Source organism: Ursus maritimus, unplaced genomic scaffold, assembly GCF_017311325.1.
Source record: "Ursus maritimus isolate PB19 unplaced genomic scaffold, ASM1731132v1 scaffold_9, whole genome shotgun sequence".
In the NCBI taxonomy this organism is placed as follows: domain Eukaryota; kingdom Metazoa; phylum Chordata; class Mammalia; order Carnivora; family Ursidae; genus Ursus; species Ursus maritimus.
Window position 1 is genome coordinate 65656681 of NW_024427107.1, and position 70782 is coordinate 65727462.

Here is a 70782-nt window from a genome sequence, read left to right on the forward strand (position 1 = left end):
TTTCACTTCATGGATTGTTTTTAATTACCCCATTTGGCAGCATCTCTTCATCTCCAATCCCCCAGGGCCTTGGATATGCTAAAGTCTCAATTAAAATAAACCAGAATAAAAAACCTCTCATGCACCTTTCCCTTTCCAAAAGTTCATACACATTGGAGACATGGAAATGGACTGGTGTGATTCCCGAGAGATCTCTAAGAATCCCCCTTAGCTGGATCTAGGTTCAGTAGATATTTTTGGCATGAATATTGGATTCTCCAAGAAAGTAGTGTTTCTCAAACTCCAATGGTTCAAACTCCCTCATCCGAGTTTTTGCCGTATCGACTTGTGGCCTGTGTTATTATTTGCCTAGTTTTTTACTTTAATCAAGTCACTTTAAAAAAATGTTTAGTCTTCTCCTAATTATGAAATTACATAATTACATGAAATTATAGGTTAGATGTGCTAAGTATATTTTAAGCATATTAAAGTAAATGTGTAATTACTAAAATAAAAGAAATAGATGTTCTTGAGGCACCTACAATCCTATTGGGTGGCCTTTTGGGAAACTCCTGCATGGAGTCCTGCTAGGGGTCCAGGCCAGCACCCAAAGCCTTCCCACACTCACCAGGTTCTCTTAAGAACCTCCCTCCGCACACTGTCGGCAGTGAAATAAAGAAGTCCCTTGAGAGTGCCTTGACACCAGCATGAAGCTGTGGCTATTAATCATCAAGGCACACCCGCCCGCCCCTGTGGTTGGGATTTCAGCACGGATTGGCAGAGAGAACAGGCCCAGGAGGGGGTTTGTGCTGACCAACGATCCAAGTTTCACTTGGGAAGTGTGAGCTGGGGAATATTCCTCAGCCTCCGGGGCTGTCTGTCCCGGTTCACGCCCACAGCACTTGGCCAGGCATTCCTCTTCTCCCCTGGGTCAGTAACCCTGAGCTCACCAGCATGTCCCATCTGTTTCCTTGAGGCAGGTGACATCTTTGTCAGCCGTGGGAGCTTCCCAGGGAGAAGTCAGCTCTTGGCATGCCACAAATCGATTTTTCCTGTGGGTCTGTGTTTGCCTTTGAGGCAGTGTCCTGCTTCTAACCACGTGTCCCAGGTGACTATTTTATGCCAGCAAAAGAAAACAAGCTTCACACCCCACGGAGCTAAAGGTGAGGTGACAGCTGGCTGATGGTTTATGATTCACCCAAGTGGATACCGAACCACAGGTGTGAAAGGGGCTGCCACCCAGGGCACGTATCAAGTCACGGAGGAGCACCCGGGTTTGGCTACTTGGAGCGTAACAAGGGATTGCGACATGTTTTTAGCCAACCTCAGCTCTGCAGAGCCGGGCACTCGGCAAGGAAGGTTTAGGGAAGTCAAGCGTCCTTCGCTGCTTTTCCCAGAACAGCTGGGCATGTCAGAAGACAAGCGTTCCAATTTCACTCTCTTTCTTACTAGCTCTGTGACCCGACGTGACCCCATTACCGTCTCCACACCTCTGCAACTTCACCTGTGGAAAGGAGGGATCACCCCCTACTCTGTCTGCCTCCTGGGGCTGCCCAGATCCAGGGGGACAAAACATGAGGAAGAAACTGAGCACTGAGAGCAGAAGCCGGGCTGGGCGCCTCGGCCCAGGTTCCTGCTCTCGAGGCAACTGCATGTTATTTGCATACGTGCGAATACGTGGGAATTAAATAACCCAGCAACGGCAGCGGAACTCAGAGTGAGCTACCTTGGGGGTCGGCGGTGGGAGGTACCAGGTTTGAGGGTGGGGCAGTTCATTTTCCTAAAATGCCTACTCACATCTTTACAGTTAATTTCATCTTTTTTTTTTTTTTAAAGATTTTATTTATTTATCTGACAGAGATAGAGACAGCCAGCGAGAGAGGGAACACAAGCAGGGGGAGTGGGAGAGGAAGAAGCAGGCTCATAGCGGAAGAGCCTGATGTGGGGCTCGATCCCAGAACGCCGGGATCACGCCCTGAGCCGAAGGCAGGCGCTTAACCGCTGTGCCACCCAGGCGCCCCTAATTTCATCTTTTTGAAAGTGATCACACAGGGGTGAATGACCCAACCAGATGGTGAGGCAGGCTCAGTTCTTCAGGAGGGAGGAGGGATGAGAGGGGTGATGGTGCTCAGAAAAGATTTTTATTGCCTGAGGATACTTGCCTTGGGCAAGGAAGAGACCAATTTGGGCAAATGGGAGGGAGAAAAGCCATTCTCCCAGGGGACCAGTGTGAGCAAAGATCCTGAGGCCAGTATGCAAAGGAAGGAGTGAAGGAGAGGGGCAGTCAGGCAGAGGAGAACCCAGGTTCATACTGGGGATTCAAACACACAGAGACACACTGGTTGCCAGGTCACCATGTACTTACTGTCCGAGTATGCAAGACCTGTAGAAAATACTAGAAACGTTAGCACTTGTTTCACTTAAGAGACAATTAAGAAAGAAAGCGCTCAGATTTAAAGAGGGGGAGAAAAGCCAAAACCATAAGCAAAAAGACCCAGGGAGTGTTAAACCACAGAAAATGTAGAAAGAAGCTGTACTCAGGGATTTAATAAAATTTCCACACCTTCAAAGTGCACTGGGTGGAGTCTGGGAAGTGAAAGAGGGAGTCATTTGTATCATCCTTTTCTTCCCCAAGGAAGTCAACCAAGAGCCACTCAAACTGTGGGCTTTGGCTGATGGAGGAGGCAGTGGGGGAGCCGCACCTGTGCCGGGGATGAACTCTGACCTCTCCCCACCCAGACGGAGGAGCTTCACAGGAGACACACTTGGAGCTCAAGACCAACAGCTTCTCACCTTCTCTGGATGCCACTCCCTCCCAAACTGCTAGGGGACAGACAGGGTTGAGGGCTGGCTCTCTGGGCCACAGCCTCCCTCTGCCCCTCAACTCCGGAGCCCCAAGACTCTCCGTGGGGTGAGTCCCTGACCCCTCTCAGCCTTGGGCCTCCATCCCTTGGATGAAGGGACAGGGTCTCTTGGACCTTGGAGTCCTGGTGGGGAGGGTGAATGAGACCGAGCCTCAGGCAGGGTACTACTCTTTCTCTGTCCGGGCTGTTCGTTCACAGCGTGAATAAGAAACTCGGGGGACGCCTGGGTGGCTCAGTCGGTTAAGCATCTGCCTTCAGCTCAGGTCATGATCCCAGGGTCCTGGGATCCGGCCCCACATCGGGCTCCCTGCTCAGCAGCCTGCTTCTCCCTCTCCCTCTGCTGCTCCCCCTGCTTGTGCTCTGTGTTAAATAAACAAATAAAATCTGTAATAAAAAGAAGAAGAAGAAGAAGAAACTCGAATGTGGCAGCAGCCAGGAGAGCGGGTTCCTAGGGAGAAAGGAGGCTTCCTTTGTCAGGTCCCCGGCAAGCAGCCTCCCATCTGGCTCTCCCGGACTCCTGGCCCCACCAGGCAAAGTGTGAAACTCCAAGAGCGATGCAGGGGTTAACACGCTCCCCAGGCTGGCCCACCCCACATGGGCTGGGGGAAAGGGCACCCATTTCCAGGAGCGCCCCCCCAACAGATTTACTGACACACTCAGGATCCACGTGTGTGAGATGGAGGTTTATGCCAGTAACTCAGCCAATGCCATCACTTTGGATTTGCAAATTTGTCCTGTGAATTTGAGCATGCAGTTGTTGGAATTTGTTTTTTCCAAATGTGTGTGTGCACGTGCGCATGGGGTGGGGGGCAGAAATATCTCCCCTTCTTAGATACCGTCAACTCTTGCAAATGCTGAAGCAGTTTCCAGAAGAGACCTGGCGGCAGCAATTCCCAATCCAGGGGTTGAAACCCCAGCTTTGCCACTGGCTAGATGTCTGCTTGGGTTTCTTTGTGTCCCTTGGCCTCAGTTTGCTCATCTGTAAAGTGGGGGTCATTGTGAAGATAAAGGAGAGAACGGACGTTAAGTATGAAGGCAGGGCTGCGTAAGGAGGAGTTGTGAGCAGTTTCGTCCCATAAACACGCACCGAGGAGCTACGAGGTGCCCAGCATCTAGGCTGTAGGGGATACAGCAGTGAACAAAACAGATAAGAAGTGAGGGGAAACAGATAACAAACAGACAGATGAGAGAATGCAGGGGCGTGGGTGGTGACAAGGGCCAAGGAGAAAAACAGAGCAGGCAGGAGAAAGAGTAGACATTGCAAATCGAGTAATGGGGGTGGGGGCGATGCTTGCAAGCAAGCTGTTTAGGCCAAGACCTGAAGGGGGTGAGGAAGCCCTGGCCATGAGCATACGAAGCTAGCAGGTTCCATGGAGAGAACCCCCCAGCCCCCCAAATGCTATTGCTGTTGACTCTGGGCCTCCATTCCCACTGGGGCTGGGGGAGACTGAGTGCTGCTCTGGACTCTTCCCGAAAGGGCTTTCTCTTAGCTAATATTTTATTCCCCACACTCTCAGGGCCCCTGATTGTGCCTGAAGACGTCTCTGGTCTTGGCCAGCACCAGGGGCTCCCGACCCAGGCCCTGCCATTTTGTCCACTCCATCCCATCAGCCTCGATGTCCCCTATCGCTCTGCCCACGGGCCTGACGCAGCACCCAGCCTCCCCCAGAGCTCTGGGTCCCTAGCCTGCCTATGGCTTTTGCAGGTGCCATTCCCTTGGCCTGAACTCTTCCTTGTGCCCTCAGCTCCTCCTTTGACAGGGCTAGGTCCCCCTCCTCATTCAGGATGTCAGCTTAGCCCTCTTCTCCTCCTCCAGGCCTTGCGGACCCGCCAGCCCCCACCCCACAGTCTGCCTTAAGCTCTTGGTCTCTTGGGCTCGCACCACAGCCTACAGGAGCCCCATCACAGCACAGAAGATGACACGTCCTTCGGCGCATAGCAGGTGCACCGCGGGTTTGCATTAAAGGAACAGGTGGGAGTGGAAAAGCTCTCCTCCCTGAGGTCCGTTCTCCCTCCAGCCTCTCTTGGGATCTCTCTCCTGACCACCCCGGCCGGGGCCACTGATGGCATACTGTGGGGTACTTCCTCTTTCTCGGGAGTCTTCCTGCTAGCACGGGTGAAGGAGGAAGCCAACCTTCCTCACGGGGCCAGGCGGGCAGGGCAGGAGAGGGGTCTTTCCTGGGGCTGATCAATTATCTGGGCCACAAGTCCGCCGAGGGGTTCTGTCAATCACTGAGGGTGACATGAAGGAAATCACCGAGTTCTGGCATTAGCTGGTCTTTCACTAATGTCAACAGGAACCCTGAGATTGGTGAAAATGGAAGCATACGCTCAGAGCGCATCAAGTGAGAAATGAGAGGAAGCCCTTGGGAGAGCCTGTGAGCTCGGAGCTGGAGCATTTCTTCATCTTTTGATCACGTGTGTGCTGGCGACCTGCCTCGTGCCAGACCCTGTCAAGGCCCTGGAGACATGGAAAGGTCCCTGTCCTACGGGGGTGGGGTGGGGGTGGGGGGGGAGGGTTGAAGCGTGGATCCAAGTGGGTGCTGGCAAGTCTTGTAAAGGGCCCAGAAGGAGAGCTTCTAGATGGTGATGTTGCACTGACAAGATCTTACTCTGTCCTGCCGGGGGAAGCCAACAGTGAATGGACTCGCAGCCTCACAAGGGACATCTGGAGGTATGTTCCTGGTGTTCTAGGTTGGAACATTCCATGGAACAGTGAAGAACGCAGGGAGGGTCCAGAACAATCTTAGACCTAGCCGTGGCTGTCTGGTGCACCTGCCGCGCACACCCTGTCCGGGACCAAGGCGCTCCTTTCCCCAGCTGCCAGGAGTGCTGGCCGCTGGGAGCTCACAGCTGAGTCCCTCTGCCTTCCTGAGGGGCACCTCCCAAAGAATGACTGCTTGACAGGAGATTACCATGGGGCCAACGCTGGAGGGCCAGGCCAGCCCAGAGCCAAGATGGGCTGAGGCCTCCGTTGTGGCTGCACTGCTGATCAATGTTCCAATCTGCTTCCTTCCCCCCACCCCTCCGATGCTGCCCCAAGAGCGCTCTCAACACCTTCATGCCCATCTCCATCTCAGAAACTGTTTTCAGAGAACCCAACACACAAAAAAACCCTCTATTTCAGATCTGCTATGTACGCTGTACATCAACTCCTTTGTGGGTCCCCCTGGCAGCGTGGGCTCACCTGGAAACCCCCTGTGACAGTCATCGTGCACTGGGAGAATGCATTCAGAGGAAAGAGAGAGTCAAGGCCATCGCTATTCCTTGCGGAGGTGTGGACCTCAGGATTTCCAGGCTGGAAATGTTCTCATTCTTTTTGGCAATTTCACCCAGGGCTTGGTTGCCTCCACCATCTGGAAGTTCTTTCTTACTTCAAACTGGAATCCTTCCTTCTGTGATGTATCCCCATTTCCTCTCCCCTTTCCTCCGTGGAGCTGTATCCTTGCCAAGAAAGAAAGTTAAAAGGGAACAGAGACATATGGTTTTCCTATTAAGATTGACGCCCACATTTTAGGAGGAGGGAGGAAAGCATTCAAATGAGGGCAACGGAAATACATTTGCATGGCACCAACATTTGGAATTGTTTTTTCTTTTTTTTTTTTTAAAGGCAACCCAAACAATGAGTGCCTCTTTTTGTCCAGCTCACTAAACTTTCAGAGTATTAAGGAGATCCTGGAGACCCCTCCTCGGAGGCAGGGTAGTATGGAGAGCCCTGGATTTGGAAACCTGACATCAGGCATTCACAACCTGCTTCTGCCACTCACTAGCAGGGCGACAATGACAGTGTGACTCTGGGGAATGCACTTGGCCTTCAAGGCTCAGCTCTCTTTATCATACGAAGGGGAACACTGGCCACCCCTGGCTCCATCCCAGGGTTACTGAGAGTTAATGGGCAGACATGAAGAAGCCCAGCAAACCATGAAGCACTGTCCATAACACGTTCCGAGCAACCACCAGGTCCAGAGTCCCACCACGTTTTTTTCTTTTAGAGAAATTGACACACCGATGCTAAAATTCATCTGGAAATGCAAAGGACCTAGAACCGCCAAACAACTTTGAAAAAGAACCAAGTCGGAGAGCTAATGCCACCTGGTTTCAAGTCCTGTGGTAAAGCTTGGTTTGGTATTGGCATAATGATAGGCAAAAAGAGAGTCTAGAAACAGACCTACACATCTATGGATAATTGATTTTTTTTTTTAACAGAGGTGCAAAGTCTGTGGAGAAAGGACGGGCTATTAATAATGCCCAGACATTTGGCTATCCCCTATGCTCAAAAAATGAGCTTGGACCATATGATGTGCCGGATACAAAATTTAACTCAAAATAGATTATAAGTATAAGCACAAAACCTAAAGCTATGAAATTTCTAGAATGAAAAACATAGGTGGAAAATTTTGTGACCTTGGGTTAGGCAAAGATTCTCAGGTATGACTTCAAAAGTGTCACCCATCAAGTAAGTGGGTTAATTGAACTTCATCGAAATTTTAAAACTTCTGCTTTTTAAAAGTTACTATTAAATGACGGATAAGCTAAGCTACAGACTTGGGGAAAATATTTGAAAAACATATATCTGCTAAAGGACTTGCTTCCATTATATATAAAGAACTCTCAACACTCAAGAAGAAGAAAACATGCAACACATGTATAAAAAATGGGCAAAAGATTTGAACGGACATTTCGCCAACAAAAGATAAACAGATACCCAGCGAGCACATTGAAAGATGCCCAATGTCATCAATCATTAGAGAAGTGCCAACAATGTGATACCTCGACACATATTTTAGAGTGACTGTAGTAGACCGACTGTTCGTGTTCCCTGCAAATTCATATGTCGAAGACCTAATCCCCGTGTGGTGGTATTTGGAGGTGGGGTCTTTGGGAGGTGATTTAAGTTAGATGAGGTCATGAGAGTGGAACCCCATTGTGGGATCAGTGCTCTTATTAAGAGGATGAAGAGACCATTGGTTCCCCCCCCACCACCACTGTTTCCCTCTCCCCTTCCCCACCCCTCCAACCAGGTGAGGACACAGAAGGCGTCAGTCTGCAAACCAGAAAGAGAGTCCTTACCAGAACTGGACCATGCTGGCACCCTGATCTCAGACTTCCAGCCTCCGGAAGTGTAAGAAAACAAATTTCTGTTGCTTATGCCACCTGGTCTGCGGCATTTTTTATGGCAGCTTGAGCAGACTATGACAATGGCTAAAATTAAAGACTGCTGATACCAAGTGTTGTCAAGGAAATGGAGTAACTGGAACATTCATGCAGTGTGAGACTGTAAATGGTACAACCTCTTTGCGAAACACTTTAACAGTTTCTCACAAATTTACCCTATACCTACCATGGTCCACCCGTTCTCCTTCTAGGAATCTGCCCAAGAGAAATGAAAACATATGCCCACACAAAGACTTGTAAACAAATACTCACAGCAACTTTATCTGTAATAACCACACACTGGAAACAACCTAACTATCCACCAGCATGGGAATGGATAAACGAACTGAGGTACCTCTAACACACAGAGTACCAGGCCCGGACCAAGGCCAGGGCCCCCTTGGCCGTGGGTTGAATGCCCAGCACCCAAGCTGGAGGCTTGCAGGTTCCAAGTGGGCTGACTCTCTGACCTAGAGCTGATCCAATCCTGCACAACTGGGCCTTCAGAGACGGCCGAGGCCCTAGAATGGAGGTGGAGGCCAGTGGGGGTCTGAAGCATGGGTCTGAGTGTGAACCTGGCCACTACTTCTCCTATGACCTCAAGCTGCTCCCTGAATCCTTCTGGACCAACAGGAATATGATTCCAACTTCAACTTAACTTCCTGTGGCATTCCCCTTGACCCCTGACCCTCCCATCAAAGCCCCCCGACTCGGGGCTGTGTCTGCCTCGTTATCTGGTTGCTCAATGAGGGTGGCCACTTGCTTGTTCATCAGTCCCTAGCAGGTGGCACACAGCAGGTGTTCAATACATGTTGCCAATTGATCAAAAACATCTACTATGTGCCAGGCACTTAGCGTATGACAGCTCATTTAATTTTCTAAACAATCCTACAGTGTGGGTGTAATCATCCCCACTTTAGAGATGAGGAAACTGAGGTGGAGTGAGATGACTTGAGGGATCCAGGCACACAGGACTATGAAGAGGCAGTGCTGGAATCCGAACCCAGTTCGTTATACTCTGAAGCCACTGAGTTTGCTGCCACACTGGGCTCCCCAGCCTCTAATGAGGGGACGACTTTGCCTGACCTTTCCCCCTCACCCCTGGGCCCCCTGAGACAGAGCCTCCAAGAGTGCTTGGCAAGGCTCATCTTGCTCCCAGCAGTGCTGCTCCTGAGAGGGCTTTGTGGACGACGAGAGGGTGAGCTCACCACGCAGAGCAGAATGTGTCAGGCTGGAGGCTGGCGAGTGGCCTCCGGTTCACCTGACTGGCTCATGTTTGGGGTGTGTCACCTGTGAGCCTGGTCGGGTTTCTCGTAGGTTCCCACGGAGATCGGCCTCTTCTGGGAGGCATCTGATGTGCCCTTCCTCCCTGACCAGGCGGCGACTCCCCTCACTCTTCCCAAGGCCTCAGCCTTCAGCCCCACCGAGTCACTCAGGGGAAGTCAGGGCTCATAATTATTTGACTAATCCTCGTGTGGCAACACACTGGAGATTGTTTTTTTAGCACAAGGCAGGGCCCGGGTGGAAGCTTTTCTCCCTGCAGCCTTGCCTTGTCTGGGTCTGCAGGCTGGGAGCTGGGCGCCTCCTTCCCTGAGGCCCAGAGATGTGGAAATGTGGTGCCGGGTCCCCCGACCCCGGGAACCCACAGCACCCGTGTATTATCAGTCTCCCGGGGCTGCTGAAACAAATTACCATAAAACTGGTGGCTTAAAATAACAAAAATTTATTTCCTCACCATCCTGGAGACCAGAAGCCCAAAATCAAGGGCCTGTCGGGATGATCCTGGATAAGATCACCTCAAGACACTTAATAACATCTGCAAAGACCCTTAAGTTGCATTCACAGGTTCCCAGTGGGCAAATATTTTTTGGGGGGGGCCACCCTTCAGCCCCTACCTCCCAGAAGTTGCCTCCGCCAGTGCCAAATAATGGCACAGACACTTCCCTCCTTGCTAGAGGCCCCTCCCATTTGTTCTTCCCTCTCCATCCCAAGAGCCATTGTCCTATTCAGGCCCTCTCTTCTATTGCTGGGACTGGTGCAGTAGACTTCCAACCTGCTCCACTTTCATCTCTCATTCTTCTTACTGCTCCAGAGGGATTTTGCTAACCACCAAATTACCCCGTGTCATTCGTGCCTCAGACACTTCAAAGGAGCAAGTCTGATCTTCCAGGTGTGGTGTTTGAGGTCCTGACCAGCTGCTCAGCTTTTTGTCCCGGCCTCTGCCTCTACCCTCCACCAGACCCACCAACACTGTAAGGCCTTGAAATGGATATCCTCCCACTTCAAAATGCCTTTTGCTTATGCTCACTGGTCATTTCCCAGCCCACTGGCCAGAAGCTCTGGGAGGTCTTCTCCAGCCCTGCCATGTGTCCTCAGCACCTTCCTTGGTCCCAGCACTTGTCACTCACCAGTGTTGTTCACTGCCATGCCCAGGGCCTTCTTCAGCAGAGTTGGAGCTCCTTGAGGTCAGGATGGCACAGCCTTTACCTTTGTGGTCAGCCTCATGCCCAGCACAGGGCTCAGCACATAGCACGTGCCGGAAAATGTCCAAGGTGTGAATGGCCAAGTAAAGGTAAGTCACTCAGAAACAGAGATTCTGCTTAATTCATTGGCTTAACTCTGACAGCATCTCCCCGCTCCCCTCACCCCTGCACCTATCTTAAAGTTGTAGGAATTGAGCTCCTATGATGCAGTGAGTACATTGACAAGCTTGGCTTTTGAAATTGGATGCACTCTAAGCGAAGCCTTCCTTGGCCACTTGGGCTCTGCACAACTTGGGCAGGCCACTGGGTTTTTTTGGAGTCTCTATTTCCTTATCTGCAAACAGACTGATTTTGTTTCCCTCAAAACAGTTGGCTGTGTACACGCAGTTATGATTTGGCCCAGAAATTCTGCTCCTAGGTATCTGCCCAAGAGAAATGTTTCCACCAAAAACCATGTACGTGAATACTCATAGCAGCCTCATTCGTCACAGGCAAATGGTAGAAACAAACCAAAGGCCCATCAGGGGGTGAACGGATACAGAAAATGTGGCGTATCCGTACAACGGAGGATGACTGAGCAGCGGATCGGAACGAAGGAGAGATCCACGCTACCATCTGGATGAGGTCTGAAAACATCGTGCGAAGGAGAAGCAGCCAGCCGCAAAAGATCACGTGGTGTATGATTCCATTTACGTGAAATACGCAGAACAGGCAAAGCTATGGAGACAGACAGTAGAGTAGTGGTCGCGTGGGGCTGGGAGGGGACGGTGGGGGTGGCGGAGGGGGTATCTAACGGGTCCGAGGTTTCTTTGGGGGATGATGAAAATGCTCTCCGATTAACTGTGGGGACGGCTGTGTGACCCTATGAACCATCGCATTATGCACTTTGAAGGGTGAACTCTGTGGTATGTGAATGATATCTCAACAAGGCCGTTCCAGAAATAACAAACAGTGACAGTGCGGCAGAAGGGTCAAGCGCCGGGACTCTGGTGTCCGTCAGATAAATCTGAGTTTAAATCCTGGCTCCACGGCTAAGCAGACACGGGAGCCTGCGGAATATTAACTTTTCACAACTTCAGTGTTTTCACCTATAAAACGCAGACAATCCACATACCTACTTTCCGGGGCTGTTTGGGGGATAAATTCGATGAGGCTCGTGAAGTCCTTGGCGCAGAAAGACAAGGCTTGACGTGGGCTATTATGAGCTTGGTGTGCGTGGGACGCTGCGTGTTCTCAGGGCCAGGGGCTCCTCCGCGGCTCTGGGCGGGTGGTCTGCACCTTCCCAGGAAGCAGAAGAGTGGGTGCTAAGCAGGTTCGCAGCCCCATCTCCGCGGCGCCTAAACCACACTATCTTTCTACAGTGATGCCGAGCACCCACGGGGAAGGCGGCCGTGGCTGCTGTCCACTTCTTCCCCATGATTCTTTCATCGGGATGGCATACCCAAGGATGGTCCAGGGCATCCGAGGACTCTTGGGATGTCGTGAGGTCATCGCTCACTGTTGCCATCCACACCCGCAGTCCAGGCTCTCGGCTTGCCCTTTGCCAGCCTGAGAGGCTGAGCTGGCTCCCTTCCCACCGGCTGACCCAAGCCCGCACCTGTCCACGGGGCCCGTGAGCGGAGTTGCGAGGAGCTGAGAACACACAGTGTGCCATCCGTGGGCCGGGCCGGGCCGGGGTGGTCAGGAGAGAGATCCCAAGAGAGGCTGGAGGGAGAAAAAAGAGCTTTTCCGCTCCCACATGTTCCTTTAATACAGCCTCCTCCAGGGTAGCCCTGCCCCCCCCCATTTCCTCCTATTCCCCTCCCCCTCAGCAAACTACCCAGCATTCCATGGTCCACAGTACCTCTGAGCCTCTGCTCAGGCTGAGCCCTTTGCCTGGAACGCCTTTCACCCGTGGCATCGAAAATGCAGCTCCGCTGCCACCTTCACCAGGAAGCCTTCCCTGATCTCACCCCACCTACACCTATCTCAACTGGGTTTGATTACGTGGTCCTGCTCGGTGCCTCCACCGCCCCCTGCTCCTCTCCACGCTCAGCTGAGCTCGTCTGCAAACGACTCCAGGGTCCTGACTGCGTCCAGTCTCTACACCCCAGAGTCTGGTATGTGCGCAGCAGTCAGGAGCTCTTTGAATTGAACTGACTTTTCATAGGGCCCCAAGACTGCGGCAGGAAACAAGTTGTCACCACGGCTAAGGTACACTGGGGCCAGCTGGGAGGAGAGTGGTTTCCAGGGCGGGGGAAACCTTCTCACGTCCTTAGCAGTGGGTGGAAATGGCTTTGGGTGCATGGAGGAAATGTGACTAACACGCAGGCCCCACGCTGCTGCCCGCTGGCCCGCCCCAGCGCCCTTGCCCCTCAGCTCACACAGGCCAGGGCCGGCCCGCACACCCCAGACAGGGGCTCACAGGGGCAAAAGCCCCAATTTCTCATGTTCTCATGTGCTCAGAATATCTGTCCTACGTTGGTCTGAGGCAATGGGCCACATGTTTCACCACGTGAAGACGGCCAGGAACAGGGCAGGGGACAGGCTTTTGAGCAGCCCTGCCTTGTGGTCAGCATGGCCCCCGTGATAGTCCACGTGGGTCTTGAGCAGATAAACATGGACAAGAAGAGTCCAGACCGTGAGCACCTCGGAGCCCGGAGCACGCCTTTGAGCAACGGGCTGAACACTTGTGACCTCTTTCCTCAGTTCATCCCCACAAAGGGGCCCCAGGAGGTGGGTGACCCCCGGCTCATTCCAGATTCACGAAACTGGGTCCGAGCAGCTGAATCCGTTTCTCTGGGAGAAGATGGCACAAGAGACGGGGCTGTCTGGCTTTGGACTGTGTTCTTTCTGTTGTGTTCTCCAAGTAAAGAGTGGTAATATCATAACCTTGGTTTTTTGGGTTTTTTTAAAGGTTTTATTTATTTATTTTGAGAGAGAGAGAACATGAGCAGGGGGCAAAGGCAGAGGGAAAGAGAGAATCTCAAGCCGACTCCACACTGAGCACTGAGCCCGATGTGGGGCTCGATCCCATGACCCTGAGCTGAAATCAAGAGGCAGACGCTTAACCGACTAGCCACCCAGGCGCCCCACTAATGACATAACCTTGTCAAAAACAACAGACCAGCATGCACGTATGGGAAGAAGCAAAAAGCAGGCTCTGATTTTGAAAAGCTGCATAGCCCCCCAGAATCTGAAGAACCGCCCAGCCCTCCCCCACCCCAAATACTCACGGCTTCTGTGGCTGTCTGGGAACCTGCTCGCGCTAACCCGGCCGGGCCTGTCCTTTGAGGCAGGACCTCCTTCAGGGGCGCAGGAAGCTTCTACTGCTCGGGCTGTGGTCGCAGTCATCGCCTCCAGGGTCAGCTCATGTGGGCCTCACATGGTGTCAGCGAGCTAGCCGGTACGCTCTTCCAAAGAGCCCACCACTAAAAGGGCAAGTCGTTCTACATCGCCGAGCCTCGGGGTCTGTCTCCGTGAAAGGGTGGGTAGAACCACTTGCCGCACGTACCTCGGAGTTGGCTGTGAGGCTCACAGGCAGGGAAATGGAGGAAAGCCCTCGGCCGCCCATAAAGCGATCCACCAGAGGGAAGGCTCCCTGATGTTATTATCACCATCGGAGCCCTGGATGCCCTTCCTGGTCTCAGCTGGCTTCCATGAGTTTCCCTAGAAATGGAGTCATGGCCCATCACTTAAGGAAGGGCAAAGTACCCGTGTCCTTATAGGGGATTTGGAACACAGTTCATTAGGGAAATATGTAACTCATTCCGAGGACACCTGCCCCGCCCTCTGTCACCCTGAACAGTTCTTAGGTTGCTGAGCAGTGGCTGGGACTCTGAACCACTTGGGCTGGGGTGTCCTGTGCTCAATCAGCCACAAAACGCAGGACCGACTTCTCCACGTGGCCCATAAGACACAGAGCCTTGTGTCCGGGATGCTTACGGGGACCCACAAAAAGGGCTCAATTTTCATTTTTTTTGAAATCAGAAAAAAAGAGAACATAATAATAATGAATATGTAACAACGAATCCAGCCTCGATTACGTTCATCATAAAGTATTATCTCTATTTGTCTGTCTGTTGTCTGTCTGTCAATCTTAGGGGTGCAGGGGCCCATGAAGGGAAAAGTGCTGAGCATCCAGGAAAGTCCCAGCGAGGGCCTGACAAAGCCAGGGTGCAGGGAGCAGACAAGTCCGTTCCTTGTTTGGGGCCACGGAGCAGGAGAAAGGAGCTTGTCCAGTGGCCACAGTCCCCGGCAGCCCTTCTTACTACAGACACAGTCCGTTTGCCCGGCCCTGGACTCTAGGCTGGCTCTCTCACTTGCTTTGGACAATACATGTGGCAGAGGTGACTCTGGGTGAGTTCTGAGCCTCGGCCTCCAGAGTCTGACAGCTTCCACTCTCTTGCTTTAATTTTTTAATTTTTTAAAAGATTTTATTTATTTATTTGACAGAGAGAGAGCGAGCACAAGCAGGGGGAGCAGCAGGCAGAGGGAGAAGCAGACTCCCCGCCGAGCAAGGAACCCAATGCGGGACTCGATCCCAGGACCCCAGGATCATGACCTGAGCTGACTGAGCCACCCAGGCGCCCCTTGGGGTGATTCTGTTTGCAGCAAAAGCCTGACTGACTCCACTGCTATCTGTCCTGAGGAAGGACTTGTGAATGAAGAGGGACAGGATGTCACCTCCTCTTTGTATCCAAGGCCTGAAGAGTTCACTTGGGCAGTGTTTTCCTGTGGAAATGTAATGCAAGCCACAGATGTGAGTACGTGTAATTTTACTTTATTTTTTAAAGATTTTTAAAATTTATTTGAGAGAGAGAGAGCTTGTGAGAGAGAGAGAGAGCACGAACAGGGGGAGAGGCAGAGGGTGAGGGAGAAGCAGACTGCCACTGAGCAAGGAGCCCAATGTGGGGCTCGATGCCAGGACCCCGGGATCATGACCTGAGCTGAAGGCAGATGCTTCACTGAGCCACCCGGGAGCCCTGTATATAACTTTAAATTGTCAAGGGCCTATATTTCTAAAAAGTGCAAAGAAACTGGGGAGATCAATTTTAATAATATATTTTATCCAACCCAATGTGTCCAAGATATTAACATTTCAACCCCTGATTGATGTAAAAATTATCAATGAGCTGCCATGCATTCTTTTATTCATAGGACGTCTTCAACACGTGGTGTGTATCTTACTCTGCTGGCACCACTCAGCCTGGGCCAGCCACGTTTCACGGGTTCCACGGCCTCTTACGCCTAGTCGCTACTGTATTGGACAGCACGGACCTAGGCGAGAGTTTCTGAATGTTTGGATTTCTCTAGCCAGGAAATAGTTCCCTCATAATTTTGGAAGCCAATATTGCCAAATTTTTATTTGGTTAAAAAGGATGTTTAAAAAAAAAAAAAAGCTAGGACCATCTGTTGTCATCAGATCATCCCAAGAGAAAGGACGTAAACTGTCCAGAGCATAGAAAGGATATAATGTCAGATAAAGAATATCTTTAAATTGAACACACTTTTCTCTAAGGAAAACTAAATGCACTCTGGTCGTTTTCTCATTTTGCCACGGATAACAGAACATTTTACTCTGCTCCTGCAACCACAAGTCTTGTCCATTGGCTCTTAGAATCACCTGGACGAAGTCCTGATGGTACTGATGGCCCACTCTAGATCACTTCGTCTGAATCTCGGGTGGGGAGATGGAGACAGACATAGGTATTTAAACAATCTCCCCACACTGGGTTCGAGCTCCACATTGGGTGTAGAGATTACTTAAAAATAAAATCTTAAAAAAAGAATTGGGGGGGCGCCTGGCTGGCTCAGTTGGGGGAACGTGTGGCTCTTGATCTCGGGGTTGTTAGAGCCCCATATTGGGTGTAGAGATTGCTTAAAAATAAAATCTTAAAAAAATAAATCTCCCCCCAAGTAATCCTAATATGTAGTTTGGGGGGAAGACTGCTCCTTTAGCAGTTTAACCCCTTACTTTCAAAGATGAGGGAGCTAGGTTAAAAGAAGGGAAGAGAGTTGGGGCCAGCGCAGGGAGGGGGCTCAGGACTTCCAGGCTCTCCAGCCAAAGCCCCCCTCCCCAAACCTTTACCCACCCAACAAGGGAACAAGGAATGGGGGCCAGGGACTCCCTAGGTTCGCAGGGCATTAACGCTAAGGGAGCCAGCTGCAAAGAGGAAAGAAGGCAGCACTCCTTGAGTCAAAGCATCGGCTCTTCTGCGGAAATACAAAATCCTGACACAGAGCATACAGCTAACCTCCACCTTGATCGCCCAAGTGACTTTGTTCCTGGTATCTCTTCGGGCTCGTGCACAGTGACGACTGAGACGGAGGGATGGAGCAAGGCTGTGTTAGGATACCCTTGGCTGTAGCTTGAAATAAAAAAGAATTCAACTGACTGTTTGCATCGGGAACCCAGGCTCTAGCCAGCAGTGACCTTGAGCAAGTCACTTTACCTCTGTGATGGGTCCTGGAGTCCGAGACTTCTTGGGAGACAGAAATAATGCAGGAAAATGCTCTCCAGAGCCGGGCAGGAGGCGAAGGCAATAAATGATAGCTATTATGATGTTAATTATTTTATAAACACGGCTCATTATGTGCCAAGCACTGTTTTAAGACCTTTATAAATATCAACTCATTCAATCCTCATTACAAGCCCATGAGATGAGCTCTTCTGTCATCTTCATTTTATAGATGGGAAAACTGAGACACAGAGTGGGTAAATCGCTTGCTACAGTCACACAGCCAGAGAATGGATGAGTCATGATTCCAACATAGGCAGGACTCGAACCTCCGAGCTCTTGGATGCTCCCTACCCACGTTCTTTCCTTCCCTTCTTGTCTCCCTCTTGGCTCTGCCTGAGTGCACACACTGGTCTGCGGGAGGTGGTGACTACGGGCAAGACTGAGAAGGAGCCAGAAGACGGTGAAGCCACAGGACCTGGGAGAAGCTCGCTGTTGCTGAACACTTCTGCTGGGCCCAGTAAGATGCCAGGGCCTCTGGGCCACCATCTCAGTCCATCTCCTAGCGCCCAGCGTCAGTGGAAGTTTGGTGCGTAATCTCACTTTACAGAAGAGCCAGGGGAGGCTCTGAGAAGTGAAGGGTCTTGCCCAGCACCCCGAACTGCTGTAGGGAGGAGTTCAAGCTGCCTGGAAGGGGCTACATAGGCCAGGGGCTCTACATGGGTCTCTGGGGGAGGTGGACCTGCCTTTCTCTACGTGTCCTTCCCACCCGAGGAACTGCCTGGTGCGCCCAGCCACGCCTGCTCCCTGAGGGGAGGGAGGACAGCAGACGGGGTAGGGGCTTTGTGGGGGGCCTAGGCCATTCCCCCAGAGGGCGACCCCGTTCTGCTGCTGCTGGGCAGGGAGCTCGCCCTCTTCCCTCCCTCCTTCTCTCCTTCTTTTCAACCACCCGCCATTCCATTTAGCCTGCCTGCTTTCCTCTCACCTTTCCTTCCTTCCTCCCTTTCTCCCTCTTTTTTCCTTCTTTCTTTCCTTCTGTCTACCCACCATTTCACTTAGCCTGCTACCCTTCCTCCCTCCCTCCCTCCCTCCCTCCCTCCCTGTGAAATAGATACGGTTGCTGGCCTGCTGGCTCCTGAGATCTAGTAGGGTGGGGGTAGGGGCAGGCATTGAACAAATAATTGCACAAATATTTCCCTGTGATGGTCAGTGAAATAAAGGAAGCACCATTGCATGCTGGGAGCAGGAGTAACAGAGTGACCCAGCTAATTTAGTTCGGGGTTCAGAGAAGGTATCTCTGGGGAAGGGGTATTTCAGCTAAAACCTGAACAATGGGTGGGAGTTGGTGGGGAGAAGAAATGGGATGAGTGGCGAGGAAGAGGCTTCTAGAGGAGGATTTAGCATGTGCAAAGGCCCTGGGACAGAAAGCGTCTGCCACTTTTATATAAAGAAAAAGGGGTGGCTGGAACATGATGAGGAGATGAAGTTCCAGTAGGCAGGGGCAGGGCCAAGCAGCCTTGGAGGGGTTTGAATTTTATTACCCTTGATCAAGATTTTACATGTTTGATAAATATTCTAAGAAGTAGCGTTTGGCCACCCATGGAGCCATCTCCTACTCCCCTCAGGCTTTACTCTGAGCCATTGGCCATTGAGGTCCAGCCAAGCATGCTGCCCTCGAGGTCTATTTTCTGCACCTACAGAGCGTGCACTGGCTGGCTCAAGGTCCCCCGGCTCCCACCACCAGCGCCAGCACGTGGTAACACCTGGGCTGGAGCCCAGGCTCCCTTGTTGCAGCCCCGAGACCATGCACATGAGTCCTGCCTGTGGGAGCAGTCCGGCAGAGCGGCTGCAAATCCAGGCCCCAAATGCAGCCCCATCGTCTATCCCCTCCGGCACTCGTTTGTCCCACGCACCTAGGGTCGCCAACGCACCTGTTTCACAACCCTGCCTGCAGCCTCCTCGGCTTCCCAAGTCCCCTCTCCTCTGCCCACAGAAGCCAGGGTCCTCGGGGTCCAGCGTCATCTTCACGCCAGTGCCCCCCTCCCACGCCAGTGCCCCCCTCCCGCACCAGCGCCGTGTCTGCTCGTACATACTTGGCACCCCCGAGTGGTACGCAGAGGCCCTCCTGGCTCTGCCCCTCCTGCCTCCTTTCTGCCCCAGAGGAGATGGGGCTCAGCCCCCCCCACGGCTCCGGAAAGGGGCCCCTCATGCTCCCCAGAATGCTCCCCCCCCACATTGGTGCCCCCTACCCAGGAACGGCCTCCTTTCTGTTCTCCAGCTACTCACATTTACTCATGTGCAGGGAGAGCGACAATGGACCACAATCAACCTAGTGTTTCCTGAGAGGACATGGCAAAGGGCCGGCTCTGAGTCACCCTGGGCCTCCCAGCCGCCCCTTCCGGGAAGCGCGTTCAGATCCCACATCCTGCCTGTCTAGGGGAAGAGAGGCAATAGGGCCCCGGGGACCAGAAGGGCTCTGTAGTCAGATGGGTACTGATAGCACAGGGCAAGCCCTAACTCTGTCCCTTAGCAGCTGTGTGACCTTGGCCACTTAGTTGAGTCACGCTGAGCTGGTTCAGGAGGGAGGGAGCAGTGAGCCCACCTTGCAGGGCATTGTGAGGTCTGGGGGCCCTCGTGCCTGCCAGCAGCCGGCCACATCTCGGGGGCTCACGGGCAGTGGGAGGACACGGAGAGCCCTGCTCTGCAGCTGTGGGAGGTCTTCAGATGGTCCCGGGGCACTCTGGGAAGGTTCTCAATGTCCCCTCTGCAAAATCAGGGGACACATTGGTAGCAATGGCTGCTTGGAGGCAGGTGACTCAGGCCTCCAGGGCACTGCCCTTGTCAGGGATGGCGCCTGCCTGGGGCACGTGAAACCACCAGATGGACTCCGTGGGCTGGTCAGAGGCAAAGGGGAAAGAGGCCTTGTGGAGGGAGATTCCTGCCCAGCCCCCAAAGACACGGTGCGGTGGCAACCCCTCCACCAATCTCCCCAGGCTGTTCACGATCTCCCCCAGTTCCCTCTGAGGCACCCACCCACCCTGGCCCCTCAATGTCACCTGTTGTTCAGGGGACACTCTCCCTGGGGCAACGACAGCTAAATCTCACCTCAGAGGGTGCATTTTGGGGGGAAGATTTAGTTGGCTCCTTACAGTAGGCTCAGGGTCTGAGAAGGAAGGAGAAGTCAACAAGAAGGTGGGCAAAAGACATTTTTGAGCAGTTCAACTAAAAGTATTCATTGAGGGACACCTGGGTGGCTCAGTTGGTTAAGCATCTGACTCTTGATCTCAGCTCAGGTTTTGATCTCAGCGTGGTGAGTTTAAGCCCCGCATGGGGCTCGCTGATGGGCATGAAGCCTACTGGGGGGAAAAAAGTGTTTATTGAAAACCTACGTCCATTTCCCATTTCTTACTTGGACAACTCTGCAAATGGGACAAGCCCATTTTATAGATGAGGAAACTGAGGCTTAGAATGAAGAATTTGCATGGAGGAACTTGGGCTGACCTCTGGCCCTCCCCACTCTAATCCTGACGGCAAAATTCAGCTCTCAAAGACAAACACAAAAGTTCATATTCAGTGGCCTCGTCCCTTTGAAATACTGCTAGGTTATAAGCTATCCTGCTTCTGGGGCCTTATCCAAGCTGTCCCCTCTCCCTCTAATTCCCTCCCAAAGCAGGAAAATCCTACCTGGCCTCCAAGATTGTCGTTAGGTGTCTTTTCCTCCCCCAAAGAAGCCTCTGGAAAAAGTGGCAAATTGCATCATCTGAATTTGGAAACTCTGTCTTTCACAACATAGAGGTGAAAAGGTGGCGGATGGTCTCAGAACTCCTGGGCTCCTAGCTGCCCCCCTCACCCTCCGACGCTGAGTGCTCCTTACAGGCTGACTTTGTTGGCATCACTGTCCTCCAGGCCTACCTCCTGGTGCCCCGCATGAAATGTCTGTGGAATGAATCCATGGGTGGGTGGGCTGGATGAGAACCATCTCCTCAGCTCCGCTCCTGGGTACCCACCCCGCCGTGGACTTTTCTCGAAGCGCAGAGGATAGTGCTGGTATGTTGTAAATAAAGCAAGCTCATGCTGCCTTGTGAAGACTGGATTACCAAAGGCCCCCGTGGAAGCCGAGAGAAACCCCTGCAGACAAATCAGTGGAAACCCTCAGTTTACACAGACTGGGGCCCACACATTCCTCCCAGGCCTGTGGGGCTTCTATACCCTCGATGTTTTCCACTTCCCTCAGCAACCCCGTGAGGGAGGCAGGCCAAGGGTTTTGATACCCATTTTACTGATGAGAAAACTGAGGCTCTAGGGAGGTAACGCAAGAGTTGTATTGTTGCACCGCTTAGGACTGGCAGAATTCAGGGCCCCGCCCCAGGCCTGGTGATTCCAAGCTTCTGTACTGGCCAGCATCCTCAGCTGTCATGACTCAGAGCAAGTAGTCTCCTCAGGGAGGAGAAGAAGCTGTGTGAGGGGACACTGCTGGTCCTGCCAGCCTCAGGCCACAGCCCTTTCTCCAGCCTAGGCCCCCAGGGAACCCCTTTTTCTGCACTCCTGGGACAATTGAGTTTTCGCCTTTCACTTAAGTTTCCATGTGCCAGGGCCTCCCCAAAAACTTGACACAAGGACTTCCACTGAATGACTAGCCTCTGGCCCAGGGTGGGGAGCACTGAGAATGACACAGGGCAGGCTTGCCCTACAGACAGCCCTTGACTCGTTCCCTAATTCTTTCATGTTTGATAGTCACAGCTCCTCAACTAGTTGGTAGGTTTAAAAAATTTTTATATTATGAAATATTTCATGTACACACACATACACAGACACACGCACATGCTTATATTCACACACAGGGAATAATATAACCCATTTACAACCATTGCAATGTATCTTTCTAATCGCTCTTTTTTTTTTCTTTTTAAGATCTTACCTATCTATTTGAGAGCGAGAGCGAAAGAGCCAGGGGGAGGGGCAGAGGGTGAGGGAGAAACACCACCAAGCAGGGAGCACTACACAGGACTTGATCCCAGGACCCCAGGACCACAACCCGAGCCGAAGGCAGATGCTCAACCGACTGAGCCACCCAGGTGCCCTCTCTCTAGTTTTTTTAAAGGGTAAAATATTAGCACTTCAGCTGTATTCCCATCTCCTCCTCCTCCCCTCCCATATTTATGTCTTTTGACCACCTGCTATTTTTTCAAAAGCAATTTTTTTTAAAGATTTTATTTATTTATTTGACAGAGATAGAGACAGCCAGCGAGAGAGGGAACACAAGCAGGGGGAGTGGGAGAGGAAGAAGCAGGCTCATAGCGGAGGAGCCTGATGTGGGGCTCGATCCCGTAACACCGGGATCATGCCCTGAGTCGAAGGCAGACGCTTAACCACTGTGCCACCCAGGCGCCCCCAAAAGCAATTTATACCATTGTTTTATGTTTCGCAATTCACATCAATGATATTATGCAGCACACGCTACTTTGCACCTTGCTTTTCTCACTTCAGATGCATTCGTGAATTACTCAGATTGATGTATGAGGGTTTGGTTCATGTATTTTAATTACTATAAATGTGCCCATCATATAACGAGTTTCTTTACCCTCTTCTGTTGGAGTGTGCTTCCCCTTACTCACTTCTAAAAATAGGGTTGCAGTGAAAATCCTTGTGCAGACCTTCCTTGGCCATGGAGGAGAGTTTCTCCGGGGCCTTGTGGCCCCTGTGAGGATGGGGATTACACCACCTTCCCGTGCACCAACCCTGTTCAGAAACGCGCACAGAGCAGTTCTTGATATCTGGCTGTGTATTTGTGGAATGAGTGAATTTGGCACATCCAGGACCACCCAGACAGCCCAGGGAGGACCACCTTTGCTAACAGCCTCCTCAGCCTCTACTCCCCTTCCTGGCTAATGGAGCATGGCTGCCAAGCGGTGGATTGCTCTTGGCCTAACCAGTCATGATAAAGCCCTGTCGCTGCTTCCCCAGTCCCCCGTGCAGCCCCGTTCTGGCCGCTGAGATTGAAGGGATGTCTGGTGAGGAGTCTCTGGGGAGGCTTTGATCCCCTGATAAAAAGGGGCTCTGAGACGGACCGCAAAGACAGCCACCATGAGATCTCCCGGAAACACACTCCTTTGCAATGTGACCCTGCTGCTCCTCCATTAAGAGGTGGAATTTATTCCTGACCTCTGTGACCAGCCTTGGGACTTGCTTTGTTTGACCAAAATGGAGAGGGGTGACATTGTGGGCCTTCCAAGCCTTTGGACTTGCAAGAACTTTGAAGCAAACTCTTGTTCTCTTGCTAGCCCGAACCCACCATGCAAGGAGGCCCCGGCTAGCTTCCTCAAGCAGGGGCTGGCAAACGTTCTTTGTAAAGGGCCAGAGAGTAAATATTTCAGGCTTCATGGGTCATACAGCGTCCAGCACAACTACTAGTAGTGTTGCCATCGGACGAAAGCAGACATAGATCATACGGAAAGGAATGGGTGGCCGTGTTCCAATATATCTTTACAAAATCAGGCAGTGAGACCTTCGAGAATGAGAGAGCATCAGAGGGAGATAGTTGGCTCTTGCTGCCGTAACTCGATTCCACAAAGGCAGCGACTTAACACAAATGTACTATCTTACGGTTCTGGAGGTCAGAGATCCAAAATGGTCCTTCCTGGAAGGAAGGTGTCCCCAGGTAAAATCAAGGTGTCCCCAGGATTCTTTCTTTCTGGAAGTTTTAGGGAAGTGTCCATTCCTTGACAATTCCAACTTGTAGAGGCCACCCACATTCCTTGGCTAGCGGTCCCCTTCCAGCAGTGACATTACTCTGACCTCTGGTCTGCCATTGTATCCCCAGTAGCCAGCATCATGTAGCAGACATGTGAGCGAGGCTGTCTTGGACAACAGAGCCCCTCCTGAGCCATCACCTGACTGCTGTCACACGAGGAAGCCCACAAGACCAGTAGAAGAACTGCCACCTGAACCCAGCCCAAACTCCAACCCTGAGTCATGAACTAATAAATAATTGTTCTTTTGAGGCACTAAGTTTTGCAGTGGTATTTTATGACTGACTGATACAGGAATAGATGTTAATAATGCCACTATTTTATGCCCTTCTCTCCTCTTCTGCCTTGAGCATAGATACGATTATCTGGAGCTGTAGCAGCCATTTTGCAACCTCAAGGGAAAACAAACAGAATCATGATATGATTGGCTTTGACTTCACTGTGCTGCCAAAATCACAACAGTTTTGGGCCGTTTTGAATTTCTTTTTATGTGAGAAAATCAACCCCTATTTATCATAATACGATAATTCTAGTTCTTTTCGAACTAAAGATTTTCTAACGAGGGTGATATATGAAACTGTTAAATCGTTATATTGTACACCTGAAACTAATATTACACTGTATGTTAACTAACTGGAATTTAAATAAAACTGAAGAAAAAAAAAAAGAGAACTTCTAATGAATACACAGGACATTGCCGGGCCTCTGAGGCCACCAGGAAAGGATCGGGAACAGCCGAGAATTAAGAAGACAGAAACAATATTTGACCTGGTCATGTTCTGCTTCCCCTCCCTAGCCTGACATGGCATCAGTGGGACATCGAGGGGACATGCTTCCACTGAGAGAGAGCATGGGAAGGACCCAGATGAGGAATGCCTGGAAGGCACTTGGGCCCAGCCTCACTGATAAGACCTTGGAGCTCTTGTCCCTTTGCCATGTCTTCTGTGAAGAGGGGTGACTCACGGCAGTTATGAAACTCTGAGGCCCGTGTGTATTTACATTTTGCCCTTTCACTACTCTGGCCAGGAAGGTTTCCAGCTTGAGGTAGTTCTCCCCAGGGAATCGTTGCTGGAATGAGGAGTGGCTGTAAGGACATAGCACTTGACTCATAGGGAAGAGTCGATAGAGCACACAGGTGAAGGCCAGGTGGTTGTTTCAGAGGGAAACATCCCAAAGCAGGCACAGGGCCAGCCTGGGGCCCCTTCTCCTGCTTTCTAGAGGGTTCCAATTCAATCTGTGGAGAAATCCCCCATGCTTCCTTACACAGACACACACAGAAACTCACACAGACACACACTCGCAGACACACAGAGACACACACAGACATACACACCCCAGGAACATGCTCTCTCCTTTAATCACCAAAAGGTCTTTTGTTCTCCATTCTGCAGGTGGTACTAATGGCTAATATCGACTGACTGCTTACCATCACGCAGGCCTGTGCTAAGAGCTTTACTTGCATTATTAGCAAAGAGAACTCTGACAGGAAGCCGTAGGTGGGTTTTTAAATGCTCATTTGACAGACAAGTAAACTGCATTCAGAGAGGTGTGAACACAGAGACTTGTCCAAGGTCACACAGGTTGTAAGCAGGGCAGCCGGGACGAAAAATCAGGCGCTCTGACTCCAGGGCTCAAGCTCTTAACCACAAGCCCCTCGCCTGCAGAGGAGGAAAGTCAGGCTCGGAGAAGTTAAGCGACTTGCCCCATGCTGCAGCCCCGTGGTTTGCACTTGGGTCAGTCTGGCTAGGGGTTCCTTGGTCTTCTCCCTCTGATGCCTCTGCTGGCCTCCGAACCCTCTTGACAGCATCACCCATTGTCCCCAGCACAGGCCCCCAGCTGTGGTGAAGGGAGGACTAGACCACGAGTGTGAAAGTCAGATTTGTGCCTCATTTCTGCCCTTTACTCATTCCGTGACCTTGGGCAAATCAGTTTTGTCATCTGTAAATGGAGACTTGGTTTTGCCCCTCCTGGTCGGGAGGACTTTGTCAATTGAATATAGTTAGGGGTGTGGACGAGTTCGATCAACCGTGGGGTTGTCGGTGGCGTTCCCGCTGCTCTTCTACCACCCAGCCTTGGGGTAACTATTCTTCTGGACTGAGCACTTGACCTCCAGGGCCTTGTTCTGGTAGCCGAGTGAGTTTGGGGTTTCCTGCTCCCGCTCAAAATCCCCACCCTCCATAAAACGCTCAGGGATGCAAGGGTTTAGCAATGGTATTGCGTCAGGAAAACTGTCTGAATAGCCCCATTCTATCCTCTTCCCCGCCCAGGTGCTGGCTTGGCGGCCGACAGGAGGTAGGACACCCAGGGGGAAGGATAGGTATTTCCTTTCCCACCACCCAGAAGTGCCTGTGGCAGGGACGGTGGGACCTCGGGTCTATCCTAAATGCCCCCTGCAAAGTGCTAGTCCTCTGGGGGATGTGAAGAGACTCAAAGCCAAAGCCAGACTGGGGAGTGGGGGAGGGGGCAGGAATGGATTGGGCAGCAGCCCCCCCACCCCACTCCAACCCACCCCAAGGAGCTCACAGTCCTGCCCTGCCACGAATCTGCTGTAACACAGGGCAAGCCGCACACCCTCTCTGAGCCCAAGAGGAGCCGTATTTCCGCCCCAATCCCACAGGGAGGTCAATGTGCAAACGGACCTGCACCTTTAAATGAAGTCCTCGGTAAAGGGTTAGCCATTGCTGTTGTTATTACTACTCTGTGACTCTGTCTGGCCTGTTTGACCCCAGAAGCACTGTGGAAAATCCACAGGCTCAGTCACTTGGGTCCTGCCACCATGACCTTGAAACGGTTCCTCTGACCTCCGTGAACCTCCTTTTTGGGACGGAACTACGCCCATCAAGTCTGTGGGGGCAGTGGTGTGAATTCAATGAGAAAATGGGTCTGCAGGACCCAGCCCAGTGCCTGGTGCAGAGGAAGTGCCCATCAATGGTGGCCTTTATTATGACTCGGGCTTGGATGGGACCCTGAGGGAAGTGGAGCTCAGGCAACAGAGGAAGGATTGTGCAGAGGTGAATGGGGGAGGGGGCCTGGGGCCGTGAGCGTCCTCGCCCTCTGGGCCGGCTGAGCCCTACTTGCACTCTATTCTTTAGGGTGGTATTTATTCTCACAGCCTGGGAACAGCGAAGGAGAGGGACCCCTCCAGGATGCAGCACCCTCGAGATTTTCCCATGCCCTCTGTTTGTTCCTATGGCGGGGGTGTGGGGTGGGGGGGTTGCAAAACATTTTTAACCCTTTCCTACCCTATGAATCATTTTCCCACAAGCATCATTTGGGATGTGGAGTCTCAGATGATTGTCATCCCTGAAGGCAAGGGGGGAGGTGTCCCTGAGCAGCAGTGTGCTTCCCCATTCCACGCTCAGTGACCTCCTGTGGGCTCTTGAGAACCCTCCTTACATCATGGAGATCCACAAATATTACAACCCAGAACCGATGGTCAAAGGTTTACCAGCACCCCACTGTCCCCCGAGAACTTGGAAATGAGGTTGTCAGAATTAAAGAAGGACCAGTCATCTGTGGTTGAGACCGGAGGACAGACCGTGCAGCCCCCCCAACTCTTAGCAAAGTGGACTGGAGAGTGAGGCTACTTTGCTGGGCAGGAATCTAGTCAGACGGTTGGCCTGATGTCTATTTGGAGAAAGATAGGAATGGGCTGGTGTGAGCAGAAAGGGAGCTGGCCAGAGGAGAAGAGTCGAGCAGCATCCATGGGGTGAGGGGCAGCCATACCGTCAATCATTGGCATCGCCTCCCGAGTGTTCGGCATCCATCCTGTCGACTGCCTTCTCCAGAACCCTGACTGGCCTCTCCCATGCACTGACTGCACCCCAGGAGTGGCCTGGTTTGATCCATTCCGATTATCAGTCGTATCAGTTAGCTAGGACTGCCATAGCAAAATACCACAGACCAGGTGCCTCAGACCATGGACATTTATTTTCTTAGGGTTCCGGCCCAGAAGTCCAAGACCAAAGTGCTGGCAGGGTTGGCTTCTCTTGAGACTTCCCTTTGGCCTCCAGATGGCCACCATGTCCCCACATGGTTGTCTCTTGGAGTGTTTGTTATCTGTGTCCTACTCTCCTCTTCCTAAAGGACACCAGCCGTATTGGGTTAGGACCCACCCATGTGACTTCCTTTTAATTTAAATACTTCTTTAAAGGCCCTATCTCCAGATACAGTCACAGTTCTAGGTACTGGAAGTTATGATTTCAACATAGGAATTTGGAGGTAACACAGTTCAGCCCATAACATCAGTCACTGGTTAAGACGTGGCCATGTGACCTGTGTCTGGCCAATGGTAAGAGAGGATGTCCGCTGGAGGTGGAGAAGGGGCCCCTGAGGAAACTCTCTTTTCCCCTAAAGGATAGCCCAGGGAGAGATGCTTTCTTCTTCCTTTGACAATTGTCATACTGGGATGTGGTATCTGGGCTTGCTGCCGCAGCCATGCTAAAGCCAGCCTGAGGGTTCAGCCAACACGGGGGGTGGAGACATGGAGCTCTCCATGGTTGAGTTGGCGAATCAGCCAACCCTGCAATCTGCCCAAAGTTGTCTGTTGGGTTTAAGATGATGTAAGTGGAGGTTTTGGTTACACCTGCCAACTTCCTGATTGCCATTTGAAGCAGAGATGGGCAGGGGTCCACCTATACCTCCTCTTCTCAACGACCCGTGTGCCTGGCTGGACACATTTCCCAGGTTCCCCGGATGTTGGGTGTGGCCATGTGACCAAATGCTCACCAGTGGCATGTGAATATGAGTGGAGGGCACACGCGCCATTTCCAGGCTGAGGTAGGTGTGTCTTCTTGACGCTCTTGTCTTCTTCCAACCAGCTGGAACCTGATATGGCGGAGACCAGGAACCTCATGTGGACGAGGTGTCTGAACCCCAACATGGAGAGAGCCAGTGTCCCTAAACTCTGTCAGTCGGGAATACTCACCTCAGGAAGGTACAGGGCAGAGAAACAGACTCTGGGCTCTTTAAACCACTTCGGGCTGTCTTTGTCATAGCTGCAGAGCATTGCCCTAACTAGCAGCCTCGCTCTGGAGGCTGGAAGGAGTTTTGCCAGAGCAAACTTGATGACCAATGTTTCCTGAAGAAGACTCTCCCTGTCGGGTCAGAGATGGCTTCAAGCTACGGCCCGAAATAGACTTCTTGATATCTGCCAAGTCCTCTTCGTGGCTTCTGCTAGTGCACACGGCTTTCCGATAAGGTGGCTTCCTGTGGGCGGCTCATCTAGGAAAGCGAAGGTTTTCACTGATCTGCTGATGCATACATCCTGGTCTCTGGATGCCTGCCTTTATCAACGTCATTCTCACATATATCAAGTTCCGGGAACCCTGCTCGAGTGAGATCGCCTCTGCTGTGTACCTACCCTCTCCAAGGACAAGTTCGGGTTCCAGAGTCGGGTCCATGCAGGACTTTCTGCAGAACTGACCTCTCACCCTCCTGCATGTCCCTCTTCTAGTACTGACTTCATTCTGCTCGTGTTCAGTGCTCTGTACCATGGCCTTCCTCCCCATTCTGCTGGGGGTTCGCTGGGGCTAGGGCTGCTCCCTACTTCTGGTGTCTAAGCTGACACTGGGCCCATAGCAGGAGCTCGGGGAATGTAGGCCCACTGATGAACAACCCTGGCCAAGGATAAAGACCCCTTCGAGGGCCCCAGTCCAGGTTCGTCCCAATGTACAAAACAGGAGTGTTTTTCAAAGGTCTTAAAACAAGTTTTGATAAACTGAAAGGTGTTTTACATGAGCTAGGTCAGGCGCCCCCTCAAACCTACAGGGGAGGCCCCAGGTAATCTCACCCCACAGTTTAAGCAGAGGCACTGATTCTGCAGTTTCTTAAAGAGAAGGAATGGAGAGAGAGAGCGAGTGAGCACAAAAAAGCCTGAGGAAGGAGGTGGAGAGAAGGAAGAGGAGCATAAGTGCCCTGACATGGGCCACCCTGGGGTTTGAATCCTGGCTCCCATCTTTCTAGCTGTGTGATCTTGGGTAAGTTACTTAGCTTCTCTGATCCTCTCTTCCCTCAGCTGGCAAAGGGAGGTGATAATATGGATTTGTGGGGCTGGTGTGAGGATCGGTGAGATAATGCTTGCAGAGCACGGTGAGGGACACAGAGTGGGTACCATCAGCACAGTACCTTCCCCAACGAAGCAAATCCTCTCTGACCAGACATTCTCCCGAGGAAGGAGGTGGCCTCCCTGCCTCCCTGCTGATGTTGGCCTTCCCACCTTCTCTGCAGTTCCCCTGAACTGGCCCATGGAGATGGGCCGCTGGCATTGGCGATCCGATGTGATGCACCCCCAGACCTCTTCACCCTTCAGTTCACGGTCTGCAACATCCTCAGGAACGTGGAAGAGGAGCCACAGATCTACAGGGCTGTTTTGTTTTTGTTTTTTCAATGGAAAGCCCAGAATCCAAACGGCCCTGTGCACAGGGCCAGCTTCCTTTGAGAATGAAGGGAGATGGGCTTGGCTGGCTGCCAGGGGCTAGCTCACGCCGAGAGAGGGAAAATGGTATGTTCGAAGAGGCAAGATGAATGACCTCAAAACAGCCTGCAGACCTCAGATTAGATCACGGTAGGGTAAGAACTTTTTTTAATGAGAAAAGAGAAAAAGGCTGTAGGATCTGTGTGGGCGTGCGTGTGCATGTATAAATGTATCTTTGTATATATGTTTTAATATACATATTTGTATATATTTTAATATATATTTTAAATTTTTTTGTAGATTTTATTTATTTATTTTAGAGAGAGAGAGAGAAGGAGCCGGGGAAGGGGCAGAGGAAGAAGGAGAAGCAGAATCCCCGCTGAGCATGGAGCCCAACGTAGGGCTCGATCCCAGGACTCCAGGATCATGACCTGAGCTGAAGGCAGATGCTCAACTGACTGAGCCACCCGGGAGCCCCGTATATTTTTTAAATGATTGCTTCATGTGGTAAGATGATCACTGGTGAGGCAGAAGTAGTAAGGTCTGAGCACAGGGGCCCCCCCAAATCCTGGGAGATGTTCAAGGGACTATAGGGCTATTATATGAGTGTTTAGAAAATGCCTCCATTCCCATCAGCATAGCTTACACTGATCCTGGCAGAACAGAAGGCGTCTCTGGTCACATGGTTGTGACATCCAGCCTGCACTCTGCTGGCCGAGCCCTCTGCCCCAGTGTGGGGGTGGTACCCAACCAGAGGACAGGGCATCCTTTTCTAGATAGCATCTAAAGGTGTCCTGTGGGCTGGTGGGGCCCTGTCTCATAGACCTCCTGATTTATCCAGAATGCTTCCAGAATGTTGTTCCCATCGTCTATTGCTGTGTAACGAACCACCCTAATACTGAGGTCAAGAATTCAGAAAGGGCATGGTGGGGATGGCTCTTGCTTGTTCTGGGGGCGTCAGCTGGGAAGGCACAGACGACTGAGGCTGGAGGACCATTCTCAAGCTGGCTTCCTCACTCACCTGTCTGGCAGCTGGGCTGGGACTGCTGCAGGACAGGCTTGGCTGGGTCCATCATCTGGAAGGCCTACTTGTGGCCTCTCCAGCACAGTGTTCTCAGGGGAGACAGAATTCTTACCTGGCCACACAGGGCTCCGATGGCCAGTGTCCCAGTGAACAACGCAGGTGCCACGTGGCCTTTTATTAGAAGTCTCAGAGAGGCATCTTCACCGTACCTGATTGGTCAAAGCGGTCATCAGCCTGCCCAGATTTGAGACACGCTGCCTCTCAAAGGGCAAAGAGGCAGAGAAGTTGCAGTGATATTTTTCAAACTGCCACAGTGGTCTTCTGGGCTGGGCGGATAGGAAGAAAGAGCTAGACCACCCTGCTCCCTCTAGACTGGGGACATCTGCTTCCAGGCTCTGAAGCCCTCTCTTTTCTGCCATCAGTGGCGGGTCTCATGGGAAGAGAGGATCTCAGGGGAGCATTTCTGAAGAAGCAAACTCAAACACCTCCGGGGCCAGGCTGCTAATGTAAATGTGAGGTGGCAGGTGTTCTGCAAAAAGGAGCAGTGGGGACTGTGATGAACTAGACAGGGCATGCCTCACTCCCCAAGGAGGCATCATCACTGCAGGGGCCTCTCACGAAACATGGCTGCAGATTGGATCTGCCCTGTGAGCTCCTGACTCCTAACAGTGAATAAAAGAATCAGTGTTAGAGATGGGTGAGGCCTCAGAGATCATCAGACCAGTGATTTTCAAACTTGTTTTCTCTAAAGCAGTGGAAAACTTTTCTCAAACAAGATCTTACAGAAGAAGCATAATGTAGAACATCTGATAAAACCTGGAATGGGTAGCCTGGAATCCCACATTGCGCCCTGTGCTCTTCCTAAGGTGCCAACCTGAAGCCCTGGGGTTCCCAGGAACCCAGCTTGAAAACCACCAGTTTACATCTTCATGCAAAAAAGGAGAAGAGTGATTCCAAAGAGGGGAAATGACCTGCCCAAATTCAGACTGGGAGTTAATGGCAGAAATTATTTTGAATGTCAAACAAGAGACTAGGCCAAGGTTTAGCATATGGAAGGAACTTAGTAAATGGTTTTTTTGCCTGGCTTTTGGGACCTTGCCTTTTTTTTTTTTTTTTTTTTTTAGTAGGCTCCACGCCCAGTATGGAGTCCCCTGTGGGGCTTGAACTCATGACCCTGAGATCAAGATCTGAGCTGAGATCACGAGTCAGAGGCTTAACCTACTTAGCCACCCAGGCGCCCCAGGACCTTGTCTTAAGCACTATATTGTCTTCCTTCGATGTGTCCTGATTTTTTGTTGCTGTTCATTTGTTGGGTCAGGGAGCATCATGCATCCTGTGCGTGGCCGCGAAGCCTTGTATGCCGTGAAGCAGGGGGTCTCAGCTCCAGGGATCTCCCGGCATTTTTGAATAAGCAGACTGCTTAGCACCTTCCTCATAGTACTGCCGGGCACTTACCTGGGCATGAATGAAAACGAATCGAGCCTGAGCGCATGAGTCCAACCCTGTCCAGAGAAATCAATGCAGCTTTCCCCATATTACGTAATATGTGAGTTCCTGAAAAGTTGGAGGCAAATCAGTTTTTCCCCAGTTCACCATGTACCGAGCATCTGGTATCCGCTTGGCGCTGTGCTGAGGCAAGGGGTGGGCACACACGTGTACTCACGCACAGCCGTGATTCTTGCTTCTAGGTGCCTACATTGTTACCAAGCCACATAAAAAGTACAGCAAAGGAGTTTGCTAATGGCATCACGTGGTAGACCCTCCTATAACATGGGAAGAATTGCTTCCTAAGGAACATCTTGTTTACTTATCTACAAATATTTGTATTTGTCAATTTGGATTCTCATAGTAGAGGCCCTTTTTCAGTTCCGGCATCTGGCAAACCTTTAATGAACATCTGTTGACTAAAGGAACATAGTTTAGTCAAGGAATACCCATACCTGATAATCACGTTCGTGGATGGGTAGATACCTCAAAAGTACTTTTCAAATCTTGGTCCCTATTTGTTTCCATAAGAACCTCATTGAAGAGCAAAAGCTGGCCTTTACTATGCCATTTCAAAGGTGAGATAACTGAGGTCCCAGAATGAGCTTCCTCAAATCAGTATCTGAAAAAGGTCTGTTCAGGCTTTGCCAGCAGAGAAAGCCCCAGCAATGAAATCAAGACAATTTTAGCTCACTTGTCCCCTTGGCTGACCTGATCTCAGCCCTGCCAAGGGTACCTGTCCATCCTCCCAGACATCCGGGTTTGGAGGCCCCAAAAACTTAAGCCCTTTTTTCTTTCCCCAACCACATCCTGTTGCTTTCCGGAGCTGGACATTCAACTCTGAAATCTGGGCCCTACTCCTCAGCCCCCATCTCTGCCCAAATGCCTGTTCTCCCTCCGCAACCTCCCTGTGCGTGACCCTCTGCCCCGAGTGCGTTTATTTGCTTGACACTTACGAAGCTCCTCCTTTACCATGGACGCTAGGCTGGGGACTGGAGATCTAGGGCTGAATAAAACATGGCCCCTGCCCTCTGGGAACACAGTTGAGTGGAAGGTGCCATGAAAGAAACCTGGATGGAGGACTCAACAGCACCCAGGAGGACATTTAAATCTGATGGTCATCCTGGGGGAAATCTGAGTGGTGTTTTGAAGGATGAATAGGAGTTCATCAGATTGACAGGGGGAGTGGGGAGAGTCCAGTGAGAGGAATCAGCCCAGGCAAAAAAGTGCAGAGGTGTGAATTGGCATGGCATGTTTAGGACCCTGGCAGGAGCTGACAAGGGGAGGGTGGAGGTAAGGAGACAAAAAAGGTGTGGCTGGGAGGAGAAGCGGGGCCAGAGAAGAGGGCTTCCATTTCCACGCATTTGGATTTTATGAGGGTCCCTGCAAAGTTTTAGGCCGGGACCTGATATGATCAGTTTCAAGTTGTAGAAAAAGTACTCTGATAGGTGTACAGAGAATGGATGAGGCGGCAAAGGGCACATTTTGTTTTGTACCCCACTGTATCAACACCTCATAGGTGTGCTGGCAGAGCGGGGGCTCGCTGTTGAAGGGATGAATGAATGACCCAGTAGGCAGCTTACTGCAGAAACCCATGGGGGAGGTCCTGAACAAAGATCGTGAGAGTGGAGAGGAGGGGATGGACATGGGACAAGTATAGGGTTGGTCTCCATCGGGGTCTAGTTGGGAAATGCAACAGGCCAGGAAGAATTGAAAAAATGAACAGCGGAGAATTATTTACAAAAGTTTTGAAAGAACAGAACAACATGGTTTGTGTGTGTTGTGGGGGCAACCCAGAGATTAGCAACATCAGGAAGCTGCTGCCACGGGAGGGCCTAGAGGGACAAAAGAGGTGTCACTTGATCCCAGGAGCCAGAGTCCCTACAATAAAGCAGGACAGTGAAGAGGGAGGGATGCCAAGGTTGGGTTCCTGGAGAACCAGAGTCAGAGATGGAGACCAGCATGCAGAGGCTTCTCAGGAAATGCTCTTGGAGGGGAAGGGAATGAACAGGATTGGGCAGAGGGAAAAACTGGGCTGAGTGCAGTCTCAAGGAGGGCCTCCGGTGACCGTCAGTTGGGAGGTCTGAAGCTGGGAGGCCCTTCAGAGTCCAACCATGTTGGGGCAAGAAGGCTGGACCCTTTTACTCCAACCACTGGACATAGACCTCTTGGGAACGGAGTGTGACCTTGGGCAAGGCAGCTCTTCTCAGTCAGGGCAATTCTCAAGAAAGGCTCCCAAAAGGCAATCCCAGCAACTGGAGGAATAAATTCTTTGATCCAGAAGAGGGATCTGGCAGCATATCCCAATAGCCATACAGAGAGAGGCTGCCTAGGTGGGGCTAGGGCCACAAAAGGGGTGCGGCCAGTGCCCTGAGCAGAGACAAAGGGAAGAAGTAGCAGCTACCCACCTTCCGGTCTCCCTCTACGACCTCCCACTGGAAAACTCAGCTGGAAGCTAGTGGGCAAAAGAGCATGGGAAACAGTTTGCCAGGGGCAGCCCCAGAGAGCTGCACAGGGGAGGGCAGGGGGTGGCTCAGAGAGGTCTAGAATGGCCCCAGAGACTGGCTGGGGGGAATGGGAAAAGGGCAGATTCAAGGGGAAATGAGTGCCCCGGAGGGTGAGTGGGGTGGGTGGTGGTGATGCCTTTCTCTCCCAAGACAGAGAAGGAAGCGTACCCCTTGGAGGAAGGTGTTGATGGCTCCTGTCAAGTTGCCATCCAAGCGCAGGTGCCCAGCGGGCAGCTCAATGGATCTTAAATACTGGCGCAGAAAGAACTGAAAGAAGGAAAAGCTCAGGTAGGCTCTGTCTTGGCCACAGGACCAAGGGCAACCTTCCTCAGTATGGCCCTGGAGCCCATCGGGACTTCGGTCTCAGCTCCCACCACCCTTGAAAGCGCCGTGGCCTCTGAGCCAACCTGCCTTCCCTTGATAGCCACCATTCCTGCCCCCTTCCTCAACTCCCCGGCCCCAGCAAGGATCTCACAATCCCTCATGTCCCCAGGTCAGATGCTGCCTTCTAGCTGGCACTCCTACCTAGTCCTCTTTTCTCCCAAACACACTGTCATGTCTCCCTGAGTCCCCATGACTGCTTAGGAGCCTGAAAGCTCCACCACTCACTAGCTATTGGACTCCAGCAAGGAACTTAAATCTTTGAAGACTTCTTCTGTGAAATGGGGCAAAAAATAACCCCACAGGCTGGTTGTAAAACCAAAGCGAGGTATTATGTGTAAAGTGCTAAGAACAGTGCCTGGCACATTCTAGACCTCAATTAATGTGAGCATTATTTGCATTTCCATCTTCTAATCCCCAGCATCTGGCCCTTAGTAGATGCTTAATTGGTGTTTGTTGAATGAATGGAGATTTAATATGTAAAAGGATTTATCCTTGGGGCTCCACCTCATTTTAGAAAATTAAGTGTTTAGCAGGCGTGCAGAGCCTCTCTGAAATAGTTATCTATGTTGGGTGTCCAGAGACTCCAAATTGACCTCGTTCTCTCAAGAGAGAAAAACGGCAGATGTAAGTTATTTTCTTATGGAGGTTTCTTGGTGCAGGGTCTGGCACACATTTCATGCTCACCCAAATCACGTTGCACGAATGTACGTACACAACCTGGTAGGGATGTCCGCGTGTAGGCAGTATCACAGTCGGTGGCCAGAATGACTTCTACTCCCCTACCCGCCCACCAAGGAACCGGGGCTGGCACCGGGGCCCCAGACCCTGCTGCGCGTGCGGAGGCCGGGGAGGGGGCAGGAATCCGGCGGCAGCCACGTGGGCCCCTTCCGCCAGCTCCCCACATCCTTTGTTTCCCACCGGCCTCGGCTCAGGAAGCTTTCTGCGAGTCACCGCGAAGGGGCGGCCGGGGAGCCTGGAGAAGCTATTTCCGTGCAATCCGGGAGGGCGGCAGGCGCGGGAGGGGCGTGGAGGTGGAGGCAGCGCAGAAGGCCCAGTGTTTGCTTTTATTTCATCGAACAGAAGGTTCTATTTGTGGAAGCGAACAGACGCTGGGGATTAGAGCTGGGAGGGGGAAGGAAAAGGAAAAAAAAAAAAAAGCCACATCCACTACCACGCACAGGTCTTCCCCGGAACTACCGCGTGGGGGTGAATGACTGATTCTGGAATTCATCACCTTTCCTATCCTCCCTTCCTCCGGCTGCAGCCGGGCCTGGGCGGCGCCTACAGCTCCAATCCGAGGTCTCAAGGCGCGCGGCGGTGGAGGGATCTCTGGGGCGAACGGCGTAACCGTCCCGCGGTAGCGAGCGGCTGGTGCCGAAAACCGTGATGCGCGTGCCCGCAGCCCATTGTGCTCGGTGTGAATGAGGAGCGCGCACCAATCAGCTTTCGCTTCGCCCCCCGCGGCCCCGCCCCTCCCGCCCACTTCCCCGGGACCCTGACGTCACGGGAACTTTTCCTCCGCCCCCTCCCCCGGCTGCTAGCGCGGAGCTCCGGGCTTGCGGGAGGGCGCGCGCCGCCTCCTGCCAGTCCCAGCCTGGGGGGCGTGTGCGCGCGTCCCAGCCGGCTCGGGACACACCACCTGCGCCGAAGCGCGCGCACCCCGGAGCATCCCCAGCCTTCGGGCCACCCCCGTTGCCCCCGCGGACCCAGCTCCACCTCCTCTCCCTCCTCCTCTCGCCTTGCCCCGGCCTCCTCCCTCCGCTTCGGTGACTGCTCGCCGGGCGGCAGGGCCCGAGTCGTCGCAGCCATCTCATTGCTCAACCCGGCTTCCCAACTGTTTACACAGCCCGGCCTGTGAGTGTGTGTGTGTATACAGCGTGAGTCACCAAGAGGCGGAGGAGGTGGAGGAAAAGGAGAAGGAGGAGTGCACTGGCCGGGATCGGTGCGGCGCACACACTCACTCACACTCAGTCACTCTCTCCGAGCGCGTCTCGCTCGCTCACACACACGCCGGGAGCCCAGGAGCGCGCAGGATCCCGAGCGCCGCAGAAAAGTTGCTCCGGCTTTCTCTCCGGGACTTCGGGCTTTGGGAAGTGCATTGGCTCCGCGGCTCCGCCGAGCCTGTGGAATCCTGCCCTCGCGGCTCCGGACCTCGGGAACACCAGCCTCCGCCGCCTCTGCCTCCGGGACTGTCGGCGGCCTCGACAACAATAGCGGCGGCCGCCTCCGGCCAGGCGCCCCGAGCCGGTGCCCGCGGAGGTCCCGGGACCCGAGCCGGCCTCTGCTCCCGCCGGACGCGCCGCCAGCGTGCTTCCCGCGTGCAACGCGAGCGCCCGGGAGCGGCTCTTGCCTTGCCCCCCGTGGGGGCTGAGCCGAACTCCGTCTGCAAAGTCCATCCCGCCCGCTGGAGTAGGTCGCGGCGCCTGCACCGAGCCCGCAGCGCCTTCCCGCGCGGATCCCGGGACCTACAAAGCCGGGGCCGTCCCGGCCCGGGACGGGATGCGGGTCGGTCCTGTGCGCTCTGCCATGAGCGGCGCCTCGCAGCCCCGCGGCCCGGCCTTGCTGCTCCCGGCCGCCCGGGGCGCCCCGGCCAAACGCCTGCTGGACGCGGACGACGGGGCGGCGGTGGCGGCCAAGTGCCCGCGCCTCTCCGAGTGCTCGAACCCCCCGGACTACCTCAGCCCCCCCGGCTCGCCCTGCAGTCCACAGCCGCCGCCCGCCGCGCCGGGGGCTGGCGGCGCCTCCGGGAGCGCGCCGGGGCCCAGCCGCATCGCAGACTACCTGCTGCTGCCCCTGGCGGAGCGCGAGCATGTGTCCCGCGCGCTGTGCATCCACACCGGCCGGGAGCTGCGCTGCAAGGTAGGCGCTCGGGGGGTCGGGACCCCCCTGTGGGGTTGCGGGACGCGGTGGTCGGCAAAGGTGCTTGGGGTCTCGCCCGCCGGCGCCGGGGGCCTGGGTGCCACCTGCGGTGACTTGAGCGTGGCGGGCTGCATTTGGCCAGGTTCACCTTTTGAGGGATTGAGGGATTTCGGATGGAGTGGTATAATGGGGGCTCGGCAGGCAAGAGGAAGTGCGATGTTCAGTGGCTTTATCTCTGTTCTTTGCTTAGCTCCCAGTTTAGCGCACGGCGTTCCAAATAAGTTGTGGAATTGAAATGGATTCCAGGGCCATGCCATTCCCCTTCTCTCATTCTCCTGGCTTCCCCCGCCCCTTGTCCTGGAAGGACGCCCTGCAGTGGGTGCCTCCTTGGAGCTTGGAGCAGCTGGCAGCGCTCTTGCCCGGGCTCCAAGGCACCTGGGCTCAGCTGTGGGTGTGAGGGGGTGGGAAGACCGTGTCAGGCTCGGGGCTTGGGGATTCCGGCTTGAACGCGCGCCGGGATGAGAACCTCGTCCTCCCCAGAGAGCCGTCCGAGGCGGTCTTCCAGCCGGGGCGGGGGATTTGCCCGGCGCAGAAATGTTGGAAAGCCCGCCCCGGCTAGGAACCCTCGCTTCCATTCATGTCTGTATTTTCCGGCCAGCGATTTTCTTTTGAACCTGAGAGATTCCATTCCGGAGGAGACACAACTCCTGGAAACAGGCTCCTCCGCGTGCTCCCCCAGCGCCCACAGACGCACAACATTCCCACAGCCTTTGCGAGCCTGACACCCGTCTCAGACATCCCTGAGGAGCCTCCGGGCTGCTCCTTTTCAACCGAAAGACAGGGTCACCCCTCAGTTAAAGTCGCTCTTGGGTTTTCCGCAACTCACCTGAACTCCAGCCGCCACCCCCCACCCCGGGCTAGCTGCTGCCACAGGCCTCAGAGGTGGGGTGGGTCTGGCCATTGTGCAACCCCTTCCAGTTCCTCTGAGCAGATAATAGCTGAATCCAGATGGTGACAGCCCATGTGTCACCGTTTCCAGTTGAGTCTAGGATATGAGTAACCGGACTAAACAAAAGGCCCTTAAAGAGACCAGCTAGTTTCTGAGAGGAGGTACTACCCATTTCCCTGGTAAAGGTGGGGGTGGGAGCTGCCCGCCCCCTCCCCGGGGCAGGGGGGGGGGAAGGGAGATACACAAACAAATGTAAAAACCCTGGAGAACATCCCATGTCCCTCCTGTGACAATTTTAACTCAAGGCTGCTTATACCTGAGTCAGACTGTAGGCAGGTTGTTTAAGGCTGTGTTGTCACAGTCTTTCTGCGAGTCATCTGTTCCTTCTGACTAATGACAGATCTGCATGTTCCCCAGCCCCTGCTTCCCCTCGGAGGCTGCAGAGTCACCTCATTCTGTGCTCTCTGTGCTGAGAGCTTTGGGTCTGCCGGAGGTCATGCATTTTCAGCTCCTGGAGATCCCAGGGGGGGAACCTTCCGTCAGCTGCTTCCAGCAGCCTCGCCTGCAAACAAGGAAGGGCCACAGAGGGTGGGGGCTTTAGGGCCTAGCTCTCCTGGGGGGGGGTGGCCTCATGAAAGGAGATAACGTATATAGAAGACAGTTCTTTTAAACCATCTGTATAGTAACCCGTGGGTATTTGCTACCCTAGACCCCTGGATGTGGCTGGCTTGGGGTGTTAGAGGCAGCTGGGGCGGCAGAGAAAAGGGGGAGTCAGTGAAGGGAGCCTTACTGTCAACCGAAGGCCAAAGATTGAGGGCTGCCGTCTGGGATTCAGGAGGTAGCCTCCGCTTTCCTAGCCTCCTAAGTGGGGGGGGGGGTTGCCTTCTCTCTGCAGGTGTTTCCCATTAAACACTACCAGGACAGAATCAGGCCTTACACCCAGCTGCCGTCACACAGGAACATCACCGGCATCGTGGAAGTGATCCTTGGGGAAACCAAGGCCTACGTCTTCTTTGAGAAGGACTTTGGGGACATGCACTCCTACGTGCGCAGCCGCAAGAGGCTGCGGGAAGAGGAGGCTGCCAGGCTCTTCAAGCAGATTGTTTCCGCCGTTGCCCACTGCCACCAGTCGGCCATCGTGCTTGGGGACCTGAAACTTAGGAAATTCGTCTTCTCCACGGAGGAGAGGTGAGCAGCCTCCGCAGCTCCTCCTGGGGCCTTTCGGGGCAGGTTAAGTGGTTAGGTGCAGAGTGTGGGTTCAAACCAAAGCCAAGGGCTCAGTTGTCCCACAATTAGTATTTAGAAGTCCTCTCCCGAGGAGCCACGGCCAAGGATGGTTTATTCTGCACCCTCGTGGATGTGGCCTGGGGACACCTTGGTGCTTCTTTCTGTGGGATGTCACATGATGACAGGATGCCCTCCCCACTTCCACTCCAGGATCAAGTTTATTTCCCATTGTTGTCAGAAAGGTCAGTTCTTCTGCAGTACAAATGGTCAACCTGTCCTTCACAACATTGACGCCTAAAGGAAGATTTCAAATCCTTGGCTATACCAAGTGGGGGGCTTTTTTTTTTTTTTTTTGTACGTAGATAGTATCACAGAGCTAAGCTGTTGTATTTGCATTCTGCTGCCCTCCTCCTTTGTACCATATTTCTGTCCCACTTCAGGCTGGCCCCCAGTACTTTCTTCACATTCTCTGGTGACTTTTTAGACCTCTTGTTTGGATACATCTTCAGAAAATAGCCACATTGAATAATACATGGATGTTGGCTGGAATTGGTTGCTAAATATAGATCATGACTTCCCTCATAGAGGACAGGATGAGCTTGATAAGAGAATAATGAGACATTAAGATTCAGAGTTGAGGTTTCAGGCAAGGGAATTCAGAAAGCCATAGGAAATAAAACGTACCTGATTTTAAGAGGTGGGCCATATCCCTTATGGGAAGATTAAGAGCAAGAAACCCTTGTGGAATTGTGGAGGGGTGTGCATTATTTTGTTGCAGTTACTCACGCGGGGCTGCCCTGACCCGTGCATTTTTCCCCTTACCTCCACATCGGAGGAAAGAGTACAGGGTTGAACTGCCATAAAGCCTCGCTTTATATCTGACCTTGCAATACTTGTTGGAACATACCGATTAGCAAAGAAAAGCAAAGTGTTTGCAATGGAGAAGTTTCCAATTCTTGGAACATGCTCCTTTGATATGTTGATGTATTTTCTGAAACATGCCTTACACACCTCCTTACTAGCTTTTGAAATCAGCATTGCACAGGCGAATGTCATGTGCACGGAGTTTGGCAACCCGAGGGTTAAGCAATGGCAGGCTGACGCTAGTCCTGTAACCAGCACAGGTGCAGGGTTTTAGTACTACAGCAGCCAATCAGGGGCAGACAGTGTGGGTTGAGTCATATTTTCCGTTTACAGAACCAATGGGTATTTTACATAACGACGGGGAGGTCAGGCTGAGGACATACTGAAGTTAGCACATGTATACTACACTCCAGGGAACAGGAAGGCAGGAAGAAAAAAAAAATACAACCAGACCTTTGAGAGGAAAAGAAATTGACCCATTAGCCAGTACCAAATGTTTGCATTCGACTTCACAACAAGTGACTTACTGAAACAGGGCTATTTCAGAGAAGCAGGGAGGAGCACAGTCTGCCACCAGATGATAGAGGTTCCCCAACGTGGCTCTGGGCTTTGGGGGATCCATGACCTGTGGGTGGCTGGGTCCAAGTGAGGAGACACCTGCAGCTTCAGAAGAGAGCCTTTGCCTAAAGATGTTTTTCAGACTTGAGCAGTTACCTGAATAGATAACCCCCCACGTAGAAGAACTAGGCTCAGGTGCTGGTGGGCCATCCGTGGGTACAGATGGGCCCTGCACCCTTGAAATCCAGCAGCTGCTTCTGTTCGCTTATATAACCTCTTGGTCCAGGCTAAGTGTTCCTTGCAATTAAACACCCCATTCGGTGTAATTAACATTCCTGGCGCCTTTCCCATCACAGTTATCCCGGCCTGAGCCCAGGTGGACAGGGTTCCCTCTGTGGGTATGTGTCTGCGCGAGCAGGAGTGCTGACGACATGAGCATGCTAGCAGTGACTTTGGGCCCCATGTTCTGTAGGGCAGAGTGTGGGCCGGAGTAGCCCTGGCAGTCAGTGGCGTGATAAGAATAAGATGGGCCTGTCGGATGCTCAGGCCCCCCTACCCCTCCGTCCCGAAGAAGTAGGGATATACTGTTCTTCCCTGATAGCTTTGTAGAAAATGTCAGCATTCCCCTAAGACAAGCTCCCACTTCTGCAATGTGAACTTTGTAAATTGTGTAACCCTATTAGGATATCTCTTCTAAGCTCTAGCATAATGAATAGTATTTGGGGCTTTGCATCATACCCTCCGCCCCGGGCGCTCTCTCGATACTTTGCAAATGTTTATTGCAGTTTGTATTGGTTTGTGAAATCCTGAGTCCTCGGTGGTTAACAGGGCACTGCTTACTGGATGAAGGGGTAAATGGCATTCCTTAGGCCTTTGCCTTTAGTGCCTGTGGGTGCTGTTATAGAGAAGGCTTTGTTTTTCATAGCAGCTGATCTGGAAGTAATAGCTTGTTTCCTCTCCTGCAGAAGCCAGCTCAGACTGGAAAGTCTAGAAGACACACACATAATCAAGGGGGAAGACGATGCTCTGTCAGACAAACATGGCTGCCCGGCCTACGTGAGCCCTGAGATTCTGAACACCACGGGGACCTACTCCGGAAAGGCGGCCGACGTTTGGAGCCTAGGGGTGATGCTCTACACCCTGTTGGTGGGCCGCTACCCCTTCCATGACTCAGACCCCAGTGCCCTCTTCTCCAAAATCCGCCGTGGACAGTTCTGCATTCCTGACCACATTTCCCCCAAAGCTAGGTGCCTCATTCGCAGCCTCCTGAGACGGGAGCCCTCCGAGAGACTCACTGCTCCTGAGATCTTACTCCATCCCTGGTTCGAGTCTGTCTTGCAACCTGGCTACGTCGACTCAGAAATAGGAACTTCAGACCAGATTGTCCCAGAATACCAGGAGGACAGTGACATTAGTTCCTTCTTCTGCTAATCCCCAAACCTCAGAAACCTCATAATTCTCACACATGGCATTTCCATTTCTAAAGATGGACAGGCCTTTCGGCGTGCTGCCAGCCAGATACGTGATGGCATAAAGATGGTAGCTGCTGAACTCAACATGGCACCCTCCTGTTGGTTGTGATGCATGACTATACGGATCTGAGGAGCACACGCTCTGATCGGCTGCCCTGCAAAGTTGTTTCCCTTCTGAACGATCCCTCGCCAACTGTCCCGCTGTCAGATGTGGGGCGGTTCCTCGTCTCCTGAGGTGACAAAGAGTATGGATATCCTGCAGCACGTGGTCAAGTGAAAGGAACGCGAACATTGTAAAGGGAGAGGAAGTGAGTCGCACAGTGGCATTTTGGGGCAATAACCATATTTTAACAGGGTGACAAATCATTTGGGCCAATAAACCTGCCATCTTCGAACTTGTCTTTGGGAGCTAGACTGTCGCTACCCCAGCTTCTCTATTGGAAAGTTCTTTTTTGGGTTTGGTTTAACACACACCCGTTCTTCACACTCACAGTTACCAATGACCCTGCTCCGTTGTGGGAGCAGACTGTTTGAGGAGCATAGGAGCCTGCCCGAACCACGAACCCAGACTCTCTCCTCCATTTCCTGCCAAGACCTCATTTGCACTAATGCCTTCTTTCTGACCTTGAAACGTCCCCTTCTTTGCTAGAAAAGCACTTACCAGCTGACCGTGGAGAAGCATCACAAAAGATCTGAACTCCTGGCTATTTCAGAACTCTGAGCTCAGACAGAGAGACTGCAGATTTTGTAAAGTCAACTTGAGCACTTGGAAACTGGTAGCTTTGTTGGTTCCCCTCAAACGTTGTCAACATTTAGCCTTTGTTCCCAAGACCATCTCAGGGTGGAGCATTTTGTCTAGCAGGAGAAAGATAAGCAGAGGCTCTCCTCGCCTCTCCCAAGAGCAAATGTTAAACATCTTCGTGCTTTAGAGAAAGTGAATTTTGGATAGTCTTAGACGATTCTCAGACCCACTTCCAGGATTGTACTTTAACCCTTCATGGATATGGTCTGCCTCTGGCATTGTGCGTGCGTTTGGAGTTTTGCATGATGGGTTGTTCGTATTTTAAATTTGGTGTGGTTTACGAATACGTCTCTGTAATCAGCATCTAGAGTGAAATGGCCCCAAAACTTTAAAGTCAGAAGAGGCTTTAAAAGTTAATCTCCTCCGACTTCTTTCCTCTTTCTGCCACCTCCCAAAGCAGAAATCCTCCGCCGCCCGCCCTTCAGCTTCCCTCAGGTGGGAATCCAGCCTCTGTTTGAATGCTTCCAGAGATGGGAGCTCACTACCTACAAAAGCTAGAGCTTAATGGAGAAAACTGCAACTCGCATTAAAAAAACAAGAACACACAAAATATCAGTAAATGTCTCAGTACTGAAATCAGGTGGTTAAACGGGTAAACCAAACATACTGTATTCTGAAAAAATGGCACAAAACCAGGCAGTCATCTTTAAGGGCTACGCCTAGGCAAACAACTAACATGCATTGTGAGAATGCTGTGTATACCTCACGTACTGTGTACTTTGTACATATATATTTTACCTTTTATACCTATCGTCCGATACGTTTTGTTGTTTTGGCTCTGAGGCTTGTTTTGTTGTCTGTGTCTGTCTGAATAACCTGCGTGTCTAAAACCACGTGAAATGTGAATGATTATTGGCAATATTACCTTGACAGAATCATGGGACTCGGAGAAGAGAGAGGACAGAGCCTCTGTCGTACTAACGTGCTCGTGGTTGCTCGACTGTTGTATCTGTGATACATTACCCGGCTGAGGACTCTGGGCTGGCTGGGGCTTCTGCCGGGAAAGCTCGAAACACTAGATCCTTCCTGTACATGTGTATATATGTGAACAGTGAGACGACCGTTTCTGACTTGTAGAGAAATTTTAATAAATCTGGTTTCGTAAATAGGCGCAGTGCATTCCTTTTGAGTCCAATCTGCCTTTGCCTTGTGCAACTTCGTGCTGGGGATGCAAAGGTCTCTGGCCTCAGGGTTTGGAATATCACAGGGAAAGGCAGAAGTAAACAGCTGATGATTATTATGTATGACCTTTGGCAGAGTTGAACCCATTCACTTTTTCCATTGAAGTGGGCAAATTCATTTTGATGGGTGAAGACAGTTTGGTGAAATCGGGTTGGTGAGGGCTGTGGGTTGGTACAGAGCCGAGAAACATTCCAAGAGGAGAATACAACAATCACTCTGGCTTTTGGTCTTTTTTAGGTCAGGGGCCCTTGAGAATTTGATGAAAGCTATGGCTACTTAGAAAAGTGGACACAGACAAATTCAACAGAATTTTGTTACAACTGTTAGAAGTCTGCATGTGTCCCTGAGGGCACCCCAGACTTCCTGCTGAGAACGACCCTCTCCCTCCCCCCCATTAGATGTCATTAAAAAGGCTAATTGAAGCATTTCCTTTTTTCCCTGTAAGAGTAAAAATGGAAATAAAGGAAGGAAAAACTAAAGCGACATTATTTTGAATCACAAAGGTAAAGAGAAAGAAAGGATTCTTATATAATTAGGTTTATAGCTTCTGGGTTACATCAGAATCTATTTTAAATGAAGTAAATTAGCATGGAGAGTGATTTAAAAAAAGACTTTACACTGGAAAACGTTGTAACAAATATACAGACAAATGCACAAAAAAGTGTTTAGCTCTGAATTTTCACAAGCCCAGCACTGGAAGGCACTGGCATGACCAGCCCCGGGATCTGGAACACTTGCCAGGATCCCAGGATCCCCTGTCCCTTTCAATCCTTGTCTGACAACCCCCCTCCAAGGGTCACTCCCATGGGGTAGAATTTTAACTCGTTTTCACAGTGAGAATTAGAATGGAATAAATCAACTCCGGGTTTACATGAAGAGGCAAACAGATGTCACCGATGACAGACTGCCTTTTTCTAGGACTCAGGCTGAGATCACCCAGGAAAGTAGACCTATGACACCAAAGTAAATTGCAACTCAGGCCTCGTGACCCAGGAACTTAAAAGAAATGGAAAAAACACATCAGAAGCAGCGTGGGGAAATGGCCAAATGCCTGAGCAGCTTAGAAACTAGGAAGCTGGGTCATCCCATGAATAGGACCTTTAAAGCCCAAAGTTTCTGGGGCCTCAGAATATGCACTGTACTGTCTCCTTGTTCCAACAAATCTAGACCAGTCTCCGTGTAACTCCTTGGGCATACGGAAGGCTAATACTTTGGACTTCCCTGAGCTTTTTAATCTAAGGATTTCAAAACACTTTGCAAGCAATTAAGGTTACAACATATCTTAGTACTGTTGTTACATGTACCAAGGGAAGAGAAATACGGGTCAGGATTGGCTGGGATGGCATGTGATACCACAGATACATAAATGTAATCTCTTCCACGGTAGGAACAAGTCTGGGGCAATTTCACCCCGTTACACTATAGAAGTTTGGAATGAGAGTGTGTGAGCAGCGGCTGGAAAGCCGATCGCGTTTATTCTACTCGTTGTGGGATTAAATCATGCAAGTAACATCTCCATAACCTTTTGTTCATAGCATACTTTCTAGAAGGTTTACTCTTGCCCTCCCCCTTCCGCTCCCCCCTTTTATATTCACAGAAGCTGAGTGAACTAGGCAAGCCAAATATTATTTGCTCCATTCTGTAGATGAGAAAACTGAGTCACAAGTGTCTTTCAGTAGCTACTCAGGGGTAAGCAGCTCAGAGCTGGGACTTGAACTTGGGTCTTTGGACTCCTTGCTCAATGTTGTTGCTGTGTCTGCACGCTGCAGCATAAAGTCTTCTGGTAGGATGATGATTGAAGGAGGTGGTTTGAGATAAATACAAACACTGAGCCTTTAGCCCAGTTAACCTCTTCAAAACGACCCAGTACATCAGTCATAAAGGTGGGAGCGTTACGCAAGGTGAGAGATACGTGATTGAATAAACAGTGCACCCACCATGTGCCAGGCCCCGTAGGCCTTTGGGAAACAGATGACCCAGACTCGGTCCTAGCTCACTGAATGGGAAGCTCCACGGGGTCAGGGACTGTGACAGGCGTATTCACCCTTGGCTCCCCAGTGCCCAGCTCAGTGCTTGCCTCAAGCAAGGTGTCCAGTGTCAACATGGATGGACAGACAGATGGATGGATGTCTTCCAGCACCTCAGAGAGCCACAAGCAAGGAAACAGAAATCTTGTGAGCTGGGTCTTGTCCTAGCTCTGAACCCCTTCTGCTGTATGACCTTGAACAAACAGATCTGCCACCGTGGGTCTTATTTGTTCATCTTTAAACGGGAGTGATGCTCCTTGATTTCTTTCCTCCGTCCCTTCAGCTGCCATTCTGGGAAAACAGAATGATTCTGTGATTCTGTCAAAATAGGTCCTATAATGATCTTGGTCAGACTGACCATGGGAATAGTTTTGTGCTTCCTTTTAAAACGGCACAGCCGAGTGATTGGTTTCCTTGTCTAATTTCACTCCGGGCAAAGAAAGGCCTTGCAGCAATGAAGATTACGGAATTGACTTGTCAACAGGCCTTTGGCGGGGAAAGGGAGGGCAGGTGTTTAGTTAATCGCCCCCTCCTGCCCCTCAAAAAAAAAAAAAAAAAAGAGAGAGCGGGATCTCATTACCAACCCCATGGAACCGCCCACATCAGGTTTTCGTGGATTCTGTAACGATCCCAACTGCAGTCAATGACTTGTGGTTCTTAGGGGAGGTAGGAGGGCAAGATGTCTCCAAACAGCACACCTCAGTCTTCCTAGAGGTTTGACGGCACGTACCTCCTTCTATCTTCTCAGCAACCCTGTAAGGTGGGTGACCTGTTCCCATTTAACAGATGTGGTTGCTGAGACCCAGAGGCAGGACTGTGTGCTCCAGTTCCTGCAGCCAGCGGGGGGAGGGGTGGACTCCAACCCAGGCCTGGTAACTGCAGGCCTTTGCCCATTCCTGTCTTGTGCTTTGCAGACTGGCTCTGACAGGTGCTAGACCAGCGACACAAAGTCTTTTATTTGGAGCAGCCATTTTGCTGGGACATTTTTTTGCCAGGAAGTGTAGGTATGCTGGATTAGTTCTGTTTCCGGGCTATGATTTCTACCAGCTGAGATTTATCAACAGGGTGCTTACGGTGTACTAAGAAGATTAGCAAAGGATTACCTCCCAGCACCCCTGTAAAGCACGCAGTACTGCTATTATCCCCTTTGGACAGATGAAGAGCCTGAGGTTCAGAGAAGGTAAGGGATTTGCCCAAAGTCACACAGCACAGCATTCATTTGCTAATTAACACACCCACAGCCCCTAAGGCCTATTGTCCCTTTGTTTTTGCAACTGGGAGGGGACTTTCTAAACTTCAGAAACTATTTATTTAGTCTTAAATGTGGTGTGGTGTCCTGAAACAGAAAGAAACTATTGATGGAAAAATGAGTGAAATCCACACAAAGGCTGGAGTTGAATCGATAATGACGTGCCTGCGTTGGTTTCCTGGTTGTGACAACTGTGCCACGGGAAGGTAACGTGGTAACATTGGAGCAAACCGAGTGAGGGACTCTGAAACTTTTCTGTAAATCTAAAATTATTCCAAAATGACAAGCTTCTTAGTAAACATTAAGTCCACACTGCCCCCATTTTCAGCAAGGGGAAATCGAGGCTGAGACCTGGAGGCCACAGCCAGAGAGCGGCAAGGACCCTGCAGACCCAGCCTCCCCAGGCCCTGGGGTGCGGGCTGGTGTGACCTTCCAGAACGCGTCTAGAGCAGAAGGAGGTGAATGTGAGGCGTTTCCATGGAATGTGTCAGAGACTTTTCTTGCCACAGGACATGACATTTTGAAAAATCAGTTGTCTCGGTCTGACCTTTAGACCAGTGACTCCGCGAGTGTCTCTGTCAGTTTCCTCATCTGCTCGTGGCTCTCGCTCAGCCGTAGCAGCGGAGCCAGGCAGGGGGCTGTGCTCCCTCCGAACTTTAATTCCACGCCTCATTAGCTCCATGGCCCCGGGGGTGAGCTGGGGAAATATCTGTGCAAGGAAAGCTTGCCCTCTGTCTGAAGAGGAAGGCCTGTGGGAATCGGGGCTCTGTACGCTCCAGACACATTTCTCATCCGGGCTCCAAGTCAAGAGGGTGTCTGGTCTCTGGGAGGTGAAGAGCCAGCGGGCCTGCTCCCCGCCTTCCCGGGGACGGTTGCTCAGTCTGTGCCCTGCGCCCGGGCTGGCAGGTGCCACAGCCCCCAGCAGCAAGGAAGCAGGTTAGTCCAGCATCACCCCTGTGCTACAGCTGGCAAAGCCGTGCCCGAGAGGGGAATGAACAGCCAGTTCCCAGTCGATGCTTGTCTTGTATCTGGAAATTTCTTTCTCCATAGCCAGAGTTAGAGTTGGTTTCTTACTTCTTCGCTGGGGAAGTGAATCTGTGGATGACATTTCCCCCGGCAGCCCCCCAACGCTCAGTATTTCTCAGACATATTGCTCCACAGCCGGTGTCTTCCATGAGCACAGACAAGGAGTAATGAGAGTGACGGTGAGGGAAGGAACCCACATGTACAGAGTTCGTGGTATCTGCCCGGCGCTGCTGCTGTGGCCCTTTACAAGCGTGGTCCCATTTCATTCTTAGGACAACTCTGTGAGGCAGGCATTCTTATTTGTCCCGTCTTACAGGTGAGTCCGTGAAAGCCCAGAGAGGTGAAGTAACTTGCTCAAGGTCACACAGAGAGTGAATGGGATCTGAACACGGGGAGTCTCACTCCAAAGAATGTGCCTTTAACATGTGGCTGACCTGCCCCCATTTTGACAGGGGTTCACCTTTTATATTTTATTCTCACAATTAAAGTCCTATCATGCCAGTACACCCTGACCTCCATTGAGGGAAAACGCTTTGCAGTTGACACTTTGCAAAGCTAGGGGTGAAGAGGAAAAAGTTTGAACATCAGCGTTAGAGGGACCTGGCAGCAAATCCTAGCTCTGTAGCTCATCAGCCTTGGGAATGAGACAAGTCACCGGACCTCTTCCTGCCTCAGTCACAGCAACAACTACTCCCGAGGCTGTGGCAGTGCGGGTGACATGAAGTAATGCATGTCCCGGGCCAGCCCCAAGGTGCCACGCGGCTGCCTTGAAAGTCAGGCCCATCCCTTGGAAATGGAAAGAACCCAGGCAGGGAGGTCAGACAGACCTGGATTTGGATCCCAGCCTAGCTACTTATTTGCTCTGTGACCTTCAGCAAATTGCAAAACCTCTCTGACCCAGAATGTCCTCATCCATAAAATGGTACATAACAATGGTGTTTTGCAGAGTTGCAGCTCTGCCGGCAGTGTTGGCGATAAATCACACCAAGGACCTGGCCTGGGATTGTGGTCAGAGATTAGCGTTCCCCTTGTCATTCTTCAGTGTTTCCCCCTCCCTCCTTGGCCTTCCCTACTCTTTCCCTTCCGGTTTACAGGCTCGCTGAAGTTAGAGTGTTGACTGTCCTGGGGGACAGCTTGGAGGGGAGGGTCAGTGGCAGGGAGCAGGGCAGTGCCCTGGGGGTCAGCCTTCCCACCACCTGCTGCCTGGGGGCCTGCCGACCTTGACCTTAGGCAGTGCAGGGGCAAGCAGTCTGGCTTCTCTGACCTTGTCTAGCAGTCCTGCTCCTCTAGGGTGTCAGAAACTCACCGTGGGCAGGGGGTGGGGGTGTGTGACTTGAAACCGCCATTTTGGGGCTACCATCTTGTTTCCCAGGACAGAGGTCTCACTGGATCCCACAAGGAGAGAAGGGATTAAACAAATGTACATGTGGCCAGTTCCTGCGGAGGGAGGGGTGGCTTAGTCCCGGCCAGGAGGCTGGCAAAGAGAGGAGGCTGGAGTCACGGAGGCCCGGGGTTTAAAGTGGGGCCCAAATACCTACCCACCTCAGCCTCAATTGCCTTATTTGTGAAATGGGGTTAGTAAGAATTCTCACCTCCTGAGATTGTGTGGTTGAAACGAGATCCTGCCTGTAAAGCATTTCCCTGACATACACAAAATGCTCAGCAAATGTCGGCTACCAATAACCGGTGTGAAAGATAGACCAAAGCAGCAAGTCAATCCATCAAAAAAAAATATATCCTCAGCAACGCTTCTCATGAGTGGGCCTGGAGGACCTCGTCAAAATGCGGATTCTATTCATCAGGGCCGGAGCCGGGCCTGCGACACTGCATTTCCCACCAGCTTCCAGGTGTAGTCGATGCTGCTAGCCTACCTACCAACCACAGTCAGAGCAGCATGGGGTTGAAACCCATGTACAGAGACCTGGCAGGTCTCAGTTAAGATGAGCTAATTTCTGAAAATGGGTCAGTTTTGGGTAAATCTGGGAGGAGGGGAGGGAGAGAAAGGACTATTTTGAGTAGCGATTGGCATCGGGCGTGTTGAATGAATTATCTCTTGGGATCCTTGCAGCATTGCTGAGGGACGGTCTCATGTCCACTGTGCAGGTGGGGAACGGAGACTCAGTTCTTCAGCGCTCAAGGTCCCAAAGCTTAGCAAAAAATGGGACTGAGACATGGCCTTGCGTCACCTTGCCTCCAATCCATCACCCATCCTGTCACTTTGGACCTCGGAGGCAATGGCAGCAGCCTAAGAACATAGCCGAGATGATCCTACACCAGCCACCCCTTGCCTTTGGACCTCAGTTTCCCTGCCGACAGTGAGTGGCCTGGGTGTAAATGACCTCTAGCGCCCCCCTTACCTGCTGTCGGAAGAGTTTTTCTGTCCCTGTGTGTGCCACTTGTACTCAGCATTCCCTTGGCTGCGTCCCCACTCTGCTTCCTAACTCGGTGCTGATGTTCTAATTGCAGACATACCGACGTCACCCGTCCGCTTAGGAACACTGGCAGAGCTGCTGGCCCCGGGCGTCTTCACCATAGCAGGCCAAGCGATGCCGCGGTCACCAGAATAAACTCAGCACCTGGTCCAGAGAGAACATTCTTCTATACCCCAGAGATGGGCCTCTCAGCGTCGCTGCAGGTAGAGAAGGCCACTTGCGTCAACTTGAAGTCATGCGGGATCTAGTTTCACCAGGAGCCTAGGCTCAGAGTCTTAACCCCATAGGGCCCGAGTGCTACAGAGATAGATTTGAGCCTACACGGGGAGAGGCAGACAGACCCGCATGGACTCCCGCGTACGTCGTGGGCTCGTAGAGAACTGGGCAGAATTTCAGAAGAGCATGTTGCCAGAGCTATCATATCTGGGTTAAACCTTGGGGTATGACATTAGGCAAGTTATTTATTCTCCTTGGGCCTCTTCTGTAAAAGAAGACAAATGTTGGTAGTTGTTTGGTGGGGTTCTGGTGAGAATTAAACGAACTAATACAGGAGCGCCGGGTGGCTCAGTTGGTTCAGCGTCCGACTCTTGGTTTTGGCTCAGGTCATGATCTCAAGGTTGTGAGATCTGGCCCCGTGTTGGGCTCTGCACTCAGCACAGAGTCTGCTTGAGAGTCTTTCTCTTCTTCTCCCTCTGCCCCTCCCCTGCTTGCACGTGCACACACTCTCTCTAAATAAATAAGCTTTAAAAAAAAAAAAAAAAGGTAAATGAGCTAATACATGCAAACCATCCCATGCCAGCCATCCTCGTAAATGTGAAATATGTGAGAGTAGAGATTTTTCTGTTCTGTTTGTTATTGGATACCCAGATCTGGAACAATGCCTAACACATAGTAAATGTTCACAAATATTTATGCAATGATTAAATTAGGGAGCCTCTAGAGTGGTGGTTTTCGAACTGTGTTCCAATGAACCCTAGGGTGTCTGGGACCGCTGAATGATGGGATGGAGGGAGTGTGAGAGTAAGAAGTTGAAGAGGAACCAGCATCATTCTGCTCCCTTCCCCTGCCCAGATCCTCTCTGATTTATATGTTATAAATGTGGTTTTCTGGGTAAAATTTTATTTGGAGGGTTTTTGCAGCTGAAAAGCAGTTGGGACATCATTAATATCCAAAATTTATTTCCTAGACCACCTACCTTATATTGTCCTGGGGAAGGGTTAAGAATCCTGGTTCTCTGACCCCACACATGATCTACTGAATCATATTTTCTGGGGAAGGAGCATGCATTTTTAATCAGTTTCTTAAGGCATTCCCATTCATACTATCGTTTGAAAAACACATGTCTAAATCATGTTACAAGTGGGGAAATTGAGGCCTTGTTAGGTGAGGTGCCTGGATCAGGGTCTCCAGGGGGATGTTGGAAGGACTGGTTGGTGTAAAGGTGTCTTAACTCCTAGACCAGTGCTCTTCCCAGGCTACAGCTTCTATGACCCTAAAACAGGAAAGCCCCTTGTGGGCCCAGGTGCTGAGAGGAGTTGTGGCAGGGAGACAGGAAGCTGGTCAACATTCTCTTGGCCTTGGGGCAACTGTCTGCCTCTTGGAGCTTGGGCTTTGCCCACACATGCCCCAGGGTGGGCACTCAGTGGGTGTTGGTCCAATGCAAGGAGTAAGTGAAAGAATGATATTCTTATGGAGTGATATAAACAAACAGTATATGATATAAGGGCAGGTAGTACTAAGCTCTGCAAAGAAAATAAAACTAGGTAAGAGATAGAGAGTGATGTGTTGAGGGGCACCTGGGTGGCTCAGTCATTAAGGGTCTGCCTTCGGCTTAGGGCGTGATCCCGGCATTCTGGGATCGAGCCCCACATCGGGCTCCCTGCTCAGAGGGAAGCCTGCTTCTTCCTCTCCCACTCCCCCTGCTTGTGTTCCCTCTCTCGCTGGCTGTCTCTCTGTCAAATAAACAAATAAATAAAATCTTTAAAAAAAAAAAAAAGAGAGTGATGTGTTGAGGGACCATTTTAGATAGACTATGTAGATACTGTTTTGGAGGAAAGGCCTCTTCTGAGGAGTGACATTTGAATAGAGACCAGAGGGTTGTGGGAGATGGAGTTGTCCGATGGAAGGTAAAGGAGACAGTGAGTGCAAAGGCCCCGAGACAGGAAAGTGCTTGGTGTGCTTGAGAACCTGCAAGGATCATTTGAAGTTGACATGAGACAATGTGGGAAAATTTCTTAGGACAATGTCTGCCGTACATATTGGCTGTTAATATTAGTAATGTCATTTTATCCTCATGATGTAAAGGACAAGTACCATCAGATTTACCTTTTATTTTACTTTATTCTATTTGCTGTTATTTAAAAATCATTTTCATTAAGATGTAATATCCCTACAATAAAAGTCACCTTTGTCTGGTGAATAGATGGATGAGACTTGCCAAATGCTTGGATATCAAACATCAGATATCAAACATTTCCATCGCAGAAAGTTCCCTTGTGCCCTTTGTAGCAAATCTCATTGACCCACAGCCCCTAGCAATCACTGACCTGATTTCGGTCTCTTGAGTTTGTGAATCAAATGGATATAATCTTTCGTGTCTGTGTTCTTTCACTTAGCAGAATGCTTTTGAGAATCCTCTGTGCTGTTGAATGTATACCAGGGTGTTCTTTTTTTATTGCTGAGTAATATTCCATTGTGTGGATATACCACATGTTTATCCTATCATCAGTTGAAGAACAACTGCATTGTTTCCAATTTGGGGTTATGAATAAAGCTGCCACAAACATTCATGTACCTATCTTTGGGTGGATACATGTTTTCATTTCTCTTGGCTAAATACCTAGAAGTGGGATCGCAGGATCATATGTTTAACTTGATGAGGAATCAATTGGTATTTTAGCCATCCTGGTAAATGTGTCATGGTATCTCATGATGGTTCTGGATTCCATTTCCCTAGTGACTAAGGAGGCCCAGGATCTTCTTCCGTGCTCGTCTGCCCTCTCCTTCTCTTCTTTGGTAAAATCTCTGCTCAAGTATTTTGCCTACTTTTCAACTGGGATGTTTGTTTTCTTATTGAGTTGTGGGAAACTTTTTAAATTTTCCAGATGCAAGTTTTTCACCTAAGATGCATTTTGCAAATAGTTCTTCCTCTTCTATAACTTGTCTTTTCATGTTTGAAGAGTACCTTTGGAGGAAGCAAAGTTCTACATTTAAAAAAAGGATTTATAAAATTCCAGTATAATCAGTATATAGTGTTATATTAGTTTTGAGTGTACAACATAGTGATTCAACAATCCCATATATTACTCGGTGCTTATAATGACAAGTGTACCCTTCATCCCCATCACCTATTTCCCCATCCCCAAACCCACCTCCCCTCTGATTACCATCAGTTTGTTCTCCTTAGCTAAAAGTCTGTTTTTTCGTTTGTCTGCATAAAGAAGATGGGATTTCTATATTATATTCCATTATATATAATATTTCATTCCATTATGTATGATATGATATGATAGGATATATAATGGAATATTACTCAACTGTGAAAGAGTGAAATCTTGCCATTTGCAACAACATGGATGGAACTAGAGGTTATAATGCTAAGTGAAATAAGTCAGTCAGAGAAAGTCAAATACCATATGATTTCACTCATATGTGGAATTTAAGAAACAAGACAAACAGACAAAGAAAAACGTTTTACATTTTTATTAAGCCCAATTTACCACTTTTACCCTTTATGGTTTACATATTTTCTGTTATAAGAAAAGGCCTGCCTAACCCAAGGCTACAAAAATTGTATCTACCCTACATTTACTTTTTTCTAAAAGCTTTGGTGTTTTAGGTTTTATATTTAGGTCAATGATCCATCTTGAGATCTTGAGTTAACTTTTATATGTGATATGAACTAAGTTATAGATATATAAACAATCGATTGTCTAATTGTTCCAGGGGCATTTGTTGAAAGATCTACTTTCTCATAGCAAGACAGAAAGATGTAAGGCTTTGCCCACCATTCCCTATAGAATAGAATTTCCAATCCTTTACGGGAGATGGCAGAGAAGGGGTGAGGTCACAGATTAGGATGGGAGGGAAGGGGTGAAGCCTCGCATGAGAATTGGAGCTCTGAGTGACCCACAAGTGGCCCACATGGGAATGGACAGTGAGCCCCTCTATGACGAAACCACCAGTGCAGAAGTGGGGTGCAGGCCTGCCCGGGAGGTGCCTGGTGGGCTGTTTCTCTCGGTGTTCTCAGAGATTTGTACTCGTCTTGCGTAAACTGCAGATTAGGAAAGCATTAGGTAACGAGAGGGTGGCCAGAGCCTATTACACACCAGCCTGGCGTGGGGCCACGGAACGCAGCCTGCAGGGGTGGCCTTGCCTCGCAAATCAAATAGAGCTGGAGCCAGGACAGGGATGGCTTCCTCTCTCCGTCCTGTAGCCAGAAGGGAGGTACTGCCGGGTCTGGCTGTGTCTGCAGCCTCCGTCGTGTCTCATGGCCTCTGGAGGTGGCAGTGGGAGGGGACACTGGGAGCCCCCCTGGGAGTGACGTCATTTATCCCCCCCTTTAGAAGGAGGCAGGTTGCAGGGGTTTTTCCCAGAGACAAGTGAGCGAGAAATAAAATTCATTCTAGTCCTCCTGCCTCCTCCAGCCCCCACCGTGCCTGCCCTCCCCCAGGGTCACTTAGAGGTTGACCCTTGCCACCCTGACACAGGGACCGAGGAGGGACTGCACAGGAAGCTGCTTCTTTCAAGCCTAGTACTGTTGTGGTTCACGTGTTTACCGAGCATCTCCTATGCGTGCACATATCCTCTCGTTTATAGGACTGAGACATGGGCCCTGCCCTCTGGGTGCTTCCATTCGAGCTGTAGAAGACCTCTATTCAGCACATAGTAAAGGCGGAAAGGAAACTGACCTTGGGCGAGGGCCTCCTCTGTGCCACACACCACATCAGGGTCTCCAGCCATTACCGGATTTGTTCCCACAGCAACTCGGTGAGAGTGCGATGGACATCAGTAGAAATCGGGGCTCAGAAAGGTTCAGTAACTTACCCGAGTGTGCACAGCTAGTTAGTGTCGGAACCAAGGTATGACCTTGATACTGTCAGACTCCACTTCCGCTAATCATGCCGCCACGCGTGTCCTGGACCTCTGCTGGGGGACGTGGGGGGTCCCAGAAGGGAACGGGCCGCAGGGTCTAACCACAGGATCTTAGTGTCTGCTGACGGGTGAGCAGAAATCACTGTGGTCCTGTGATAATGCAGACAGTGCCGCGGGTCTCCAGGGGCGGGGGACGGGGGGTGAGTGGCATCTGTGGAGGGGGCGGCATGTCAGAGGGGTCTTCAAGGACAAAGGCTGGTACTCTGCAAATGTCGGTGCTGGGGAAGGAGATGCTGGAAAGAGGGAATAGTGGTGCCAATAATGACCACAGACGCAGCGTTATGAGCCTAGCCCCATTACGCTTTGTAAACGTGAACTCATTTCGTCCTTGCAACAGTCCTAGAGGTAGATACTGTTACTACCTTTATTCCACTGAGGTCCAGAAAACTTTGAGAACTCGCCACGGTGACATGGCTGGTAGATGACAGAGGCAGGCCTGGAGGGGATGTGAAACCAGCCAGAGAGTCAGTTTTGCAGGGACCGCAGAGCAGAGAGTCAGACTGAAAGCATAGGTTGGGGCTAGCTCAAGGAATGTTCATAGGCCAGGCCAAGGAGTCTGGCTTTTGTCCTGTGGCCTTGCTGAACTCTAGGAAGTTTTCGGGTAGGGGAGGGATGTCAGCAGACCTGTGTTCAGGCACATGACTTTGGCAGATGGGCTGGAGATGCACTAGATTGATCTGGGGAGGAGGCAAGATTATAGGTGGGAGATGGGTTGGGGGCTGCAGTCCTTACCCCTGAGGGCAGTGGGGCAGTAGACAGCCCTGCCACAGCCTCTTGCCTCGCGTGCAGTAGGCACTCAGTGGGAGACGGATGAGCTGTGACGCATGCCCAAACCCAAAGGAACACCACTATCGCGTGAAAGGGCACAGTGTGGGTGTCCATGCAAATGCCACAGGAATCTAGGACCTGGAGGTCAGACCTCTGAGGGCTGGGCTGGCAGGAGGCAGCTCCAGGACAGAGGAAAGGTGTGGGGGCATTCTGGAGGCCAAGCAGATGGAAGGATGGAAGGAAGAAGCCAAGCATGGCTCCTGCTTTGAGGAGGAAAGAGTGTGTGTGTACTGCCTCCTCTGGGATTTTTCCAGGGGGAGGATGCTAGCAGAGTCCCTACTATGCCCCCCCTAGTTTGAAAAGGAAATTTGGCCCCAATGGTAAAGGCTACTGTTCCCAGATGAAATGCATCTCTCCAGCCCAGATCTCGCCTCCCAACACTGATCTGTAAGTCCAGTGCCGTCCGGGTGCCTGTCACCTCCACCTGGACGATCAACCGTTGCACCCGAGACGTGGAGAGCCCCAAGCTGCAAGCATCATTGTCCAGCCTAACACTGCTCTCACTTCCACATTCCCGTCTTGACGAGACACGGCCTTCAGCCTAGTTGGTTGCTCAGCTCGAAACCCTGGGGGTCATTCTAAAGTCTGCTTTTCCGTAATTCCTCACTCGTTCCATGTCCATCCACTCACTCAAAGTCCTGCTTCCTGTGCATCTGAGTTGTCTCTGGTGTTAGCCATTCAACAAATGTTTATCGGTCACTCAGTCAATGGTTATAAGAACCCGCTGTGTGCCAGGGAATGAGCACAGAGCAGTGAACCACAGAAGAAGCTCCGTCCTGTGGCGCTGACATCCCAGTTGGCTACATCTCTTCATCGCCATTGCCATCTTCTGGTTCAGGCCTTTCTTGCCAATGTTGTTGTTGTGTTCCCTGCCTCTGGCCTGGACTCCCTATAAGCTGTTCTATATAGTTTTTCTAAAATGCAACTCTGATCATGCCATTCCCTTGTTTAACCCTGCAGTGGCTCCCCACTGCCCATAAGAAGAAAGTGAGACTCTTTATTCTGACATAGCAGGTCCTCCGTGATGTGATGTGGTCCCTGCAAACTTCTCAACTTCCCCAGTATCTGTCTTGGCCTCAATGACTTGGGATTCCTCAGCCATCTGTTCTGTCTTGTCGCTGTGACTTTGTACCCACTGCTCCCTCCATATGGAATATGTTTCTCCTTCTCCTCCTGGAAAACTCCTGCTTCTGTTCCAAGGCTCAGATCAAATGTCTTCTCCCCTTGAAAGCCTTCCCTGATGTCTCCAGCAGAGTCAAGAGCCTCCTCCTCTGCATTTCTGTATCTTCCTGCTGACCCCTATTTTCCAGGACTTTGTGCACAGACAGTGTCTGGCCTGGAGAGCTAGGACTAGGCTCTGTTCATCCCCGACACCTAGAGCATAGGGAAAGCCTGATGCATAGCCCGTGTTCCAATACTGTTTGCCAAAGGAATGAATGAAGGAATGATTGAATGAACGAATGAGTGAATCAGTGACATAGGACACTATGTTCTAGCTACCAGGACTAGGTCTAGGTAAGGGAGTTATCCCATAATCAGGTGCTGAGGGAACTGAGGGAGGCAGGATACGCAGTTTGGCACAGAGACGGAGCCTGGGACAGTGCTAAGCCATGTGATATTGGAAGATACGCTCTGGCCTCCAATTCCTAAGCCCCAAGTCTTCCTTTTCCTGCCTGTGTGCCCTTGGGCAAGTTACTTGACTCTGTCCTTTCATTATTACTATCATTGTGGTAAAATATACATGACATAAAATTTACCATCGTAACCATTTTTTAAGCGTACATTTCAGGGGCATTAACTCTATTCCCACTGTCGCACAACCATCACCACCGTCTAGCTCCAGAATATTTTTCATCTTCCCAAACTGAAACTCTGTACCCTTTAAGCACCAACTTTCCATTCCCCCTCCCCCAGCTGCTGGGAGCCACCATTCTGCCTTCTGTCTCTGTGAATTGGGCTACACCGGGTACCTCATAGAAGTGGGATCGTGCAGTATTTGTCTTTTTGTGGCTCGTTTATTTCACTCAGCATGATGTCTTCAGGCTCTTCCCCGTGGTAGCAGGTGACAGGATTTCCTTCCATCCTAAGACTGAATAAATACCCCATTGTAGGTATAAACCACATTTTGTTTCTCCATTCATCTGTCAAGGAACACTTGGGTTGCGTCTACCTTTTGGCTATTGTGAATAATGCGGCTATGCACACTGGTGTGTAAATACTGGTTTGAGTCCCTGCTTCCACCTCTTTTGGATATTTACCCTGACGTGGAATTGCTGGATCATATAGTCATTGTATGTTTAGTTTTTGGAAGAACCACCATCCTGTTCTCCACAGTGGCTACACTGTTTTGTATTTTTACCAGCAATGCACAAGGATTTCCACGGTCTCAATGGCCCCATCTGCCCACTGGGGGGATGCTGCTACCTGCCTGCCTCATATGGTTCCCAGGCATGTTTGGAAGATCCAATGCAACAATGCTTGTGGAGCACTTGCTGAATTAGTGTTCTTGTGCCCACATACGAAAGGTGTTCGGTCCCCTGGGAAGCAGCAGGCACCTGTGGGAGTTTCCTTACCCGCCAGCAGACACACCGCCTTCTGGTGACTTGGAAAGGAGACTTTTCCTTTGATGATAGCAGGCTCATTCACTTTTCTATAGGAGCAGTGACTACAGGAGGACTTTCCATCTTGGGGCCAAGTAAACCTATGTGCTCCAGGGCAGATTAAAGAACGCTCAGTCTTGCTTCATTCATCAAACCTCAGGGGCCTGATGCCAAGCAAGAGAGTATAGCTGTGACTCGTGCTCAGTGCTTCCTTCCAGATGCTCCCAGCTGAGTGGCAGATGCAGCCCCTTTGTGATCAAGTACTATTGTCCCTCTTTTAGGAAGATGGCACATTGTCGTCATGGTCAACCCCCATGCAGTCATTTAACTTGTTTTGAACAATGAAATGGGAAAAGAATGGATGTGTATTACTTCTGGGTAGAAGCTGTCAACACCTTTTTAAACAGATTTTTCGCTTCCCTCTCTTATCACAACCAGCAATATTGCCCAAACTGGCTGCCACTATCCAGTTGGGTTCCAGAGCGAAGTTGAACAGAGAAGCAACCAATCTGTGCTAGACACATAGGCTAGGATGAGAAATAAGCCTGTGCTGTTGTAAGCAACTGAGAATTTGGGCTATTTGTTACTGTAGCGTAACCTCGTCCATCCTGACTAATACATCAGCAAGCAGTTTGTCCTAGTGGTGAGGAAAGTGCTTGAAAGGACATGAATAGTGTTCCATGGGAACATAGAGGAGGGGAGGAGGAAACAAAGATGAACCCTGGAGGGAGAGGTCTCTGGTGGTTTCTACTTTTCATCTTGTACTCATTTACTCCTTCCAATCAGTTCCCTCTTAACGAGGTAACAGTTATTATCCTCATTTTTCAGGTAAGGGACTTTCAGCTCAGAGATATTAAATTTCTTTTCTTTTTTTAAAAATTATTTATTTGAGATAGAGAAAGAGAGCAAGAGAGAGCGAGCATGAGCTCGGGGGGGGCAGAGGGAGAAGCAGACTCCCTGCTGAGCAGAGAGCCTGATGTAGGGCTAGATCCCAGAACCCTGGGATCATGACCTGAGCTGAAGGCAGACACTTAACTGACTGAGCCACCCGGGCACCCCAAGATGTGACATTTCTCAGTATCTTTCAGCTTGCCATGAATGGAGCATGGCATTCAAATTTAGGTCTGTCTGATACTTACTTTCTGGATTTTTTGTATTAATAGTAGCTGAAACTTACGTAGCACTTTTTATGTGCCAGTGTCTGATGATGTTCCAGAGCTAGGAATGAATGAGCTCAGTTAACCCTTATATCAACCCTATGATAGGTCTATTATAATCCACTTTATGGATAAGGAAACAGACCAAGTGACTTGCCCCATGTCACAGAGTCGGCATTTGAAGCCCAAAAGTCTGGATCCAGAGTTCATGCTCTTAACCACTGCACTATGCTCAGCTTGGTTCCCATGCTCATGGGAGAGACAGATGAGCACCCAATGACTCCTCACTCTATGTGCTTTGCCTGGTTGATCTCACCAACACCCATGGCTTCACCCATTATATACCAACTGTTAATTTAGCACAGCTCTTTTCCCACTTCTCATTAAATCTCCCTACCTGGATGTCTGGCAGGCATCACCAACAACCAGTTCCAACCCTCAGGAGGTCATTGTCAGACTCCAATCTGATCCTCCTGCTGAAAATCTTTCTATGTCTTACCATCGCCTTCCCTTAGCCCTGGTGCCTTGCTGTTCCTTCTGTCTCTCCAGCCTCATCTTCCTCATCCTCCCTTTGCTGATGTCCCCTTCTAGAACATTCTTCCCTGACTGACTAACCTCCACTGTCCTTTAAGACTGAGCTGAATAGCAGCTTTATTCACAATAGCCCCCAACTGGAAACAGTCCAAGTGCCCATCAACTGGTGGATGGATAAACTAGCTGTGGTATACCCTCCCGATAGAATACCGTCCCACAGTAAACAGGAATGCACTGACACACCCAACAACATGGATGATCTCAGACACGTTAGGCTAAATGAAAGAAGCCAGAAAGGAAAGACTGCATACTGTATGATTCCGGAAAGTTCTAGGAAAGGCAAAGGTATAGAAACAGAAATCTGATCAGTGGTTTCCAGTGTATGGGAGTGAGGAGGGCAGGGATTGAGTATAAAGATATACTAAGGAAATCGTTAAGGTGACGGGAATATTCTACATCACGATGATGGTGGTGGTTACACAGGTATACACAGTTGTCGGACTTAGAACAGATGCATTTGACGGATGGAAATGATTTCTCAATAGAGGTGATTTTTAAAGAAGCCTCCACTCAGGGGATCAGGCTCTGGGATGCCTTGTGGGCCTCTGCTCTCTATTTTAGCACTCCCCACCCCGAATTTTCACGGTCTGTTTTCTGGTTTATGTCTGATGCTAGACTCTGAGCTCCCTGGGTCTTTTCTCACAATAGAAGCATCTTCTAGCAGGGCAGCAGGTACTCCCTAGTTACTCAAGACAAATTTTTCTGATGAAGAGTTCTTAATGACTTGTCGAAGCAATGGAACCTCCATAAGAAATCTTCTCCTGCCTTCAGGATGAGATCCAGGCCCCAAATCACTAGGGCTGGAAGAACCTGAATGCCACAGGCTGTATCAAACCTCAGTTAACCATCTTTTTGGTCCAAAAAGAGGTGGAGCCAAAGGGTGCGATTGGCCCCTGACTACCCACCCCTGCACTTGGAGCAAACCCGGAGCAGAAGTTCTCCTTCACTGTCACACCCTCATCCCTGTATTGGCTCACTTGTCTACCATGCATCCTAGGCTGTAGCTATAAGCCCCAGGAGGGAAGGGACCCTGTTTGTCTCTCTCTTGGATATTTCTCGATGCTTGGCATGCAATAAAATAGCAATAGATTTTTTACATGATTAAATTGTCCAGTCTGGATACCTGAAATAGGCAAATTGTTAGTTTGCCGCTAAAAATTTTAGAATCATTTTGATTCTTGAAATAATGAAATGGAAGGTGGCTCGGGCATCGATCATTTCCCTAAACCCCTCCCAGCTGTCTTTAACCTAAGTGGTACATTTTGGAGGGGGTGGTGAGTGGGACAAGGTTGTTGACATTTTGAAGAATGTTCTGCAATGGTTTTTGTAAAAAAATTAAAATAACCTTTATTTTTTAGAATAGTTTTAGAGTTGCAAAAAAATTGCAAAGATAGTAGAGTTCCCATATACCGAGCAACCAGTTTTCCCTAGTATTGTCTTATATTAGAATGGTACTTGTTTCTTTTTCTTTTTCTTTTTTTACAATTAATGAACCAATATTGATATATTATTAATAACTAAAATTCACATGTTATTTAAATCTCCTTGTTTTTTGTCTAATGCCCTCTTATCATTCCCGGATTCCATCTAGAATAGTGCATTACATTTTGTGTTGTGGCTCCTTAGGCTCTTCTTGGCTGTGATAGTTTCTTGGACTTTGTTTTGGATGACCTTGACAGTCTTGAGGAGTACTGGGTAGATATTTTATAGAATATTCCTCAGGTGGGATTTGTCTGATGCTTCTTTCATCATTAGTCTGGAGGTATGGGCTCTGGGGAGGAAGACCCAGGAGGTAAAGAGTTGCATTTATTTTTAAGATCTAAATTCAGTTAGTCTAGATGAAAATGTGTTGTGGTTGGCATGGTATGCTTGCAAAGGCACCATGCTGATAAGCGGTGAGACCTGAACCCATGCTGGAAACAAAAAACATCATAGAACCATGGTTTCTGCACCTAACTACGTTCTCCCCTCTAACCCCAAGCCAACAGTTACTGCAATTTCTGGACCTTGATAATCCTTTCTAAACGGAATTAAATGGACTCAGAATGAGCCAGGAAGCTTGTGCTGGCCTCTTTCTGCTTCAGTGTTTCCTTCCTGAACAGATCTTCTCAGCGTCAGAGGTAGGGAAATATTCTGTTTTCAAGGGTCTGTCCCATCAGGGAGCCCCTCCCACTCTCCCTCCAGTCCTCACATAGGTATTAATTCTCTGTGATGTTCTGGGAGCTAAGCTTGGGCTGAAAAGGTGGTGGGCACAGGGCTGCTGCCTGCAAGGAGCTGGGGTTTGGAAGGAGACACACACAATTGAGTGAAAGCTGTCACACCTCATATCCAGGGAAGTGAGTATGTATGTCCCTGGGACAGTGTGGCCCAACGGGGAGGAGCCCATTCTTTTGGATTTGCATGAAGCTTGCCAATCAAATGCAATTGGGCAATGTAGGATGTCAATCAAAAGAACGTATTAGGGACGCCTGGGTGGCTCAGTCGGTTGGGCATCTGACTTCAGCTCAGATCATGATCCTGATGCCCTGGGATCGAGCCCCAGGTTGGGCTCCCTGCTCAGCGGGGAGTCTGCTTCTCCCTCTCCCTCTGCCCCTCCCCGTGCCCGAGTTCTCTCCATCACTCAAATAAATAAATAAAATCTTAAAAAAGAAAGGAGCATATTAATGAGCCAAGTGGGTTCCACCTGTCAGCAGGATTTAGCAAGGACAGTCTTTCCCCAGAGGTGACTTTTCCCTTTCAAATTCTGCCTGTGTGAGGGTAAATGGTTTGCTCTGTACCCAGGCGGCCTGTGGGAGGTAACCCAGCTTATCCGGAGGCTCTGCTATGTTTTACCAACCTCTAATCCTTAAATCCTTGGCTCTTTTCCCCAAAGCTTATGTCAAACCAACCTCTTGAGTGGGCAGGATGGTGCTTTGCAAAGTGCTCTGAATCTTGAGCCAGAAGATTTGGGTCCAGTTTAATATGCATGAAAATTGCTTCTATTTGGGGGATGTGTATGAAAAGCCAGCTCCTATACTAAATGTCTTATGTGCGTTATCTCATTCAGTCCTCCAAACATATGAGAAAATAATCATCCTAACGATTGTTACTAATTATTGACCATTTATTTTTTGAAATAATGATCATATTCTTATTTTATTTTACTTATTTTTATTTTTTTCCAGTTTTATTGAGAAATACTTTACTTAAATCACTGCACAAGTTTCAGGCATAGAGCACAGTAGTTTAACTTACATATACTGTGAAATGATCACCACAGGAGGCTCAGCTAACACCCACCTTCTCATACAGAAAGACTATGAAGCATCGGGGCGCCTGGGTGGCAGTTAGTTAAGCGTCTGACTCTGGATTTCGGCTCAAGTCATGATCCCGGGGTCCCCGCGTTGGGCTCCACACCAGTGGGGAGTCTGCTTGAGGATTCTCTCTCCCTCTGCCCCTCTCCCTGCTCATGCACACACACATACACACACACACACACACACACACACACACACACACACATACTCGCTCTCAAAATAAATAAATAAATCTTTAAAAAAAAAAAAAAGAATTTTGAGCACCTACGTGCCAGGACTGATTTAAAGAGCTTGCCATGGATTACCTCATTTCATGATCATGACAACCCTCTAAGTGAGTAAATCTCAGGCATGGAACTCGATTAATTTTTACTCATGTGACCACCCACCACCTAGATTAAGATACAGAGCATCTCCCGGACAGCTCCCTTGTGCCCCTTTCCAGTTATTACCATCTTTTCCCAACCTCAAGTAACCACTCTTTCGGCTTCTAGCTTGTTGGGTGATTTTGGCCCATTGAATAAATAAGTAAGTAAGTAAATCGATAAAATTTTACTAAGGTGAGATTCACATAACAAAATTAACCATTTTATGTATTTGTTTATTTATTTTCAAAGATTTTATTTTTAAGTAATCTCTACACCCAGTGTGAGGCTCGAACTCACGACCCTGAGATCAAGAGTTGCAAGCTCTACAGACTGAGCCAGCCAGGCACCCTCCCCCCAATTATTCATTTCAAAATAAACAATGCAGTGGGATTTAGTACAGTCTCAATGTTATGCAACCATCACCTCTGTCTAGTTCCAAAGCATTTTCAGCACCCCACAAGGAAACCCCATATTCATGAAGCAGCTGGCCCGTTTTCGAACATCGAATAAATGAGTCACGCAGTGTGGCCCTTTACATCTTGCGTCTTTCTCTCTGCGTGCGTGTGTGAGTTCCCATGTCACGTGTGCAGTGCGTACCAATATCCTTCCCAGTTTACAGATGAGGTAGGAAGGCACAGAGGGATTAAAGGACCTGCCCACAGTCATTCAACTGGCAAGTGGTTGAACTGTGAAGCCTGGCAGGCTGGCCCTGGGACCCTGTTCCTGGAGGGTACTCCGTACCGCAGAGGAGGAAGCGAGCTCCAGCGAGCGAGCGAGTGAGCTGAAGGCAGCTGGCTAAGATTTCGGAGAGATTCCTCTGACTGCAAAGCCCCAGCTGCTGGCCACTTGGCTCTTTTCCCCTTGACTACCTGTGGGACGTGGGGCCTTTTTCTGGGCCTGGGTTTCCCAATCTCAGCAAAGCCACTGGACCTTCCTCTGTTGGGCCGTGGGAAGCTTGGTGGAGAGCCCTTGGAAACCGTGAGGGGCCGTACACACACAGTCATCAGGATGTAGTTGACTATGGTATCTCTGTTCTTTGGAAACTCGCATGGGCCGGATGGGCCCTTGGGGGAGCTGGCACTGCTTGGGGGTGGAGGCGGGGTAGGGGCCGGTGGGAGCCCAGCCCTCCTGTTCCCTCTGTTTGTACAGCTTTAGTATTTCCTGTGCTTTGCCCCATCCAGAATTATCATGTCCAGTGTCCTACAATCCAGGAGCTCTGCATTTAAGGAAGGCTTCCCCCTGGGGAGGTAACCCTTCCCAGCCTCGTGGCCTAGAACATGCGTCCTCTGGACAGGCCCTGTGGGAGGTCTACAGGGTGGCACTTGTTATCATTTATGAAATTAGTTCTCTGTTAGCGCGGAAGTCAGATTAGAGGAAAAAGAGAGTCATGTGGCCAGAGGCTGAACAGGTGTGCTCTCTGAGGGGCTGGTGCTTTGTGGCTATTGTCCCGATTTATCTACCCAGAGCCAGAAAGCAGATTGTCGTCTTCAGTAGCAATGACTTTGTAGTTTCAAACCTATGAATGAATGAGAAGTAAGGTCACGGTGTGGAACGTTCTCGTCCCGAATAATGGCTCTCGTCTCTGCCAGGCGCTGGGATTTGCATGGAGGTCTTAGCTTTCCTCTCAGTGCGGGAGCCGTTCTGTGTGTACAGACAGTGACCTGGGGCGGGGGTCCTCCTAGTACAGCTCTCCTCTCCCTTTAGGCATCCAGTCTTCCACTCTAGCCTTGTTTAAATGCCAAGGTTTCCCTTTCCAGACGGTTTCTAAGGGGACAAATAAAAAGAATGTTCCAGAATGCTGGCCCAGGGATGATTTGTCAGAGCAGTTTCCTGGATTACGGCCTCTTCCCCATCAGCAAATCATGTGAAACAAAGTCCTGTCAGCTGTAAACCCTGAATGTGGGAAAAAGAGCTGACACACAGGACTCGTTTTCGTAAAGTTGACATTTCTCATGAATAGCAAATTCCTGAGTGTGGGCAGTTGACCAAGGCCAGGAATTCTCATTAGCTGGTGATAATCAGGCATGACTCGGACTGCGGAACGCAGCTGGGAGGAGAGGTCATCCGTGTGGGCAGGGACGCCCCGCAGCTGATAATTGAGCACAGTCGTGCCAGAGTGGTGGCTAAGAGACCCAAGTGCTCCGTGTGGGCTAGTAATCCCCTCCTCCCCAGGAGCGCCATGCAATCTGGGGACCCCCGCCGCCCCTCAATCCAGCCGCGAAAGGGGTCGCGCTGACCAGGCAAAGACCTTCCAGACAAGGTCCAGCTGGGGTCTGACCCTCGTCTGGCTGGATCGTGGCGAACTGGTAGGTAAAGAAACAACATGCCTCTCCTGGCTCTGGGGCAAGTGTTCCTTCCCGCCGCCCCACAGAGACGCAGGCTCCGGCCCAGCCTTCTTCCTGCTTCCTGAGACCACGACCTCTTTGGAGTTGAAGGGCATCTAGGAAATGAGTTAAGCTGATTGTTTCCCCTCCAGGAGCCCAATCCCCCTCCTCGCACATCCACACTCCCCACACAGCCAGCATTAGCTCTTTCTTTTCCCTGCCCTCATCTCTGTAGCATTTCCTGGTTTTCCCAAACAGAATTAGTCATTTCCTTCTCTGTGTTCCCATAATACTTCCAAGCCACCATATCTCTGCGATGCAACTTTATTTTATGAGCACTGTGATGTTCTCTGGTGGACATATGAAAGCTTGTCAACATTTCTTTTTCTTTTTTTGCTTTGGCTTCTGGGATGCTCAGCCCCAATTTGCAGCATCCAGCAATCAAGTGATCAGTGTGAGCTTTGCGAGTTGACTTTCTCCTGGCTTTATCTCATGTTCAGCCGCTCTTTCCTCCATCTCCTTCTTTATATATATTTCGATTATATCCACCTATGTGACCCACTTCAAAATAAAAATATATTTTTTTGCATTTTCAATTTTTTAAAAGATTTGATTTATTTATTTGAGAGAGAGAGAGAGAGAGCACAAGCAGGGGTGAGGAGTGGCGGAGGGAGAGGGAGAAGCAGACTCCCCGCTGAGCAGGGAGCCCAATGCGGGGCTCGATCCCAGAACCCTGGGATCATGACCTGAGCTGAAGGCAGATGCCTAACTGAATGAGCCACCCAGGTGCCCCTGAATTTTCAATTTTTATTAGGTGAAATTTACCTAAGTACAATGCATCCATTTTAAGTATATAGTTTGATGAGTTTCACAAATGTATACACCCATATAACTACCACCATAATGATGATATGGAACACATTTCTATCACCCCAATGTTCTTTTTTTTTTTTTTTTTAAGATTTTATTTATTTATGTGACAGAGAGACAGCCAGTGAGAGAGGGAACACAAGCAGGGGGAGTGGGAGAGGAAGAAGCAGGCTCCCAGTGGAGGAGCCTGATGTGGGGCTCGATCCTGGAACGCCGGGATCACGCCCTGAGCCGAAGGCAGACGCTTAATGACTGTGCCACCCAGGCGCCCCACACCCCAATGTTCTTATACCTGGTCCCAGCTACCACTGCTATGTTCAGATTCACCTTTTTCTACAGTTCCATATAAATGGAACCTTGCAATAAGTGGTCTTTTGTGTCTGGCTTTGTTCGCAGGGCATAATATTTTGAGATTTATCCATGTTCTTGTGTATACCAGCAGTGGCTCCTTTTTACTGCTTAGTAGAATTTCATTGTATAGATAGATCATAATTTGTTTCTCTATGCTCTGTAGATGGACATATGAGTTATTTCCATTTCTGGGCTAATATGAATATAGCTGCTCTCACCATTTATATACAGTTTGTGTGTAGGAAAAAGAAGGCAACTGTATTAACCAGGCTTCACCAGAGAAACAGAACCAATAGGATCTATGTATGTATGTATGTATCATCTATCTACATATCCTTTACTTATTGGAGTTGGCTTACATGATTATGAAGGCTGACAAGTTCCCAGTTCTGTAGTTGGAAATCTGGAGACCCAGGAAAGCTGAAGATTGTAGCTCCAGTCTGAGTCTGAAGGCTTGAGAACCAGGAGAGTTGATGTGTGGTGCCTGTCCAAAGCCTGGCAGGCTCGAGACCCAAAAAGAGCTGATGTTTCAGTTTGAGTTTGAGAGCAGGAAAAAAAGTTGATGTCCCCGATCAAAGGCAGTCAAGCAGGAGGAATTTCCTTTTATTAGGTTGATGATCTGTGTTTTGTTCCGTTCAGGCTTTCAACTGATTGGATAAGGCCCACCACATTAGGGAGAGCAATCTGTTTTACTTTTTTACAAGTTAATTTCATCTGAAAACATCCTTCCAGAAACAACCAGAATAATGTTTGACCAAATATCTGTGGCCCAATCAAGCAGACACTTAAAATTAACCATCATAGCTAGGAATCAGTAAACACACAAATGAATGTATAACTGAATTGGATTATTGATTTTTGGCTGCAGGACTTGCCTCCTCCCTGGAGTGGGCCTGTTTGTCAATTAGGAATTAACCATGTATTTATGTATTTATCTGCATGCAATAAAAAGTCTAATATCAATGGCTGGGGCAAATAGATTTTTTTTTTTCCTTACGCGGCTAGAAGTCTGGAGGTGGGTGGATGCTGGTATTAGTTCGGTTGCTCCACGGTGCTGCCAGAGATGTGAGCTTTTTGTCTTTTTCATCTTCCATATCCTGGTGCTGTAG

The 70782-nt window shown here is 50.5% G+C and overlaps 1 protein-coding gene and 1 long non-coding RNA gene across 4 annotated transcripts; both read left to right on the plus strand.

Moving 5' to 3' along the window:
* The first annotated feature begins 17162 nt into the window (after positions 1-17162).
* Positions 17163-23922, plus strand: LOC121101635. The gene is made up of 2 exons (XR_005833607.1): positions 17163-17509; positions 23741-23922. It is a non-coding gene; the product is annotated as an uncharacterized LOC121101635 (long non-coding RNA).
* A 13927-nt stretch (positions 23923-37849) lies between these two features.
* Positions 37850-45317, plus strand: TRIB1 (tribbles pseudokinase 1). 3 transcript variants are annotated; one of them, XM_040625892.1, is made up of 3 exons: positions 37850-38343; positions 40188-40480; positions 42907-45317. In XM_040625892.1, exons 1-3 carry the CDS (start codon positions 37984-37986, stop codon positions 43370-43372), a joined length of 1119 nt encoding a protein of 372 aa, XP_040481826.1. In that variant the 5' UTR covers positions 37850-37983; the 3' UTR covers positions 43373-45317. The 3 variants fall into 3 exon arrangements, with proteins under 3 accessions (XP_040481826.1, XP_040481827.1, XP_040481828.1); XM_040625893.1 differs by lacking the exon at positions 37850-38343 and adding an exon at positions 39534-39880; XM_040625894.1 differs by lacking the exon at positions 37850-38343 and adding an exon at positions 39964-39981.
* The last annotated feature ends 25465 nt before the right edge of the window (positions 45318-70782 follow it).

Coding starts and splice junctions, on each gene's coding strand:
- TRIB1 (XM_040625892.1), top strand. CDS start 37,984: ATGCGGGTCGGTCCTGTGCGCTCTGCCATGAGCGGCGCCTCGCAGCCC. Junction 38,344..40,187: donor GCCGGGAGCTGCGCTGCAAG/GTAGGCGCTCGG, acceptor TTCTCTCTGCAG/GTGTTTCCCATTAAACACTA. Junction 40,481..42,906: donor GTCTTCTCCACGGAGGAGAG/GTGAGCAGCCTC, acceptor CCTCTCCTGCAG/AAGCCAGCTCAGACTGGAAA.